General features: G+C 45.3%; 1 protein-coding gene across 1 annotated transcript; it reads left to right on the plus strand.

The window, feature by feature from the left end:
- Positions 1-20,588: 20,588 nt before the first annotated feature.
- On the plus strand, positions 20,589-43,525 carry LOC134201701 (uncharacterized). Its single transcript, XM_062676946.1, has 3 exons — positions 20,589-21,035; positions 21,535-21,725; positions 43,451-43,525. The coding sequence occupies exons 1-3, from the start codon at positions 20,615-20,617 to the stop codon at positions 43,523-43,525; spliced, it is 687 nt and encodes a 228-aa protein (XP_062532930.1). The 5' UTR covers positions 20,589-20,614.
- The last annotated feature ends 28,564 nt before the right edge of the window (positions 43,526-72,089 follow it).

Genomic DNA, 72,089 nt, shown 5'->3' on the forward strand with positions numbered 1-72,089 from the left:
AATAAATAATACACTTTCAGATTTACCGCACGCACACATATTTACGAATAACTCAGCAACCAAAACATCAAACAAGTTCATCTAGTGTCAAACAGACAGCGGCAGCTTGACTTTGACATTAAACAATGACCATAGACTACAGAACTCTATGGGTTTGATGCTAGCTTGATCAAATTTTCATCATTATTACCTCACTCGAGGTCAGTTGAGGAATATTGTAATGGTCAACTAAAAATACCAAACTCGAGTAAGTTTGGAGGGAATTCTCGAGCATCATCGGATGAGTTAAGAGTGGAGGACTATTTTACGAAACGTCTAAAGATACGGGCAGGAGTCCTCGATATGGCGCGTTTTCTTTAATAACGTGTCGTATGAAGTTATTTCGTCTCTTCTTAATCTTTTACGAACACGACGGTGTAGAAGGCCGTAAAGCATATCAATTTGAACTTTCTCACTAAGGTCACCAGGTGGGAGTCGAGCTAGTAGGGCTCGTGCTCTGGCAACGAAGATCTCCGTCTTCTCTCTTTGTCCTTGCGACATTTTGAAGAGCTCTAAGTAGACTCGATGGGGCGGTCTGCAATCACCGATAGCGCTTCGTAACGATGATAAAGCGTCGTCCCAGGAAGTGATGCTAGCTTTAACGCCTTGCCACCACACGGCTGCATTTCCGGTTAGTAACATCGAGAGTCCTCGTAACGCGATGGCGTGTCCTACGTCAGCACAATCTTTGTATGATTCGACCGCGTCAAGGAAACCGTCGAGTGAGTCGCCGGGCGCTCCGCTGAACCGCGCCGTGCATGACGCGAAGTTCCCAGAATGGTGAGCGGGCGTCGAGGAAGGCGGCGATGTCGGCTCCGACGTCGGTGTTGCTGATGATTCGAGTTGAGTTTTATGCTCAAAAACTCGGTCGAGTAGGCGTTCGAATGCTGCCATTTGACTTTCTTGTAATGACGCCATGTTGTTTGCGGTAAATGTTGGCGTCGGTCCCGCGGTTGAACCAATTTCTTCTTCAACGTCTTGAAAATCGGATTGACGCCGTGACTGACGACGAGTACGTGTCGTAATTACGTAGATTCACTCCGAAATACTAGTTAAAGGGCCCGCGCTTGGGCTGCCAATTTAATGTTAGGTGCCCGACTGGCATGAGACTCTCGGGTTGTCAGTTCCGGTATCGACCGGGGACGCGTGTATTCCGCTTCAAAGTCTGGCGCGCACTAATTGGGGGTGCGAATGATGCAACAGATGCGCGGGCGTGGGTAGCGCGGGGTGGGTCGTCGCGGCACGGACCTGAGTCACATTCCCTTTGGCTGCTGTTGCCCCGCGAAACGGAACGCTGCGTTACAGTGTAATAATAATCAACATCAACTTTTACAAATTTAAACCGAATTAAATTTTGTTTCAAATGTGAAGGGTAGATGACGCTGTTCTTAATTATTTCAGAATTTAAAATTAAAATCTGAAAGCCTTGAAACATCAATCCGCATAAATGTAATTTAAAAACTACAGTAAGAGGCTTAAATAAAAAGCTGAACTTAACTCAGCCTTAATTAGAATTTTCTTCGGAATTCAATTGTAAAGTTCAAGTTATTTTGATGAAATCAAAACCGAAATATTCATAGCATCTTAAACAATCACCTACGAATAAATATTAGTTATTATATTATTTATTATTCGTAGACAATCACAACGGTTTTATAGTTTTGGGAAGAGATTTTTTGTAACGCCATCTCGTAAAGTATTTCGGTATTACATTACAAAACAAAATTGTTTCTCCAACAGTAACAACAGTACTTGCTTCGGCAGTACTTAAACTAAAATACTAACAGTAACAACATTAACGTTATTTATTGTATAAACCGTTCAATAAGAACTGCAAACTATCCCCTTGAAGCTACAGTTTATGTAGGAATAATGACTTTTTGGCGGGAACGCGAGGTGTGAAGTTGTGTGATTTGTTTTAATTTGTCTATTTAGTGTTTCTTCGGGTTTAAATGTGTAATAATAGTGGTTTATTAACTGTTTAATATCTGTGAAAGTGCACAAATGTGGGAAAATTAAACAAAGCCGCTGTACGTAGCTTCTCGGTTTCCTCCAAAAAGTCCACTGAGATCTTAATAAATGACCACCACCATTTTACTGAGATTATATTTCATTCCATATCATCTCATCTCATTTCATTTCATCCCATTTGATTAATGTCTCAAATTAATCATCTTCATTTCATTTCACTCCATAATATCACATTTCATTTCACTCCATAATATCATTTTTCATAAAAATATGAATATAAATTAAAATAAGACATGACTTAAAGGTCTCAGTTACCAGGTCATGAAATCCATTAAAAATGTAGGAATAATTCCAGCGCACCCTGGCGGCCGTAGATTACCATTCTCGAATATTTATAGTCTGTGGCATGTCACTTTTTACATCGAAAAAAGTCAGGATCGAAATTTTTGAGCGAGCCATAGTTTGTGGTGATAAAATTAATAATTTCAAGTAGATTAATTGTTGTAATTGATATAACTAGTTAATATCAGTAAAATAAAGCTGTGAGTGATTAATATAATATACAATTTAGGAACCAGAAGTACCGTAGAATTAAATAAAATTTCGCAACCTCAAAAAACTGTTCTGCTCACAGTAAACACAGTCGGTAGTCTGGCGCTCCGTTTACAACGTCAACGGGATTTTTGAACGGAACTTGGCGCCAGATTCTACCGAATCTGTGGATAAAAGGATCAAGTTTATTAGAAGTCCCGAATCTCTCGAACGAAATCGTGAAATTAAAAGGCATTAATAGTTCAGAAAATCCTGTTGAAACATTAGGTACTTTCCAAATGGAATTTAATCTATATAACGAAACTTTTAAATACAAATTTCACCTTACAAATGACGATATTAATTTAAATAATTACGATGGAATTATTGGTAGCGATTTTTGCAATTATTTTAAATCGAACATCAATTATTTTTCTAAATCCCTATCTGTAATGAACCATTCTATTCCTATCATTTATACTCAACCAACTTATATCATTCCGGCTCGTTCCGCAGCGTCGCGACGACGGCGGCGGCGGTGGCGTGCGCTCCGGCGGCGCGCCCTCACGCACTCCTCCCGGAGTCTTGCGATCTCGGGCGACCACCAGAACGCACCCCCACGTGGTGCTCGGGGGCCGACCCGGGGCATAGCGGCATCGCAAATGTTTGCCATGCTGCCCCGGAACCAGTCGACCTCCGCATCCACGTCCGCGAGCCGCAGCGGAAGCACAGGTCGCTGCGGTCCACTGTCGAGGGGCGCTTGGCGAGGCCGTGGCCGGTGCCGAAGCACCGAAGACAACGCCACGGCCTGCTCTCCTGCAGTTGCACGTGGGCCACTACCCAGCCTACGCGCAGCCATCCTGGGCTGTCCGAAGGCCGACCCTGTGGAGGGGTGGCCAGGAGGTTCGCCGTTGCTACCGGGCAACGCGCCCACGCCGTCCGGGTTCCGGAGTACGTCGCCCGGAGCTCCCCGACTTTGACGTCGGCGAGGGCACAGTTGCCCTGCGACGCGATGGCCGCGACGACCTCCTCCTTCGTGGCGCACTCGTCGAGGCCCGTAATCTTCACCTCCGCCATTTTTACGGGCCGCGCAATGCGCACCACCTCGGGGTCCGGCAAGATTTCCCGCAGACGGACCGCCAGTTTTTCTGCCGCGGCGCTGGAATTCGCGCCGGGGCATTCCACTAGGCGGGCCTCGTTGGCCGTCTGCCGGACCCTCAGGCCACCTTCCACGCCGAGGGCGTCCACATTTACTCCGCCGCGCGCCTGGGTCATCACCTCGTGGTAGGTGATGCCCCTTTCTTTGCCGGCCGGCAGCAGCTCCACTACTACTGCAGCCGACCGCGGGGCGCGCGGCCTCCTTCGTCCAGGTCGGCCCCTCGGCTCCGCTCGACCCTCTTGGCGGGGAGCGGTGGTCGCAGGGGTGGGCTTGGGGCGCGGCGCGGCAGGCGCCGCTACCTTTTTGGGCCCTCGCCGCACCACCGTCGTCCAGGCCTCGTCCATGTTGGCCGGGGCCGGGGGCAGCGGGCGGGGCTGGGGGGTCGGTGCCGGTTTGGCGGCGTTGACGCCCCCCTTCTTCTTGTTTCGGCTCCTGCTGGGCCCTGCCTTCACAGGTTGGGGCGGGGCAGGAGCGGACGCCGGTTTTTTCGTGGGGGCTGATTTCGAAGCCCTTGCAGCCGCAGACGTAGAAGCAGTCACGGCGGGAATCTGCGCGGATGTTGCTGTCTTCTTAGGGCCGCTGTATGTTTTTGTAGCGGCCCTGCGGGGTGCTGGCACAGGCACACTTCCCTTCACCTCGTGAGCGAGGGGCGGTCTCGCACGCTCCACCTTGGAGCTGCGTGCATCCAAGATTAAGAGCCGCCGCCTCAGCTCTTCGGCCTCATCGCCAGGTTCTGCTGCTTCGGGCAGAGGAAGGACAGGGGCCGAGCTGCGTTGCCGCTCAACGAGGTCGGCAACCATCGTTCGCAACTCGGCCATGTCGACGCGGAGCTGTCCGTTCTCCGCCCGAAATTGGCCATTCTCTTTGGCCAGTTGCTCGAGGCGGACGTGCTGCAGGGCCACTTCCTGCCGCATGCCCGCCGTCTCCGTGGTTGTGGTGCGGTCCACGACGTCCTGCAGTCTCTCTTCCAGGGTCGCCGCTCCGGATTTTAGGGCCCGCGAGTGCTTACCCTATGGTTACTTCTACTAGTGAGGAGATAGCTCGTAATATCGTACATTTCATGTCTTTGTTCGGTTTTCCAAAAACCATTTTAGTTAAAATAATTGTAGGTCAGTTGACCTAGGTACTTGCTTTACGTCAGAATTATTTAAACAACTAACTGAATTCTTAAAAGTAAAAGCTTTATTTGCAACTCCGTATCATCCTCAAACAAACGGAGCTTTTTTTTTTTTTTTTATGATTGAAGGATTACTGGTGGCCCGGAGGCCTTTCCAGCTTCACCAGGACAGGTGGTCGAGCAAAGGCTCAGCCAGGAGGGGTGGGATTTGCTAACAACTGCTCGAGCGCCTCCGAAGGAGACCTAACAACTCAAGAGCAATTGCTTCGCGAATGAATCTACTACCGGATCGGAATCGCGACCCACTGAGAAGATCCGGCGAGAAACTCAGCGGGCTGATGCATGGGTTAGGTTGCACGTCGACCTCTTTGTCGAGTTCGACGAGTACGGTTACCGGGGTTCCTCAGCCTGCTCCTAGTGTTAGAGCTAAAGGTATCTAATGCAAGAGTTATTGGATCTGATGGATCCGTAAGGACGTGTCTAGGGCGACGACAGTGACTTGCTCCTGCGTGATCAGGATTCGGGAAGTAGTCAGCGGCGGCTACGATAAGGCGATTATCATGACGCATAGCCTTATCGAAGTACCGTTCCGACGCTGACTTCATGTATTTCTGGATAGATTCGAGGCCCAGGTCGTCGTGTAGGTCAACGTTCCTCACGAACCAAGGAGCTCCGACGGCTAACCTGCAAAAGCGGGATTGAAGAGATTGAAGGGTGTCTATGTGTGTGCGGGCCGCGTGAGCGAACATCACACTCGCGTAAGTCATGACGGGCCTTATGCAAGTTTTGTAAAGTGTCACCTTGTTCCGAAGGGACATTTTACTCCGCTTACAGATCATGGGGTAGAGTCTACCGAGAATAAACGCGGCACGGTCACGGACTGATTTTATATGCGGGCGGAATGTCATCGATGCATCCAGGGTAACGCCCAGGTACTTGACCTTCCTGGCCCAGGGTATGGATTGACTAAAGAGAGTAATCGGGGGTGTGAGATTCCTCCTCCTAATACGGGAGGAAATCCGTGTGGAGCTTCCCCTCTGAAATAGCACCGCAGTACTTTTCGCTGGGTTGATGTCTATGCGCCTTTCCGCGGCCTGTATGCATGCGGTGTACGGAGTTAACCGGTAGGCCTTGTTCGAGAAGGTCGGCCTTGACGAGCTCGGCATCCAACTCTTTAGGGATGCCACGTATAACGGCACGGAGTTCGCGCTCCTCCTGGAGCGTATATGTGTGGAAACTTATACGCTCCTTACGGAGGTAAGAAAAGAGGCCCTATGGTCGTCGGGTGTTCGAACCTTAATTTGAATGCCGTTCGCGAGGTTACGGGCTTTCGTGAAATTGATATTTTTGGCCTTAAGGGCCAGGGAAACTCGTTCCCAAGCTGCCTCCTCTTGAAGGATTACCGGGGGAGGGGCCTGGGTTTTATTTTGTGCCACCGGACGCGGCGACGAAGTGGCACGGGCTGGAGGCGCAACGGGAGTCTGAGGGCGGGGGCGCACAAACGGAGCTCTAGAACGCTCACACGCTACTTTAAAAGAATATTTAAAGTCTTACTTATATCCTTATCGTGTGTTTGTTTCTATTTTTAATGTATAAGATTTACAGATATTTTAAAAACAAAACGTCCAATTCTGTATGTTGTATTCAAATATTTAACGGATGTTATAACACAAAATCAACCAATAAAAAATCTAAAGTTTAAAATTCTATCGAGATGACTGAGATATCATCCAGTGATGAAGATAAAATGTCTATACAATCTTTGCCAATTAGGCAGAAGCAGAATTATAAATCTACTATTTATAATAAGGATCAATCCTCTTCAAACAGGAATTTAAATTTCTAATTTAATCACTTATTAAAAAAAAAAAAAAATTATACTTATAATATATGTCGGCGCAAATATGACTATTTACCTACCTATTATAAAAATAATAATGATTCAATTTGATAATCGGATAATCTGGTCATCAACTAATCACTCTGTGTTTGTTAAGATGAGAAATTGATGTAAAAACAGTCCTGTCAAAACTTGTAAACACGCTGACGTGTACCAAGCCCTATAAATACGGCCGTGCGTCTAGCGCAGATTCATTCGTGTCCGAGCCGTAGTACAGTACAGATCTCTCTGAACGTTGTCACGCTTCTCGTGAAATATACGCAGTTATTGTGAAGTTCTGGTGAAGTTTTGTTTCGGAAGCCCAAACATGAGTCATCGTCAACAAAGCAATAACCGTGACGTCAGCAATGCTGACGTCACACTTTTTAAAAACGTTCCATCTGTATCTCCCTCGACATCAGAAGTGAAGGATCAGGACTCTACTCTCACTGGCGTGACGTGTTTGAACATGTTCGAAGTACAGCGGAAAAACATATGCAGATCAGAATACCAGTAACGGTATCTTCACACGTAGGTGTCACATGGAGGCATTTGCGACTTATTTCTCGCTCGTTATGCAAAATTCTTGGTGCGACGCTTATCAATTTAAGCAATGGTAAGCCACAAAAGCGTGAATGCAGCATACGCAAGTCGTGTAATAACGTCTGCTACCTCGATGGAAGATCTGAGCCACGAAGAAATTTTATCACATGGCATTTACTAGCGGAAATACGACACGTCCCAAGCTATTGCAAGAAATTAAGGCAAGTGCAAGTCTCAAGTGGATGTTCGATCGCAATAATGGATCTGTCATGACGAGTGAGTAGTTCCGACACGAATCGTTTTTAATAAGCCAATGATTACTGCCAGAGTTACATGCCACTAGTCAATAAACCAGGACATGAGACTGTGAATTGTCGCTGAAACTTTAGAATCTGCTAGATTTAATACCAATACACTAAACGTTCGATGACTTCGGGCTCCAGCAAGCAAGTAAACAAGAAAGCAAGCAAATTTTCGTGGGGAAGAAAATTGACACATTTGAAGTCGTCGTGACCTGTAAGATAAGACATCCGGTGCGTTCGTGTCTGACGATGCGGCGGTGTTCGGGTCCCGCAGGCGGATGCCAGTTTTTCCGGTGAAGTGTGTGCTTGTGCGTGCTTGACAAGTGTTCGCGGTTGGCTTCCGCAGTGTGGGAGTAACATCGTGTAGTAGAGGTGGAACCCGCAAAATTGTGATTTTCGTGGTGGCTGGTGGTAAGATGTCTTGTGAGTCTGCACAGGTAGCCGGAGGTGAGACTTCTGCGGTCGCAGCCCACCCAGTCTGCGAGAACCGGGCAGATCGCCTCGACGGTACGGAGGCCGGCCGACGGGTCCGCCAAATGACGAGACCACGCCTCCAGCACGGACTGCCGAGTTTGGAGCCCCCGCGCTCCGGCTGCACTTGCGCTAGGGCGCGCCGCCTCGTAGGAGACTGTGAGGTATCCTTGAATGACTCTGACCGCGATCGCGCGCTGCCGCCGTCGCAGCGCAGCGACGTTCTAGTGGGTAAGGACGTGGCACCAGACGGGTGATCCGTATAGTGCCATCGACCGCACGGGTACCGTCACCCTGCCTATTTCTGCCATGAAGCAGTGGTGTATTTCGGTTTGAATGGTGGGGCAGCGGTTGTAGCTATGCTGAGACCTTGGAACTTGTATCTCGGGGTGGATGACGCGTTTGCGTTGTGAATATATGTGGGTCCAATAACTACATAGCACCAGGTGGGCTATGAGCTCGTTCATAGCCCACCCATCTAAGCAAAAACATTGCCACGAGTTGCCGCCGAGGCAAATTGATGGCGCGATGTCATCGACGGCCGCGAGCAACGCAGCAGCAGAGCGACGTGCCGGTAGCTGCGTAACATCGGGTGTCTTGGTAAATGAGAAAAATCTGGTGAGTCGTTTTACTTTTATTTGGAATCTGGTGCCGAATGTTCTCTTGTCGAGAAATCTATTAGTAGTAGCTTCATAATTCAGGAATTTTATGCGATGGTTCTCATAAAGGGTCTGTTGTTTTGACCAAAACTGTACGGAACAAATCCTTTGCGATGATTTATTGCCTACTCATTTTAATGTCATGTACTACCCGATAGTTGTTTTAATCGGTTCAGTGAGATTGAGCATTCAGCGAAATAAACACTTAAATCTAGTGTGTCCTTATTCGAAGCCCACACTTGCGTTATTGCTGACCAAGCTCGCAATTAGCTCATGGAATTGTTCTTGACAAGAAGTGCTAGAAGCACATATTTTTTAAATTGTTCTATCCAACGTATAAAAAGGGTGAGCCCTCTTGAGCTTTTAATAATTCGCGTGCCATACCCCCAAAAGATTTTTACTTTAAATGATACTGAAAACAAGAGATTAACCTTGACGAGACCAGAGAGCAACCGGTTCCCCTCGTACTAATGGACAGGTAGAGCGCGTTATGAGTGTCCTAAAAGCAATGTTAACAGCGGTAGACTAGCGATACCAGATCGTGGCAAGATGTTGTAGGTGAGGTTCAGCTAGCTATTAATTGCACGATGAGTCGTGTAACGAAAGCATCGCCACTCGAGCTTTTAATCGGTAAGGTTGCAAGACCGTCGTTGATGTGTAGCGATGTAGACTGAAATTGATATTGACGAAATTCGCGAGATAGCGTATGAGAACAAAAGATTATGATAAGGCGCGATTTGATAAAACAAAGGCGAAAATTTAAAATTTTAGCGTACGTACAAATATGCACACGATAGGTTGAGGAGGATATCAGTAGGTCATGTACCAGTCGAAGTTGATGTTGACAATGATCCTATTGAAGATGAGTGAGCCTAAGTTGTGCTGGAAACTCTAGTAAGACTCTATCGGCCGTATTGTGTTCGACCGTACTAGTAGCTATTACGTAGTCGTAGCCCGGCAGAAATCAATGTCTCTTGAGGCAACTCAAGTAGTCCGTGGGTGCGCGGTGCGCGTTTGGCTCTGGCGGAGATCAGGGTCTGTAAATACCATCGTGTGTAGTCAGCGGGTGATGCACACGGGCGATTCACACTGTGGATGCGCATCATGAGGGCAATTGCGATTGCTGGTCGACGGGAGAGCCGTGGCTATAGAGAGGCTTATGTGAAGTTTCGATAATTTAATTATGCTTAATTAAATGGTTGAATGAATAAACGACGGTGGTACAAGGCTCTGATCGTCCTCTGCTCTTTAATTTGCTCTAGTAGTTTATTGTGATCAATTATTTCCGTATACTTGAAAATTTTCTAAGCTTTTACTATGTGTGTGTGTTTAATTCATCCAAATGTAGTGCAATCCCTAAATACGATTTTGTTGAAACTAGTGATTTAGAAGATGTAGAGTCAAAAGACCACGATACAACTAACTGATTAAAGTAAGGATTTTTGTTGTCCTATTTTTGTGTGATTAGTAAAGAACAGTATTCGGTGTCATTTATAACACTGGTAATTGAACACATCACCTAAATCGAGCGATGTGTTTTATGTTGAAGTTGGGTGCCGGATGGAGGTCCCACTTATTTGCGTCGCTCGATGGAGGTATCAAGGTTATCGTCACTTGATATAGGTGGCATGAGTTACTCTCACTAGATGGAGGTGATCGTAACGACAGTTTGTGATTGGTACTGAATACCGATGAAATACTACTCACATTACTTAGTTTTGTAATGACTCGGGTTTCTAATGCTTATTGAGCATTAATGAAATTTTTCAGTTGTATAGTGTGTCGCTTATAATTGGGTAGTTAAATTATCTACTCACACAGGTTAAAGATCTTGTTGAAAGCTAACGTTATGGTTTGTAATGAAAGAATCCCAATCCTCAATCGTGAATGAATCAGGATTGGCCGAGACGAAACCTGTTTGATATTACAGAAGGTTATTTTTCTAGCAGGAGCGTCACACAGGGACGTGTGACATGTCAGAATGGCCGTGTCGTGATTAACGACTTTTAGTAGTATTAAGACGTTATTTTGACTATTATCTTAAATGATGAAATGCTGTTTTGATAAATATCACAAAATGTAGGGTAGACTCCGTAACGCCACAGTATAAAATGGCGGTACGTGGACAGAGTCGTGGCGTTCCGTGTCAGACAGTCATCCAGTCCGTATCAGACGGTCCGTCCGTCAGAGTCAATGAGTCTCTGGCAGTCAGTCAGTCTGTTGGTATGTGGCACGAAACTGTCGGTTTACCCTGTCATTGTGAAAGTTGTGTGTGTTGAGTTTCAATAATTATTATTCAAAAAGTTTTATTGACTAAACTGAGTTCAATCGAACACGAGTGATGACGGAAACTACCGCTTTACCTTCCCCGTCGCGCGTCGATTTATATTTCTTACTGCTATCCTGATAGTTACTTAAAATGTTTACCAATTTATGAGAAAGTCAGTATCAACATCAGCAGTAAGATCCAGCCGTTGGCCTTTGTCTTTGTTGACGGGTCGACCATCATTAAAAGTAAGCCTGTACATTGCCCCTATCCTATTTTCCTTCCTTGAACCAATTTCAGAGCCCCTGTGGACCACGGTCATAATACATAAGGCCTAGGCCACAGCATCGTCCTACCTACATCCTTTAGAGCCCCTGTGGACCACGGCGTACGAGACCGCTCAGCACCACAGCATCATTCCCATGTGAGCTCTTCATTACGCTATTTATTTTCAGAGCCTCTGTGGACCACGGTCATAAATATAAGGCCCAGGCCACAGCATCGACCTTCCCAATCCTTTAGAGCCCCTGTGGACCACGGCGTACGAGACCGCTCAGCACCACAGCATCAAACCCTCATAAGCCTAAACAAAAGGCAAGAAAGAAAAAAAAAAAAAAAAAAGAGAAAAAAAAAAAAAAAAAAAAACATTACTTTTCAGAGCCTCTGGGGACCACGGTCAAAATGATTGACTATGACTGACTAACTTTGACCGACTTAGGCCTAGGCCCCAGCATCGTCCTAGTTCCCACTTCCATTAGAGCCCCTGTGGACCACGGCGTTCGAGACCGCTCAGCGCCACAGCATCAATCCTATCTACGAGAAATCAAATCGTGCAATTATGCGTGGAGCATTTGTATCGATATATCTACGAGTACATAAATCGTGCGAGTAAGCGTGGAGCATTACAAGCACTTCAATATCATCGCTCACCTTCCATGTACAGCATTCCTATACTTATAACAATTTTGTATAAAGCTTCTCAATCTTTATTCTGTACTACATAAGTACCACAGTGTACGCCAAAACAACATCCTTATCCGGACACCTTAAATAAATCTACGAGAACCTCCGAGAAACCTACGATCAAATCGCATTAATAGTCTCAAACCTACATAGTTACAAGTAACGCAAGTAGTATAACAGATGCGCTACTCAGAGAAACTTTTTATTCCTGCAGGTCAATGAGAATCAAAGAAAAACCTACGAGACTCAACGAGGCTGGTGCAGAGCGCGCACCGCCTGTCAGTATGGCCGTGTCGGCGCAAATATGACTATTTACCTACCTATTATAAAAATAATAATGATTCAATTTGATAATCGGATAATCTGGTCATCAACTAATCACTCTGTGTTTGTTAAGATGAGAAATTGATGTAAAAACAGTCCTGTCAAAACTTGTAAACACGCTGACGTGTACCAAGCCCTATAAATACGGCCGTGCGTCTAGCGCAGATTCATTCGTGTCCGAGCCGTAGTACAGTACAGATCCGAACAAAAACAGTTTCACTGTAAAAAATTGCGCCAAGTCCACGTTTATAAAACTCATCTCAATAACATTTGCACTTTACAAAAAAAAGAAGACTTCAATAGCTTTCATTCTCTACAAAAATATGTGAAATACAAAAAAATACCAAGAAACCGTCATAAAGATGAAAAAATAAAAAAAAAATTGTTGAAAATTTAAAAATAAAAAAATAAAAATTTTATCGTACTTGGCGCGCGTCATTGAGTACCCCAAAATTTTCAGGATAAATGAACATCCTTTCAATGTTTAGAAATTTATAAGTAGGTCAACCTATGAAATGCATAAATGTAATTAATGAATTATTATTTCATAATAAGTTTTACAAAAGTTAAGTAAAATCGACATCTCATACGTATGTTATTTGAATTTTTTTCATTTCCCACTCATCTTTTATGATTTGAACTAAACACCCTCTCGTGTTCGCTTATACAAATACAAACTACTTACGAGTCGATACGTATGTATACGTTGGCTTCAAAACATTTGAAAAAATTCTCAAAGATGTTTTTCAAAGGGTAGAAAAGAATAATAAAGTTTCAGCTGAATCTAAAGGGGTCGAACGCAAAAGTGGTCGATTTGGCATATAATAGCCCATAGGTATATAGTGAGAGCTGTTGAAAATTACCGTAGTTCTGTCTCAATTTCTCATAAAACGCTAACAAGAGCGAAAAAGACAACCTGGGTAACTTTTTCAGCTTTCACTGTATATTAAAGCAAAATGGTTTTTTTCTCGGGTTGAAATTCTTCCGAAAAATTTTGGGGTACTCAATGACGCGCGCCAAGTACGATAAAATTTTTATTTTTTTATTTTTAAATTTTCAACAATTTTTTTTTTATTTTTTCATCTTTATGACGGTTTCTTGGTATTTTTTTGTATTTCACATATTTTTGTAGAGAATGAAAGCTATTGAAGTCTTCTTTTTTTTGTAAAGTGCAAATGTTATTGAGATGAGTTTTATAAACGTGGACTTGGCGCAATTTTTTACAGTGAAACTGTTTTTGTTCGGATTTCATATCTTTTTGTTAAGTATTATTTTTTGCTCATTTATTACTTAATAAAAATAAATTAATTATAGTCACTCAGCTTAAAAGCTAATGAAACGCTCAATTAATTAGTGTTTTAATGTTAGGTGCCCGACTGGCATGAGACTCTCGGGTTGTCAGTTCCGGTATCGACCGGGGACGCGTGTATTCCGCTTCAAAGTCTGGCGCGCACTAATTGGGGGTGCGAATGATGCAACAGATGCGCGGGCGCGGGTAGCGCGGGGTGGGTCGTCGCGGCACGGACCTGAGTCACATTCTCTTTGGCTGCTGTTGCCCCGCGAAACGGAACGCTGCGTTACATACTCCCCCTCCAAGTTGGGAACGCGTCCCGAGTCCAACTTGGGACTGTTAGTCTGAAGACGCGGCCTTCCTCTCTGCCTCTTTGGCATAATTGGATCCGTACTTGAATTTGACGGAGAGTGGGTTAAATCCGCGGTGCGATACTTGCCGATGACATTGTTTGACAAGTCTGCTATGAAGTACGTTGTAGGACTAACTATCTTTACTACGCGATACGGGCCATCCCGTCGTGGCATGAACTTACGTGTTACACCCCTAGACGCATAAGCAAGCCATAACGAAGGAAATACTCTTCCAGTAGGACTCGGGAGCAAGCCACGGCGGTGGCATCAACAAGTGCGTAGAGTTCTACCCATCTTGTAGCTACATCCTCTACCAGGAGTACCCATCGCTCCCCCTGCTCTCCTTCTGGCAGTGGCCCGAACAAATCGATTGCGAGAACCTCTCCTCGCTGTTGAAGCACAGGAGTGAGCCTATACGGCGGTACCGATATAGGCGGATGATCACCGGTATCAATGTGGTGCTCGGCGTAAAGGGTTGGGGCTCCCCCCACCCTAAAGATGTCTCCATTCTGCTGCAATAAATGTGATAGCTGCTGCCGTTCATCGGAGCCAAGCATAGAACCCTTATCATCACGCAGGAAGTCAGCAGTAGAAGCAAACATGCATGGCTTAGGGCACTCATATTCAATTGGATAGGTAACCCGTTTTCCCGAAAAATGCCAAGTAGATGAAGCAAAGTCAAGCACAATACCTGCCGCCACCAAAAAATCCATGCCAAGCAAAGTTTCATTATTTTGAGCATCTGGAAAAACAGTAAATTCAAGGGTTACTGACCTTTCGGGACTTATCCTTACTTCTAGAGTAGTGAGCAAAACTCGGCGGGTGCGCGCGGAACCGTCTGCAAGCCTCACCCGACGCCTGGTTTCCTCACACGGATGGTTATGCTTTAACAGAAATTCATAAAGCAACGCACCGGCAACGCTACTCTTAGCTCCCGTATCCAACAAAGCATTACCTCGTATACCTAAAATTTGAACACTTAAAATTGGTCTTAACCTTACCTGGTGCTCAGTAGTTACTCTGGGCAACACTTTTCACATTAGAATTAATCGTCGAAAAATGTCCGACGTTTTCCATGGTCACCCTATTTTCGTTCATCATGGTCACCCTATCGCGGCCACTTGGTACCTCGGAATAACTATGTTTTGGTTCGGTATCACTCGAGTAACGCATCAGGGGCCTATTCCTAGAACTAATATTATTGTTTATATTATGATTAAGTCTAGAATAATTTTGAAGTCTAACCTTGTTATCAGTACCGAAAAAGCGCGGAGGAAGAATCGCCTTAAAATCGGTAGGATAATAATTATTTTCATTATCAACAAAACATTGTTTACGATTATTAATATAAATGGACGACTTTACGGTGTTTGAAGTGCAAGCTGTATGCAACGAGCTGTCGCGATGAATAGATTTCACTGAACTTGACAGCTGTGTATTTACTTTACCAATAGGTAAATCGGATGTGACTGATCGGGTCCGTGCAGCGTCGACGGCGTAATAACTTGCGTTACACTTTGTACACTGAGACGGAGTAACACCTTTGGTACCACACCCGTAACACGAGGATACAGCTTGCGTATTTTCGTTGTCGAATTTCGTTTTTGACGCTAATTTTAAACACTCATCACGAATATGTCCGTACTTTTTGCAATAAACATAGAACAGTCTTTTAACAATCGACGTAGATGATACATTATCAGTGTTCGTGTAGCGAGGCGCGGGGACTCGAACGGTGCTCGGCGCAGCGCTGTCGTCGCGTGGCGGGCCGCCAGCCGCGCCCGAGTTGAATATTTTCCGCGGCGTCATCCGCGGGTATGTATGCTGCGAAGTCGAAGCACCGGCGGGAACTTCGCCTACGGTACTACCCGATGAACGTGGCGTCGCTCGCTGAGGATGATGAATAAATTCAGGCGGACTGGTCTCGTAGATGGAGTCCTCGATATGGCGCGTTTTCTTTAATAACGTGTCGTATGAAGTTATTTCGTCTCTTCTTAATCTTTTACGAACACGACGGTGTAGAAGGCCGTAAAGCATATCAATTTGAACTTTCTCACTAAGGTCACCAGGTGGGAGTCGAGCTAGTAGGGCTCGTGCTCTGGCAACGAAGATCTCCGTCTTCTCTCTTTGTCCTTGCGACATTTTGAAGAGCTCTAAGTAGACTGGATGGGGCGGTCTGCAATCACCGAAAGCGCTTCGTAACGATGATAAAGCGTTGTCCCAGGAAGTGATGCTAGCTTTAACGCCTTGCCACCACACGGCTGCATTTCCGGTTAGTAACATCGAGAGTCCTCGTAACGCGATGGCGTGTCCTACGTCAGCACAATCTTTGTATGATTCGACCGCGTCAAGGAAACCGTCGAGTGAGTCGCCGGGCGCTCCGCTGAACCGCGCCGTGCATGACGCGAAGTTCCCAGAATGGTGAGCGGGCGTCGAGGAAGGCGGCGATGTCGGCTCCGACGTCGGTGTTGCTGATGATTCGAGTTGAGTTTTATGCTCAAAAACTCGGTCGAGTAGGCGTTCGAATGCTGCCATTTGACTTTCTTGTAATGACGCCATGTTGTTTGCGGTAAATGTTGGCGTCGGTCCCGCGGTTGAACCAATTTCTTCTTCAACGTCTTGAAAATCGGATTGACGCCGTGATTGACGACGAGTACGTGTCGTAATTACGTAGATTCACTCCGAAATACTTTTTTTTTTTTTTCCTACCTAAGCTGAGAGCCTTGAGAGGCTATATCAGCGTAACCCTAACTTTAGTAGGTGAGCTCACGGGGCTCAAACCTGACGATGTTGCTAACACGAACCCTAGCAAGAGTCGTGCTTCGCAGAATCTACCACCGGATCGGAAACGCGACCCACTGAGAAGATCCGGCGAGAAACTCAGTGGGCTGTGTCTGAGAGTTAATTTACTCGTCGAGCCCTTCGTCGCAAGCGACGGGTTCGACGAGAACGGTGACCGGTGCTTGAATTACCTAAAAGCACCGTTAGTGGATCGGGTGGATCCGAGATGACGTGTTTTGGGCGACGTCGACTGCTTTCCATTCTGTCCGCAGGATCGGGAATGTAGTTACCGGCGGCCACGATGAGAGGGTTCTCGTGTCGTGCCGCTTTATCGAAGTGGCGCATGGACGCCGACTGCAGATACTTACTGATGGACTCTAAGTCCAGGTCGTCATGGAGGTCGACGTTCCTGACGAACCACGGGGCTCCGACGGCTATCCTGCAAAAACGGGATTGAATAATTTGGAATGATTTCAAGTGTATGCGGGCCGCGTGAGCGAACACTACACTTGCATAGGTCATGACGGGGCGTATGCAAGTTTTGTAGAGTGTCACCTTATTTCTAAGGGACATTTTACTTCGCCTACATATCATCGGGTAGAGACGTCCTAGAATGAAGGCGGCACGGTCGCGTACCGTCTTAATGTGGGGGCGGAATGTCATCCTACTGTCGAGGGTGACGCCTAAATATTTGACCTTCGGGGCCCACGGTATGGGCTGGTCGAACATCATGATTGGGCGAACGGCGGGGGCGGGGGTGTTGACGCGCCTAGTCGGGAGAGGGATGCTCAGCGTGGTGTTCGGAGGGCGACCCCTTTTGAAGAGCACCGCTGTGCTTTTCGTGGGGTTGATGTCGATGCGCCACTTCCGGAACCACTGTCCCATGGTGGTAGCTGCGGTCTGAAGTCGTCGATGAAGCAACGCCTTCTTCCTACACGAGTAGTAGATGGCGGTGTCATCGGCGAAGAGCGCCAGATGGGTCTCCGGAGACCGGGGTATATCGTTGATATACAAACTGAATAGTAACGGGGAGAGGGCGGAGCCTTGCGGGACTCCGGCTGTGACGTGACGGGGCCGGGAACGCGTTCCCTCGACTCGATATCGGAACGAACGGTTCGACAAGTAGTCTCGTATGATGAGCACGAGTCTGTCTGGCACTCCCATGTTATACAGTTTGTATATCAAACCGTTGTGCCAGACTTTGTCGAACGCCTTCGCTATATCGAAGAAGAGGGCTCCTGTCGGAATGGGTTTCCGCCTGTTCAGCCCTAGTAAGATGTGCTCCGTGAGGCGGTGCACTTGATGGACGCACGAGTGTCTGGCGCGGAATCCAAACTGCTCGTCTATCAGAATTTTGTTCGCGGATACAAAGTCCCAGAGGCGTTTACGAAGGAGCCGTTCGTATAATTTGCCTATCGCCGGGAGGAGACTGATGGGGCGGTAACTCGCGGTTTCGTTATTCGGTTTGCCCGGCTTGTGTATGCCGATAACGTCCGCTTCTTTCCACGCCGCGGGAAAGATGCAGTTCGTCATAGCAGCATTTAATATCGTGGCCAACATCGTTATCAGTTGGGCTGGTAACAGTTTTAGCGCGCGGTTGCGGATGCCGTCGGAGCCGGGAGCTTTCCGTGGTTGTAGGCTATCGATCGCCTCCTTAACCTCGGAAGTGGTAATGGGGGGTAACGCGTCCGAGGGCGGCAGGGAAGCTCTGCGCTCGACCTCCCTGTCGACGAACTCGGTGTGTTCGGGGTCCGCGTGTTGAGTGCTGGTGGTGCACTGTTCTTGCAGTGCATCGGCCAGCAACTCTGCCTTGTCATCGTCATCGTAAGCCGGTGGTTGGCCTGAGGGGCGTACGAGAGGCGGCATAGTGGCTATAGTTTCGGACTTGAGGGTCCTAGCTAGTCGCCAGTATGCTTGGTGAGTGGGCGCGAGTTCTTCTAAATAACTATCCCAGTTTTCGTTTCGGGCGTCGCTTAAGCGGGATTTGACCTCCCGCTGTAAGCGACGCATCCGAGTCCGGTTTGAATCCGTGGGATATCGATCGTAGGCCCGGATTGCCGCGTTCCTAACTCTTACGAGGTCCCTAAGATCGGGGGAAAGTCTGATGCGGTGGAAGCAGTCCTCCACATCGACTTGCTTAGAAGATCTTATGATCGCCGTCGAGACGTGATCAGTGAAGATGTTTATGGATTCGACGGTATCCTCGGGGGATGGAGTTGAATCCGGGCCGCAAGGGAGGATTGGTGGAGCGGTGTCAGCTAAGCACGTGCCCAGCTTCTTCCAATCCACCATGGTCCTCATATCTGGTTCTCGGTTGACTGGGCGACCGAGCTGCATTACGACAGGTCGGTGGTCTGAGTCGAGTTCTGACATTGCCTCGATGGAGCGTAAGTGCAGAGTTACGTTTCTCAGCAGTGCCAGATCTATTGTGCTCGGACGACGCGCGGCGTTGTACGGATAGCACGTGGGGGTCGGGGGGTTGAATATTTCGAATGTGAGGTCGTCTATGAACGCGTCGAGACGCCTACCGTTCACATTCGTGCGATGGCAGTTCCACCTAGTGTGGTGGCAATTTAAATCGCCTGCCAGGATGACCGCGTCCCCCATACCGAGCAGTGTCTCGAGGTCACTGCTCAGGAGGGGTTTGTCAGGGGGGAGATAGACGGATGCGATGACGATCGGCTGGTGTCCCGTCAGCGCGATGCGGCACACTGACGCCTCGATATGTAAGAGCGAGGGAGTATCGAGAGGGACGCAGTGCAGGGCCCTCCTATAGTAAATGACAGTCCCGCCCTTGCGGGTGGAGAGTCTGTCATTCCTAACCATGACGTAATTCGCGACTTTGGGGTCGCGACGCGAGGGCTTTAGGAAGGTCTCCTGCACCAGAAGGATGTCGATGAGATTATCGCGGAGAAACTCATATACTTGATCGCGCTGACGCGCGAGTCCGTTAGCATTATAAAATGCTAACTTTAAGGAACGCGGTTTTTCCCTACCGTTGTTCGCCATTGGTTACCGGTATTTAACCCAGCGTACGCTGGACGGACTCGATGACGTCCATATGGTCGAACGTCGCGTGTAGGCGGTCTTCGGCCGTGACCGCCCTGCGCATGGCGTCGGCGAACGAGCGCATGCGATCTATATTTATCGCGGCGATGTAATCACGCACGATTGAAAAGTCGTTAACGGCTGGCCGGGCGGGGCCGGGGCGAGGCGCGGGACCGGGCGCGGGGGCGGGGCGCGGCGCGAGCAGGGGCTGGGGTGCCGGTGGTTTCCCTGCCAGCGTGAGCGGCAGCGGTTTTGCCCACGCGGAGACGGTGGGCACCGGTGCCGGCACGAAGGCAGGCTTCGGCGCACGGGGCGCCGAAGTCTTTGGGCCGACGGTTTTTGGAGGCGCGTTGGCCAGACGCTTCCGCGGGGCCTTGGGGCATCCGCGGTAGTTGGCTGTGTGGCCCTGCTTTTGGCAGAGCACACAGCTCGGAGGTTCGGTCGCGGTCTCTTTGACCCGCGAACAGTCGGCTGTCGCGTGGTCACCGAGGCACTTTACGCACCGCGGACGCGCGTGGCAGTTGCGCGCGGAGTGGCCGTACAGCTGGCAGCGGTGGCACTGCCCGGGAGTGCCTTTTCTATATGGGGCCTCGACGGTGACCCCGGATAAGCCGCAAACGGTGCGGAGGCTTGAGGCAATTCGTTTGCCTTCGGCGGTTGGTTCTAACGCGACGAGAACCATATTATACGCGAATTTGTCGCGCCCGCTGTGCATTCGGTGCACGCTTACAATCGGGTACGCCTGCCCGATGAGGTCCTCCTTGACCAGCTCGACGTCGAGCTCCTTAGGTACTCCGCGTATTACTACGCGGAGCTCGCGATCCTCCTGGAGCGCATAAGTGTGGAAGCTTATGCGCTCCTTTCGGAGGTGGGCTGTCAGCGCCCTGTGATCGTCCGGTGAGGCCGTTTTTATCTGTATGCCGTGCGCGATGTTACGCGCATGGACGACGTTAACGTTTTGTGCCTTACAGGCACGGGATACGCGATCCCACGCGGTCTTATCTTGTAAAATTACCGGCGGCGGCGCGGGAATTTTGCGGACGGACGCGGGTTGGGGTCGCGGCGACGGGGTTGCGCGGCGAGGGGAGTCGGGTGAGACCACGACTTTTGGCCGCGACGCGTTTGCGGCCTTGGATTGTTTTGGCGCCGCGGACGGTTCCACGGCGCGGGCGCGTTTCTTTCCGCGCTTGACGGTTTGGAACCCATCGGAGGTTCCGGGTTCGGGGCTGGCGGCCGACTCGAACTCCATTTCCGACTCGGAGTCGGAGCCGGAGCTCGATGCGCATGACGCGATCGACGCGGGCGCGGGGGTGGGGGGCGACATCGGCGAGTCGCGGAGTACCGGCGCGGGAGGCGACAGCGGAGAGTCTCGGATTATCGCGGCGGCGGCGGACGAATCGTCGGGGTTCGATGCTAGCGTGGCCTTGTAGGCCTCAAAACGGGACATGATGTCCGGGCATATTTGTTGTACGAATTGCGCGAATAGCGCGCTGTTCGCGTTATTCATGGTTGTTCTGTGCCCGGGGGGGGCGTCCCCGGGACTTAAGGCACACTCGCCGAAAGGCGAGTCCCCTGAGTAGGAGTTCACCCCTTGTGCTTTACCAGCAACAAAGGGGGGGAGTGCCTTTGCCGTGAAAACGGCAGTTGGCTGGGGATTGGGGTGGAGTTTGGAAGGTGGGGACCCCACTGGGTTGTGAGTGCCACAACAAGCGGTGATCGCAGCGGGGTTTTTAGTCTTTAAAAAGACTGTTTTGCTCGCCGAATAATATAAATAAATTTAATAATATGAGATGAGTGAAATGATAGTGAAGTTGGCGTTTCGAATGCACAACTCAAGTACAAACTGTTTTCACAACTCAAGGTCGCGACGCCAGCGACAGCGCGTCAAGAATGCACAACAATGCCGCGATCGGTGCGACAACGACAATGTTGGACAACTCGAGACTCACGTTCGCGACGGCAGCGACAATAATTTGCAAAAACGCGTCCGGACCGAACGGCGATGCAATCGGAACTCCCGAAATACTAGTTAAAGGGCCCGCGCTTGGGCTGCCAGTTTAATGTTAGGTGCCCGACTGGCATGAGACTCGGTTTGTCAGTTCCGGTATCGACCGGGGACGCGTGTATTCCGCTTCAAAGTCTGGCGCGCACTAATTGGGGGTGCGAATGATGCAACAGATGCGTGGGCGCGGGTAGCGCGGGGTGAGTCTTCGCGGCACGGACCTGAGTCACATTCCCTTTGGCTGCTGTTGCCCCGCGAAACGGAACGCTGCGTTACAGTGTAATAATAATCAACATCAACTTTTACAAATTTAAACCGAATTAAATTTTGTTTCAAATGTGAAGGGTAGATGACGCTGTTCTTAATTATTTCAGAATTTAAAATTAAAATCTGAAAGCCTTGAAACATCAATCCGCATAAATGTAATTTAAAAACTACAGTAAGAGGCTTAAATAAAAAGCTGAACTTAACTCAGCCTTAATTAGAATTTTCTTCGGAATTCAGTAGTAAAGTTCAAGTTATTTTGATGAAATCAAAACCGAAATATTCATAGCATCTTAAACAATCACCTACGAATAAATATTAGTTATTATATTATTTATTATTCGTAGACAATCACAACGGTTTTATAGTTTTGGGAAGGGATTTTTTGTAACGCCATCTCGTATAGTATTTCGGTATTACATTACAAAACAAAATTGTTTCTCCAACAGTAACAACAGTACTTGCTTCGGCAGTACTTAAACTAAAATACTAACAGTAACAACATTAACGTTATTTTATGTATAAACCGTTCAATAAGAACTGCAAACTATCCCCTTGAAGCTACAGTTTATGTAGGAATAATGACTTTTTGGCGGGAACGCGAGGTGTGAAGTTGTGTGATTTGTTTTAATTTGTCTATTTAGTGTTTCTTCGGGTTTAAATGTGTAATAATAGTGGTTTATTAACTGTTTAATATCTGTGAAAGTGCACAAATGTGGGAAAATGAAACAAAGCCGCTGTACGTAACTTCTCGGTTTCCTCCAAAAAGTCCACTGAGATCTTAGTAAATGACCACCACCATTTTACTGAGATTATATTTCATTCCATATCATCTCATCTCATTTCATTTCATCCCATTTGATTAATGTCTCAAATTAATCATCTTCATTTCATTTCACTCCATAATATCATTTTTCATAAAAATATGAATATAAATTAAAATAAGACATGACTTAAAGGTCTCAGTTACCAGGTCATAAAATCCATTACAAATAGGAATAATTCCAGCGCCCTGGCGGCCGTAGATTACCATTCTCGAATATTTATAGTCTGTGGCATGTCACTTTTAACATCGAAAAAAGTCAGGATCGAAATTTTTGAGCGAGCCATAGTTTGTGGTGATAAAATTAATAATTTCAAGTAGATTAATTGTTGTAATTGATATAACTAGTTAATATTAGTAAAATAAAGTTGTGAGTGATTGATATAATATACAATTTAGGAACCAGAAGTACCGTAGAATTAAATAAAATTTCGCAACCTCAAAAAACTGTTCTGCTCACAGTAAACACAGTCGGTAGTCTGGCGCTCCGTTTACAACGGGATTTTTGAACGGAACTTGGCGCCAGATTCTACCGAATCTGTGGATCTCTCTGAACGTTGTCACGCTTCTCGTGAAATATACGCAGTTATTGTGAAGTTCTGGTGAAGTTTTGTTTCGGAAGCCCAAACATGAGTCATCGTCAACAAAGCAATAACCGTGACGTCAGCAATGCTGACGTCACACTTTTTAAAAACGTTCCATCTGTATCTCCCTCGACATATACATGAATAATATTTTATATAATTTTCTAATTCTAATTTTTCTAATTCTAATTTTGAATGTTTTATACAAGTTTAAACATACATTGTAATGTTAATTTTAATACTAATTCCTAACTTTAATTTCATAAATATTATTAAGAACGAATTTTCAATATTTTCTGTTTTATTTTCTATTTTCAATTTCATGATTTAATAATTTTTGTAATGACTCCTCAAATTTTATATTATTTTCATTTAACTACGCTTCATCTTATTGAGGATGAAGCTTCGTCAAAAAGGGGGAGCTGTTACACACTACTCTACAAAGCAGCTTTGCCCTAATCAGCTCTTTTACGAGCTCACTGTGTTTTTCCATTAGAGTCATCATTTTTAGCTTTCTTGTAAAATCAAATCGTATAGAAAGTCAGTTAGAATCTGGAAGCCGTCGCGAGCATACTATTGTTGAGAAGTCAACAATAGTGTTGTAAAATTGTGAAGTCTAATAAAGGACAGTTTAGTTGTGAAAAGTTTTTGTGTTTTTTTTTTAAAAGAAGTTTGAGAAAGGCCGTGTAACAGCCCCCTGAGGCGGCGCTCTCCGGGCCCCGTGAAACAACAGGGCCTGGGATTTATCGAGCGCCACCTCCAGACCCAGCCTTCGGATCCTGCCGATGACGAAGGCCACCCCCGCGCAGGAAAGACAAGCAGACTCTTGCAAGTCCCTCCCCCGGGCCACGACCAAAGTGTCGTCCGCGTAACAAACTACGCTCAGACCCGGAAGAGGAGCACTTAGGGCGCTACGCAGGACCCAGTCGTAGCCGATGTTCCACAAGAGAGGGCCAAGGACCGACCCCTGTGGAACACCGCGCTGGACGGGGAAGCGGAGCACCGCCCCACCGTGCCCGGTGCACACGACCGACCTGTCCTCGAGGTAGGACCCGATCAGGCGACGGAGATACGCAGGGACGCCGTGATACTCCAGCGCCCCTGCGATCACCGACCAGGGCAAGGTGTTGAACGCGTTGGCGATGTCAAGGGACACCGCCAGTGCAACCCCGCCCTGGCCGACAGCCTCATCAGAGAGGGCACGCACGCGCATCACCGCGTCGATGGTCGAGCGGCCCTCCCTGAATCCGAACTGTTCCGCTGACAGATTGGGACCCACCCCCGTCCAGATGCTGGACGATGCGGGCGGCCACCACCCGCTCGAGCAATTTTCCCGCCTCGTCCAGCAGCACGATGGGACGATATCCCGCAGGTGAGTCCGCGGGGCGTCCCTTCTTCCTTAGCAGAACAAGTCTGCCCGTCTTCCACTGCTTCGGAAATCGTCCCGACTCGAGGCAGGCTTCATAGAGCTGCACGAGTCGGTCCCCAAGGGCACCGAAGGCCAAATCCCAGACCCGGCCGTGAACACCGTCAGGGCCGGGGGCCGCGTCCTTCCTCCGCATCCTCGACACGGCCGCACGAATCTCCTCCTCCGAGATGCTCGGAGGCACCACCTCAGCAGGGGCATCACCGCTCACGCTACTGCGTGGTGGCGCGCCCATGGAATGAGGCTCGAAGCCCCTCTCCATCCGCGGGAACAGCCCGGAGACAATCTCCCGCAGCTGCTGAGGCTGGAGACGTTCCGTCACCGGGAGCGCCCACGGCCGCAATTTCTTGCGGACCGTTTGGTATGGGCGCCCCCAAGGATCTTGGTCAAGCGTCTCCAGGAGCGTCTTCATGCTTTGAGACTTGGCCTCGTCGATGGCCCGCCGCAGTGCCTCCTGCTTCTGACGGCAGTCGGCATGCAGGCGGGTCGCCACCTCCGCGAAGTCCGCATCGCGAAGGCGGCGACGGCGGTGGCGGGCGCTTCGGCGGTGAGCGCGATCTCGGGCGTCCACCAATACACACCGCCACGCGGAGCGCGACTGCTGACCCGGAGCATCGCAGCATCGCAGACGCGACGCATTGTACCCCGGAACCATTCGGCCTCCAACTCCACGTCCACTAAACGCGCGGGCATCGGCGCCCACGCAAGCACCTTGTTCAGGCGCTTCAGTGCCCATCGCGGGAATGATCGGGGAGCACTACGCGGGAACTCCTCCTCACCGCGGGCGTCTTCGTCCGGCGCGTTCAACAAGGTGGAAACGGAGAGCTCAAATCGGACGAACCGATGGTCCGAGAGCGTCTTCGCCCCCTCGAGAACACGCCAGCCACGGACACGGCGTGCGGCGGACGGAGACGCGAACGACACGTCCACGTGTGATTCCCCGTTCCACCGCACGCAGGTCGCGACCGAACCTCTGTTCAGAAGACAGAGGCCGGTCGCGAAAGCCCACTCCGACAGGAACTCGCCGCGCGAGTCCGTGCGGGGAGAACCCCACGCCGTACATTTAGCGTTGAGGTCCCCCGCCAGTATCACCGGGCGAGACTCGAAGCGATGAACCAACGCCTCGAGCCCGCCCAGGAACCACTCGAACTCAGCGAGACTCCTGTTCGGAGAGAAGTACACCCCGATCATGACGGTTTCGTTGACCCTAACGACGACGTACCCGGATCCCCTGGCCACCATTCCAAGGGGGGGTAACGCCGCAGACTGTCGCATCACGATCGCCACGGAGCCTTTTTTTTTATGATTGAAAGATTACTGGTGGCCCGCAGGCCTTTCTAGCTTCACCAGGACAGGTGGGCGAGCAAAGGCTCAGCCAGGAGGGGTGGGATTTGCTAACAACTGCTCGAGCGCCTCCGAAGGAGACCTAACAACTCAAGAGCAATTGCTTCGCGAATGAATCTACTACCGGATCGGAATCGCGACCCACTGAGAAGATCCGGCGAGAAACTCAGCGGGCTGATGCATGGGTTAGGTTGCACGTCGACCTCTTTGTCGAGTTCGACGAGTACGGTTACCGGGGTTCCTCAGCGTGCTCCTAGTGTTAGAGCTAAAGGTATCTAATGCAAGAGTTATTGGATCTGATGGATCCGTAAGGACGTGTCTAGGGCGACGACGGTGACTTGCTCCTGCGTGATCAGGATTCGGGAAGTAATCAGCGGCGGCAACGATAAGGCGATTATCATGACGCATAGCCTTATCGAAGTAACGTTCCGACACTGACTTCATGTGTTTGCGGATCGATTCGAGGCCCAGGTCGTCGTGTAGGTCGACGTTCCTCACGAACCACGGAGCCCCGACAGCTAACCTGCAAAAGCGGGATTGTAGGGATTGGAGGGTGTCTATGTGTGTGCGGGCCGCGTGAGCGAACACCACACTCGCGTAAGTCATGACGGGCCTTATGCAAGTTTTGTAAAGTGTCACCTTGTTCCGAAGGGACATTTTACTCCGCTTACAGATCATGGGATAGAGTCTGCCGAGAATAAATGCGGCACGGTCACGGACTGTTTTTATATGCGGGCGAAATGTCATGGATGCATCCAGAGTGACTCCCAGGTACTTGACCTTCCTGGTCCAGGGTATAGGTTGGCCGAAGAGGGTGATCGGGGGTGTGATATTTCTCCTCCTAATGCGAGAGGAAATAAGCGGTGAGTTTCCCCTTTGAAATAACACTGCTGTGCTTTTCGCTGGGTTGATGTCTATGCGCCATTTTCGGAACAACTGTCCGAGGGTTAACACTGCACTCTGGAGCTTACTCGCGATTAGGGACTTGTTTCTACTTGAGTAGTAAACGTTGGGGCGTCAGCGAATAAGGCTAGCTGGGTCGGCGGCGACCGGGGAATATCATTGACAAATAAACTAAATAGGAGCGGAGAAAGAACGGAGCCTTGCGGGACTCCAGCCGTGAGTGGTCGCGGGGAGGAGCGGGTTCCCTCTACTCGATATCGAAAAGAGCGGTTAGACAAGAAGTCCCGTATGATGAGCACGAGACTGTCCGGTACGCCCATGTTGAAAAGTTTGAAAATCAAACCGTTGTGCCAGACTTTGTCGAACGCTTTTGCGACGTCGAAGAAGAGGGCTCCCGTGTAGATCGGTTTTGGTCGGTTAAGTCCCACGAGAATGTGCTCCGTGAGGCGGTGCACCTGTTGTACGCATGAGTGATTTGCACGGAATCCGAATTGTTCATCGATGAGAATGCCCTTTGATGAGACGAAGTCTCTGAGGCGTTTGTAGAGCAGACGCTCATACAGTTTGCCCAGAGACACGAGGAGGCGTTATCGGCATACATAAACCCGGTAAACCAAAAAATCATCCGACGAGCTACCGCCCGATTAGCCTCCTCATGTCTCTAGGCAAACTGTATGAGCGTCTGCTCTACAAACGCCTCAGAGACTTCGTCTCATCCAAGGGCATTCTCATCGATGAACAATTCGGATTCCGTACAAATTACTCATGCGTTCAACAGGTGCACCGCCTCACGGAGCACATTCTTGTGGGGCTTAATCGACCAAAACCGTTATACACGGGAGCTCTCTTCTTCGACGTCGCAAAAGCGTTCGACAAAGTCTGGCACAACGGTTTGATTTTCAAACTATTCAACATGGGCGTGCCGGATAGTCTCGTGCTCATCATACGAGACTTCTTGTCGAACCGCTCGTTTCGATATCGAGTCGAGGGAACCCGCTCCTCCCCGCGACCTCTCACAGCTGGAGTCCCGCAAGGCTCTGTCCTCTCACCCCTCCTATTTAGCTTATTCGTCAACGACATTCCCCGGTCGCCGCCGACCCAGTTAGCTTTATTCGCCGACGACACGACTGTTTACTATTCCAGTAGAAACAAGTCCCTAATCACGAAGAAGCTTCAGAGCGCAGCCCTAGCCCTAGGACAGTGGTTCCGAAAATGGCGCATAGACATCAACCCAGCGAAAAGTACTGCGGTGCTATTTCAGAGGGGAAGCTCCACACGGATTTCCTCCCAAATTAGGAGGAGGAATCTCACACCCCCGATTACTCTCTTTAGTCAATCCATACCCTGGGCCAGGAAGGTCAAGTACCTGGGCGTTACCCTGGATGCATCGATGACATTCCGCCCATTCCGATTTGAGCAACCGACGCGCGTGGACGTGCTCATTGTTCGTTCGATCGCCCGACCTCGGTTTGTGGCACATCTGGCGTCCAAGTGTTTTGTCGGAAGTGACTACCGGTGATAATAGATCATTGTTCGTGGCACATCTGTGGCCCAAGTGTTTCTCGGAATTTGTACCTGCGCCTAATTGCAAGGCATTGCCGCCCAGGAACTGTGCAGTGGTTTTATTCACTCTAATTCTATTATATTTATTCTATTCACTAAAATTTCTAAAGTTCCTAGAATCGCTTCGGCCAATTTAGTGTTACCGACGCAGGGGCCTCGCCGCAAGGCGAGCGCGTGTTTAAGTCCCGGGGCAGCCCCCCCTGGGCAGTCCGAAGAAATGGAGTTCTCTCCAACCAACACACTGCTCGCGGAATTCTTAAGCGAGAAATACCCGGCCCTCGAAGCAGAATTTTTAGCTTACAAAGCTAAACGCGCCGTGAACTGTTCTGCCGTGCCCGCCGCGCCCGCCGTTTCCGCCACGCCTGCCATTCCCGCGTCCCCTGCAAGCGCGCGCAAAACTCCCGCGCCGTACACCGCAGCCTCCGTCGCGCCCAGCACACCCGTGTCCCCCATACTCCCGCAAAAAACTCCCGCGTCTACCGCGGCAGCTTCCGTTCTACCTCAGCGATCGTCTGCGGCCTCCGTCGCGTCCGCCGCTCCCGCGCCTTCCTCCTCGTCCTCCGACTCTGACTCGGATATGGAGGTTGACCTCGTTCCCGCCTCATTGACAGATGGATTCACCCTCGTGCAAAAGGGTAAGAAGCGCGCCGCGGAGTCCCGAGCTTCCGCGGCCGCTAAAATAAGCAAAGTCTGGAACGCGTCGCGCCCCCGCCCTCCGACCCCCGTCGCTCCCTGTCCCCGTGCCACGCCGTCGCCGCGCCCGGTGGCACAAACGAGAAATCAGGCCCCTCCTCCGTTGATTCTTCAAGAGAAGGCTGCTTGGGACCGTGTCTCTCTGGCCCTTAAGGCCAAGAACATAAATTTTGCCAGTGCCCGTAACCTCGCGAACGGGATACAGATAAAAGTAGCAACACCCGACGACCATAGACCCCTCTCAAGCTACCTCCGAAAGGAGCGTATAAGTTATCATACGTATACGCTCCAGGAGGAGCTTGAGCTCCGTGCAGTCATACGTGGCATCCTCAAGGAGTTAGATGCCGAGCTCGTAAACGCCGACCTACTCGAACAAGGCCTACCCGTAAACTCCGTGCACCGCATGCACACAGGACGCGGGAGGGAGCCATACAATATGGTTCTCGTCGCCCTCCAGTCTACCCCCGAGGGTAAGCAAATCTTTAACGTCCGAACGGTCTGTAGGCTTTCCGGAATCACCGTGGAAACCCCTCATAAAAAAGGCACTCCGAGCCAGTGCCACAATTGTCAGTTGTACGGGCATTCTTCCCGTAATTGTCACGCGCGCCCTCGATGCGTCAAGTGTTTGGACGATCACTCCACGACTCTTTGCACTCGCGATCAAAAAACCGCGACTGAACCACCTAGCTGCGTCCTGTGCCGAACACAGGGTCACCCCGCGAATTACCGTGGATGCCCCCGAGCCCCTAAAATAAATCGCCGCGTCGCGCGCCAAAACCGCCTCCGAGCTTCCGGCCCTGACATCAAAGCCACGGCACCCTCTGTGCCGAAGGCTAAGCCTGCCTTCGTGCCGGCGCCGGTGCCCAGCGGCTCGGCCTGGGCTAAACCGTTGCCGTACACGAACACGGCTGTAGCTCCCTCCCCCGCGATTCGTCCCGCCCCCACGATACGTCCCTCCCCCGTGATTCGTTCCTCTCCCGCGACCAGCACTCTGACCGCGTCCGACAATCTCGCTCTAGCGATCGACTTTTTTCAGTCGATCAACTTTGAGCGTGTTAATGCTTTGGGTGACGCCATTCGCGCCGCCTCCACTGCACAACACTTCATCGCCGTTGTGCAAGAATACGCTGACGTATACGCGTCGTTAAATACGTACGTCCTCCCCTCACTTCGCCGGTAATCAATGGCGTACATAAGTAGAATAAAGCCCCTATCCGTAACGATAGGATTTTTTAACGCTTACGGTCTCGCAAATCAACGTGATCAGGTTTGTGATTTTTTGCGTGACCATCAAATTGACATCTTTTTGGTGCAGGAGACCCTGCTTAAGCCCGCGCGCCGCGACCCTAAAATCGCGAACTATAACATGGTTAGGAACTACAGGCTCACAGCTCGTGGTGGTGGTACCGTCATTTACTATAGACGAGCCCTGCACTGCGTCCCACTCGACCCCCCCGCGCTTTCTAACATCGAAGCATCAGTATGCCGAATCTCACTGACTGGACACGCGCCGATCGTTATCGCGTCCGTTTATCTTCCACCGGATAAGATCGTTCTAAGCAGTGATATCGAGGCGCTGCTCGGCATGGGAAGCTCTGTCATTCTGGCGGGCGACCTAAATTGTAAACACGTCAGGTGGAACTCACACATCACAACCCCGAATGGCAGGCGGCTTGACGCGTTAGTCGATGATCTCGCCTTCGATATCGTCGCTCCCCTAACCCCGACTCACTACCCGCTAAATATCGCGCATCGCCCGGATATACTCGACATAGCGTTATTAAAAAACGTAACTCTGCGCTTACACTCGATCGAAGTAGTTTCAGAGTTAGATTCAGACCACCGTCCCGTCGTTATGAAGCTCGGTCGCGCTCCCGATTCCGTTCCCGTCACGAGGACTGTGGTGGATTGGCACACGCTGGGCATCAGCCTGGCTGAATCTGATCCACCATCGCTCCCGTTTAGCCCGGACTCTACCCCGTCTCCTCAGGATACCGCTGAAGCCATAGACATCTTAACGTCACACATCACCTCGACATTAGATAGGTCATCGAAGCAAGTTGTAGCGGAGGACTTCCTTCACCGCTTCAAATTGCCCGACGATATTAGGGAACTCCTTAGAGCTAAGAACGCGTCGATCCGCGCCTACGATAGGTATCCTACCGTGGATAATCGTATTCGAATGCGTGCCCTACAACGCGACGTAAAATCTCGCATCGCCGAAGTCCGAGATGCCAGAAGGTCTGATTTCTTAGAAAGACTCGCGCCCTCCCAAAGATCTTACTACCGCTTAACTCGTACTCTCAAATCGGTTACGGTAGTAACTATGCCCCCCCTCGTAGGCCCCTCAGGCCGACTCGCGGCGTTCGATGATGACGAAAAAGCAGAGCTACTGGCCGATACATTGCAAACCCAGTGCACGCCCAGCACTCAATCCGTGGACCCTGTTCATGTAGAATTAGTAGACAGTGAGGTAGAACGCAGAGCCTCCTTGCCACCCTCGGATGCGTTACCACCCGTCACCCCGATGGAAGTTAAAGACTTGATCAAAGACCTACGTCCTCGCAAGGCTCCCGGTTCCGACGGTATATCTAACCGCGTTATTAAACTTCTACCCGTCCAACTCATCGTGATGTTGGCATCTATTTTCAATGCCGCTATGGCGAACTGTATCTTTCCCGCGGTGTGGAAAGAAGCGGACGTTATCGGCATACATAAACCCGGTAAACCAAAAAATCATCCGACGAGCTACCGCCCGATTAGCCTCCTCATGTCTCTAGGCAAACTGTATGAGCGTCTGCTCTACATACGCCTCAGAGACTTCGTCTCATCCAAGGGCATTCTCATCGATGAACAATTCGGATTCCGTACAAATCACTCATGCGTTCAACAGGTGCACCGCCTCACGGAGCACATTCTTGTGGGGCTTAATCGACCAAAACCGTTATACACGGGAGCTCTCTTCTTCGACGTCGCAAAAGCGTTCGACAAAGTCTGGCACAATGGTTTGATTTTCAAACTATTCAACATGGGCGTGCCGGATAGTCTCGTGCTCATCATACGGGACTTCTTATCGAACCGCTCTTTTCGATATCGAGTCGAGGGAACCCGCTCCTCCCCACGACCTCTCACAGCTGGAGTCCCGCAAGGCTCTGTCCTCTCACCCCTCCTATTTAGCTTATTCGTCAACGATATTCCCCGGTCGCCGCCGACCCATTTAGCTTTGTTCGCCGACGACACGACTGTTTACTATTCTAGTAGAAATAAGTCCCTAATTGCGAAGAAGCTTCAGAGCGCAGCCCTAGCCCTAGGACAGTGGTTCCGAAAATGGCTCATAGACATCAACCCAGCGAAAAGTACTGCGGTGCTATTTCAGAGGGGAAGCTCCACACGGATTTCCTCCCGGATTAGGAGGAGGAATCTCACACCCCCGATTACTCTCTTTAGACAACCCATACCCTGGGCCAGGAAGGTCAAGTACCTGGGCGTTACCCTGGACGCATCGATGACATTCCGCCCACATATAAAATCAGTCTGTGACCGTGCCGCGTTTATTCTCGGTAGACTCTACCCCATGATCTGTAAGCGGAGTAAAATGTCCCTTCGGAACAAGGTGACACTTTACAAAACTTGCATAAGGCCCGTCATGACTTACGCGAGTGTGGTGTTCGCTCACGCGGCCCGCACACACATAGACACCCTCCAATCCCTACAATCCCGCTTTTGCAGGTTAGCTGTCGGGGCTCCGTGGTTCGTGAGGAACGTTGACCTACACGACGACCTGGGCCTCGAATCAATTCGGAAATACATGAAGTCAGCGTCGGAACGATACTTCGATAAGGCTATGCGTCATGATAATCGCCTTATCGTTGCCGCCGCTGACTACTCCCCGAATCCTGATCATGCAGGAGCCAGTCACCGTCGACGCCCTAGACACGTCCTTACGGATCCATCAGATCCAATAACCTTTGCATTAGATGCCTTCAGCTCTAATACTAAGAGCAGGCTTAGGGACGCCGGTAACCGTACTCGTCGAACTCGACAAAGAGGTCGACGTGCAACCTAACTCATGCATCAGCCCGCTGAGTTTCTCGCCGGATCTTCTCAGCGGGTCGCGATTCCGATCCGGTAGTAGATTCATTTGCGAAGCAGCTACTCTTGAGTTGTTAGGTCTCCTTCGGAGGCGCTCGGGCAGTTGTTAGCAAATCCCGCCCCTCTTGGCTGAGCCTTTGCTCGCCCACCTATCCTGGTGAAACTGGAAAGGCCTTCGGGCCACCAGTAAACTTTCAATCATAAAAAAAAAAAAAAAAAAAAAAAGACATTCCGCCCGCATATAAAATCAGTCCGTGACCGTGCCGCGTTTATTCTCGGTAGACTCTACCCCATGATCTGTAAGCGGAGTAAAATGTCCCTTCCGAACAAGGTGACACTTTACAAAACTTGCATAAGGCCCGTCATGACTTACGCGAGTGTGGTGTTCGCTCACGCGGCCCGCACACACATAGACACCCTCCAATCTCTACAATCCCGCTTTTGCAGGTTAGCCGTCGGAGCTCCGTGGTTCGTGAGGAACGTTGACCTACACGACGACCTGGGCCTCGAATCTATCCAGAAATACATGAAGTCAGCGTCGGAACGGTACTTCGATAAGGCTATGCGTCATGATAATCGCCTTATCATTGCCGCCGCTGACTACTCCCCGAATCCTGATCACGCAGGAGCCAGTCACCGTCGACGCCCTAGACACATCCTTACGGATCCATCAGATCCAATAACCTTTGCATTAGACGCCTTCAGCTCTAACACTAGGAGCAGGCTTAGGGACCACGGTAACCGAACTCGTCGAACTCGACAAAGAGTTCGCCGTGCAACCTAACCCATGAATCAGCTCGCTGAGTTTCTCGCCGGATCTTCTCAGCGGGTCGCGATTCCGATCCGGTAGTAGATTCATTCGCGAAGCAGCTGCTCTTGAGCTGTTAGGTCTCCTTTGGAGGCGCTCGGGTAGCTGTTAGCAAATCCCATCCCTCCTGGCTGAGCCTTTGCTCGCCCACCTGTCCTGGTGAAACTGGAAAGGCCTCCGGGCCACCAGTAATTCTTCAATCATAAAAAAAAAAAAGGGGAAGCTCCACACGGATTTCCTCCCGGATTAGGAGGAGAAATATCACACCCCCGATCACCCTCTTCGGCCAACCTATACCCTGGGCTAGGAAGGTCAAGTACCTGGGAGTCACCCTGGATGCATCCATGACATTCCGCCCGCATATAAAAACAGTCCGCGATCGTGCCGCATTTATTCTCGGCAGACTCTATTCCATGATCTGTAAGCGGAGTAAAATGTCCCTTCGGAACAAGGTGACACTTTACAAAACTTGCATAAGGCCCGTCATGACTTACGCGAGTGTGGTGTTCGCTCACGCGGCCCGCACACACATAGACACCCTCCAATCCCTACAATCCCGCTTTTGCAGGTTAGCCGTCGGGGCTCCGTGGTTCGTGAGGAACGTCGACCTACACGACGACCTTGCGCAAAATTACACAAGTCCCAAAAATGTTTCAACAAGAAGCGCACACACGAACGCCACGCACAAAAAAGAGGCAAAGGCGCAGCAAGGGATCGTTTTTATAGTTTTAGCGCTGGCTCTCGGTCGGGGGTTGCCTGGACTCGGTAACAATATATACAGTCAAACCTGGGTAAGTGAGAACTGGATAAGTGATAAAACTCCATAAGTGAGAGTAATAGACAGGACCCGTTATTTTAAACTCCCAAAACCTCTATTAGCGAGAAACAGAGACCTTTGTAAGAGAGAGTCGTTTTTCCCTCATGGACCTCCGTAAGTGAGACTGCTACTTATCTATACCTCTATAAGCGACAGTCGAGCTTTATTTATTTATATTATTTAGGAGGAACAAATGACAAAATAAATTACAAATTTGACATCTGCTATTTTATAACTCATTATTAACTTTCGTGGAACTTCCTACCGTTGTTTTTGTATTGTTTTCTCGTCAATGTTGAACCTATTCTATTTCGTGGAACTAAATAGGTAACGTTGTTATTTTATCGCATTCTTTCACGTGTGCCTGTGTACCGTCCTGTTTGTCGGGCTTGCTCAGTTTATCGTTAATCAATTGCGGAGGAAAGTTCTGTTCTGCATCATGTCAAAACGTAAAATTAAAGTACTGTCATTAAGTGATAAACTTAAAAAAGTGAATGCGTTTGAATCCGGCAAATCGCGAAATGAAATTCAGAGGGTGCATTAGCGAGAAACTCGGGTTAGTGAGAAACCTCTTTAAGCGAGAATGAGATTGTGCTCCCTTTAACTCTCGCTTATCCAGGCTTGACTGTAATCTGAATCGGCTCCAACGATTATCATAAAATTTAGTATACAGGGGATTTCGGGGGCGATAAATCGATCTAGCTACGATTTATTTTCAGAAAATGTTATTTTATTCGTGTTTTCGGTTTGAAGGGTGGGGCAGCCGTTGTAACTATACTGAGATTTTAGAACTTATATCTGAAGGTGGGTGGCACATTTACGTTGCAGATGTCCATGGGCTCCAGTAACCACTTAACACCAGGTGGGCTGTGAGCTCGTCCACCCATTTAAGCAATAAAAAAAAACACAACAAGAAAAAAATAAAAAAAGCCGAGCAAAGCTCGGTCATCATCTAGTATACATTATAATTCTAATTATACTTTTACTTATATACCCCTGTAATGTTTACACTGCTTAAAATCAGTAAAAGACAAATATTAAACAAATTAAACGTATATAATACACGACATACATAAATACACAATGCATGTAAATTGAAACGAAATTTAAAAAAAAATATCATTATTATAACGAATTATTAAAACTATCCCAGTTCAAGGTGTATAATTTTAATGATATCGGTGTCAGGTATAGTTCGTTGGTGCTATATCGACTGACTGTTTCTCGAAGCTTCGTGGTCGGCCGGCGTCGTCTCTGCCGCTCCGCCCGCATCCATGCCCCTCCAAGACTCACGAGTAGAACAAAATAGGGATGCGCGCGTTATATTATTTATCAATCGCAACCTATCAAATAATCTCGTTTGCGCTTAAAGCCAAGTATATAATATATATTAATTAACATATTTTAAATTAAGAGTTTAAATCAATATCAAGGTTTGCTTCGATTATAAATGTTGTCTAGTTTTTTAATTCTTTTTATTTATTAATTTCAGGCTTTATAAGCCTCGTGACCATCACAACATAAGTTCCAATGTTTTCAGTTTTCTATTACGTATCCAAGCGTTTATAACAAAATGCGAGCGAATGTTGAAACTGTTGAAAGATCAAGGTTGTAGCTCGTTTCAATAATATTATATAACTTTAAGCTCAAAGCTTAAGCTTTTCTTTCTTTGCTATATAGCAAAGAAAATGATTTTTTTTTTTATTGCTTAGATGGGTGGACGAGCTCACAGCCCACCTGGTGTTAAGTGGTTACTAGAGCCCATAGACATCTACAACGTAAACGCGCCACCCACCTCGAGATATAAGTTCTAAGCTCTCAGTATAATTACAACGGCTACCCCACCCTTCGAACCGAAACGCATTACTGCTTCACGGCGGAAAAAGGCGGGGTGGTGGTACCTACCCGTGCGGACTCCCAAGAAGTCCTACCACCAGTGATTACGCAAATTATAATTTTGCGGGTTTGATTTTTATTACACGATGTTATTCCTTCACCGTGGAAGTCAATCGCCGCCACGACTGATGGATTCACAGTAGTCCAAAAAGGTAAAAAGCGCGCTGCGGAGGCCCGAGCTCCCGCGGCCGCTAAAGTAAGCAAAGCCGCGAACGCGTCGCTTCCCCGCCCTCCAACCCCCGTCGCTCCCGCTGTCCGTGCAACACCGTCGCCGCGTCCAGTGGCACAATCTAAAACTCAGACCCCTCCCCCGGTAATCCTTCAAGAGAAGGCAGCTTGGGACCGAGTTTCCCTGGCCCTTAAGGCCAAAAATATTAATGTTGTCAGCGCCCGTAATCTCGCCAACGGGATTCAAATAAAAGTAACGACACCCGACGACCATAGGGCCCTCTCAAGTTACCTCCGAAAGGAGCGTATAAGCTTCCACACTTATACGTTCCAGGAGGAGCGCGAACTCCGCGTTGTCATACGTGGAATCCCGAAGGAGCTAGATGCCGATCTCGTCAAGGCTGATCTGATAGAACAAGGCCTACCAGTAAATTCCGTGCACCGCATGCACACCGGCCGCGGTAGGGAGCCATACAATATGGTTCTAGTCGCCCTCCAGCCTACCTCCGAGGGTAAGCACATTTTTAACATACGGACCTTGTGTAAGCTCTCCGGTATCGCCGTCGAAGTTCCCCATAAAAAAGGCACTCCTAGTCAGTGCCATAACTGCCAACTGTACGGGCACTTTTCCCGTAACTGTCACGCGTGCCCCCGATGTGTTAAGTGTTTGGGCGATCACGCCACGGCCCTCTGCGCTCGCGAACAAAAAACCGCGACGGAACCACCTAGCTGCTTCCTGTGTCGAACACAGGGTCACCCCGCGAACTACCGTGGATGCCCCCGAGCTCCAAAAATAAATCGCCGCGTCGCCCGCCAAAACCGCCTCCGAGCTTCCCGCCCAGACATCAAAGCCTCAGCACCCTCTGTGCCGAAGGCTAAGCCTGCCTTCGTGCCGGCGCCGGTGCCCAGCGGCTCGGCCTGGGCTAAACCGTTGCCGTACACGAACACGGCTGCAGCTCCTCCCTCCGCGATTCGTCCCGCCCCCGCGATACGTCGCTCCCCCGCGATTCGTTCCTCCCCCGCGACCAGCACTCCGACCGCGTCCGATAATCTCGCTCTAGCGATCGACTTTTTTCAGTCGATCAACTTTGAGCGTGTTAACACCTTGGGTGACGCCATTCGCGCCGCCTCCACTGCACAACATTTCATCGCCGTTGTGCAGGAATACGCTGACGTATACGCGTCGTTAAATACGTACGTCCTCCCCTCACTCCGCCGGTAATCAATGGCGTACATTAGTAGAATAAAGCCCCTATCCGTAACGATAGGATTTTTTAACGCTTACGGTCTCGCAAATCAACATGATCAGGTTTCTGACTTTTTGCGTGACCATCAAATTGATATATTTTTAGTGCAGGAGACCCTACTTAAGCCCGCGCGCCGTGACCCTAAAATCGCGAACTATAACATGGTCAGGAACGACAGGCTCTCTGCTCGTGGTGGTGGTACCGTCTTTTACTATAGAAGAGCCCTGCATTGCGTCCCGCTCGATCCTCCCGCGCTCGCTAATATCGAAGCATCAGTGTGCCGAATCTCACTGACGGGACACGCGCCGATCGTTATCGCGTCCGTTTATCTTCCACCGGATAAGATCGTTCTAAGCAGTGATATCGAGGCGTTGCTCGGCATGGGAAGCTCTGTCATTCTGGCGGGCGACCTAAATTGTAAACACATCAGGTGGAACTCACACACCACAACCCCGAATAGCCGGCGGCTTGACGCGTTAGTTGATGATCTCGCCTTCGATATCGTCGCTCCGCTAACCCCAACTCACTACCCGCTAAATATCGCGCATCGCCCGGATATACTCGACATAGCGTTATTAAAAAACGTAACTCTGCGCTTACACTCGATCGAAGTAGTTTCAGAGTTAGATTCAGACCACCGTCCCGTCGTTATGAAACTCGGTCGCGCTCCCGATTCCGTTCCCGTCACGAGGACTGTGGTGGATTTGCACACGCTGGGCATCAGCCTGGCTGAATCTGATCCACCATCGTTCCCGTTTAGCCCGGACTCTACCCCGTCTCCTCAGGATACCGCTGAAGCCATAGACATCTTAACGTCACACATCACCTCGACATTAGATAGGTCATCGAAACAAGTTGTAGCGGAGGACTTCCTTCGCCGCTTCAAATTGTCCGACGATATTAGGCAGCTCCTAAGAGCTGAGAACGCCTCAATACACGCCTACGACAGGTATCCTACCGCGGAAAATCGTATTCGAATGCGTGCCCTACATAGCGACGTAAAGTCTCGCATCGCCGAAGTCCGAGATGCCAGATGGTCTGATTTCTTAGAAGGACTCGCGCCCTCACAAAGGTCTTACTACCGCTTAGCTCGTACTCTCAAATCGGATACGGTAGTAACTATGCCCCCCCCTCGTAGGCCCCTCAGGCCGACTCGCGGCGTTCGATGATGACGAAAAAGCAGAGCTGCTGGCCGATACATTGCAAACCCAGTGCACGCCCAGCACTCAATCCGTGTACCCTGTTCATGTAGAATTAGTAGACAGTGAGGTAGAACGCAGAGCCTCCTTGCCACACTCGGATGCGTTACCACCCGTCACCCCGATGGAAGTTAAAGACTTGATCAAAGACCTACGTCCTCGCAAGGCTCCCGGTTCCGACGGTATATCTAACCGCGTTATTAAACTTCTACCCGTCCAACTCATCGTGATGTTGGCATCTATTTTCAATGCCGCTATGGCGAACTGTGTCTTTCCCGCGGTGTGGAAAGAAGCGGACGTTATCGGCATACATAAACCCGGTAAACCAAAAAATCATCCGACGAGCTACCGCCCGATTAGCCTCCTCATGTCTCTAGGCAAACTGTATGAGCGTCTGCTCTACAAAGGCCTCAGAGACTTCGTCTCATCCAAGGGCATTCTCATCGATGAACAATTCGGATTCCGTACAAATCACTCATGCGTACAACAGGTGCACCGCCTCACGGAGCACATTCTTGTGGGGCTTAATCGACCAAAATCGTTATACACGGGAGCTCTCTTCTTCGACGTCGCAAAAGCGTTCGACAAAGTCTGGCACAACGGTTTAATTTTCAAACTATTCAACATGGGTGTGCCGGATAGTCTCGTGCTCATCATACGGGACTTCTTGTCGAACCGCTCTTTTCGATATCGAGTCGAGGGAACCCGCTCCTCCCCACGACCTCTCACAGCTGGAGTCCCGCAAGGCTCTGTCCTCTCACCCCTCCTATTTAGCTTATTCGTTAACGATATTCCCCGGTCGCCGCCGACCCATTTAGCTTTATTCGCCGACGACACGACTGTTTACTATTCCAGTAGAAACAAGTCCCTAATCGCGAAGAAGCTTCAGAGCGCAGCCCTATCCCTAGGACAGTGGTTCTGAAAATGGCGCATAAACATCAACCCAGCGAAAAGTACTGCGGTGCTATTTCAGAGGGGAAGCTCCACACGGATTTCCTCCCGTATTAGGAGGAGGAATCTCACACCCCCGATTACTCTCTTTAGTCAATCCATACCCTGGGCCAGGAAGGTCAAGTACCTGGGCGTTACCCTGGATGCATCGATGACATTCCGCCCGCATATAAAATCAGTCCGTGACCGTGCCGCGTTTATTCTCGGTAGACTCTACCCCATGATCTGTAAGCGGAGTAAAATGTCCCTTCGGAACAAGGTGACACTTTACAAAACTTGCATAAGGCCCGTCATGACTTACGCGAGTGTGGTGTTCGCTCACGCGGCCCGCACACACATAGACACCCTCCAATCTTTACAATCCCGCTTTTGCAGGTTAGCCGTCGGAGCTCCGTGGTTCGTGAGGAACGTTGACCTACACGACGACCTGGGCCTCGAATCTATCCAGAAATACATGAAGTCAGCGTCGGAACGGTACTTCGATAAGGCTATGCGTCATGATAATCGCCTTATCGTAGCCGCCGCTGACTACTCCCCGAATTCTGTGTGGTGTGGTCTGGTCACGATGGATTAGACGAGAGTAAATAATACGTCCATTCAGTTTGAAGGTTCGGTTTATTGTGTAAAATATGTATTTAGTTACAAGACAGTAAGACAGTAGTGCTGAAGAAGCACTTTAAATAAGGCTGTATACATACTTGAATGTTTACACACTACATCATCCCCGTTATTTAAAAAAAAAATGATTAAATGTTTTTTTTTTTTTCTAGTAGTATTTCTATTATATAATTATTATTACACTTAAAATTAATAAACAACTATGGTTCCGGATACAATTTTGTCCTATTCTTATGAACTATGACATTTTTTCCATTAATATTAATTTTAACATTGGGCGCAAGGTCTTCTATCACAATATATGGGCCAGTGTACAAAGTATCCAATTTATTTCCTATCTCATTTTTCAACAATAGTGTATCACCTGATTTGTATACAATGGGATTACTTGACTTATCATAATTTAGTTTTCTACGTTCTTTACTTATAATTAAATTATTTCTTGCATCTTTTTGAGCTTTTTGTAATCTGTATTTAAATTCCAACATATAATTATCGAAACTATACAGTGGTTCTACAATATTACATAAATTATTAGGTAATCTACATACTTGACCAAACACTAACTCATAAGGTGTATATTTAGTCTCTGAATGTACAGTAGTGTTATATGAAAAACACCAATACTGTAACCATGAACTCCAACTTGAAGGATGATTATCTGTTTGTATTCGTAAATAGGCTCCTAACAATTTATGAGTATTTTCTAATGATCCAATACTTTGATGATGGTAAGCAGTCGCAATTGTTTGTTTTATATTTAAAATTTTGCATAAGTCTGACATAACCTTAGAAATAAACTCTGTACCTCTATCACTTGCAATTTCTTTTGGAATTCCGTATCGTAAAATAAAGTTTTCCACAAATGTTTTAGCAACTTCTGTTGTTGTTTTAGTTTTTAAAGGGTATGCTTCAACATATTTACTGAGTTCGCACTGCAATGTTAAAATATAATTGTAGCCTAAATCATCTCTATCTAATGGACCTACAATATCTAAGAAAATTTTCTCAAAAGATGATGATGCTGTAAATGTAATTTTTAATGGTTCCCTATGAATTTTTGTGTATTTTTGTTTTTGACACTTGCTGCATTTTTCTACATAACATCTAACATCTTTTTCTAATGATGGCCAATAATAATATTTCTTAATATTACTTATCATTCTCCGAACTCCTATATGACCACTACTAGGTAATAAATGAAAATCGTTCATTATTACTTTTTTATCGTCATCATCATTTATTCTTTGGACGTCCTTTATAACACATATTCGAAGAAATTCACTCGATTTATTTTTAGCAACATATTTGGTTATACTTTCAATGAGCTCTTTATTTTTACGCGTTTTCATAATTATTAATTCTTCAATATTCAATGTTTTGCAAAATAATGCCATCTCTTTCAATAAATCGTCTCGCGAGTTTACTGATAAAGAAGATGAGCTTGCAAATACATTATTTTTACTTTTACAATACACGAAAGTCCTATTCCTTGAAAAAATTAACGAATCGTCATTATTTTGTAAACTAAGTAATCTGCGCAGATTTCTTTCCGGTAAAATAATTAATTCTACATCCGTATCACATTTCTTGAGTACTTCGGTAACTTTAGGCTGATCAGACCTATTGTCATTCGAAGTCTCAGTACTAGTTGTCAAATCAGTTGATTGCTGATTTTTTCTGAATTGTCCTCTAGCCATCACAATTATGACTTTATTATTCATTTGTTTTAACTCGTCTGAAGTCAAAATAACTCTAGATAGTGCGTCAGCAACTACATTTTCTTTTCCTCTGACATATTCTACTTTAAAGTCGTACTCCTCCAATAAAAGACGAAATTTTGTTAAGCGACTGGATGGATTTGACATGTTAAAAAGATAAAGCAAAGGCCTATGGTCAGTTCTTATTACAAATTTTTTTTCATATAAATATGGCCTAAAATATTTTATTGACCAAACTATTGCCAGAAGTTCCTTTTCAATCGTTGCATAATTTAACTCCGCTTTATTTAAACTCCTACTAGCATATGCGACGGGTTTTCCGTTAGAATTACTTAACACGCTGCCAATAGCAAAACCTGAACTATCTGTTTGTAAAATAAATTCATTTTCTTTAGAAAAATTGGGATAATCTAAGACAGGCGGACTAGATAGCAACTTAGAGTTTCAAAGGCATTCTGACATTCTGTAGTCCATTCAAACTGAACCTTCTTTCTACATAATTTGTTAAGTGGTACAACAATAGCTGCAAAGTTTCGAATAAATTTCCTGTAATAGTTACTAAATGCAACAAAACGCTTGACGTCATCCGCACACGTTGGTGTCGGATAGCTTTCGATTACTCGAATCTTTTCAGGGTCGGGCAATATACCTGAGGATGATATTACATGTCCTAAGTAAAGAATTTGTCGCTTTAGAAACTCACATTTAGACGGATTTAATTTTAATTTAACTTTTCGTAATCTGTCAAAAACAAACATGAGGTTTTTATTATGTTCCGTCAAATTTCGGCCAAAAATTATTAAATCGTCTAAATAGATAATACATTTTTCGTAATTTAAACCCGACATAGCAACTGTCATTAATCTACTAAAGGCAGATGGACTAATTTTTAGCCCCATCGGTAATCTACACATTTGGTACTGCCCTTTATCTGTCGTGAACGCCGTATATTTTCTAGATTCTTTTGAAAGATTACATTGATAATAACTACGATTTAAATCGCAATGGCTAAAGTACATTGCACCTGATAGAGACTCTAATATATCTGTTATATTTGGGAGGGGAAATTTGTCGTCCTGCACTCTCTCGTTTAACTGTCTGTAGTCCACCACTACTCTCCATTGACGTTTACCGCTCCTATCTAACTTTTTAGGAACTAGCAAAAGAGGGCTAGACCACTCACTGCAAGTTTTTTCTATAATACCTTCTCGTAACATATCATCGATCTGTCTATTAAGTTCTTCCTTCTGCATAAACGGAATTCTGTACTGTTTTCTATACACAGGCGTAGCATGTTCTTTTAAATGAATAGACTGCTCGTAAACGTCCGTAACACTTAATTTGTCACCTGGTAAATGAAATATGTCCGAATATTTGGCACAAATTTGCTCGATTGACAACTGTTCTTCTTTGTTTAAGTATGAGCCTACATTAAGTAATGAAAATAACGTCCGTATTCTCTCTACATTAACATCCGAGCTTTCGTAATTACAAAATTCATAGTTTTCTAACCTATCAACTTCAACTTTATTCAAACATAAAGATACTTCTTTGTCAGTAGTATTTAAAAGTCTTACAGGAATCCTACCATTTTTCGGCCTAGCTACCACACTAGCCAAAAAAATACCCTGTCTTATCTCCTTCGGATAAATGACACAGTCATAATTAATACGCGTAGGTATGAACTTAATAACTTCACACCTCGGTCCAATAATAAAATTACAATTATAATAAAGTAAAGTCAATGAAACTCTACTCTCTGCGACTTTGAGAGATAAAGTATTTGAGTCATAATCTATAATTCCACTATATCGTTTAATAAAATCTTGACCTAATATACCTATCGACTTACATGGTAAATTCCTAAATACGTAAAACTTATGCTTAAAAATAATATTCCTGAACTCTAATGCTAAATAAACAAATCCTACGGACTTTAAACTTCCACCAATACCATGGATATTTAAATCGCATTTATGTAACTCTAGCTGAAATAAATCTAACATATCATAATTAACACACGATAAAGAGGCCCCTGTATCTACTAAAAATTCTAACTGTATGTTATTTAAACTTAAGTTTACCCAATTAATGCTATCACAAGTAAGAACTTGATTAGGGACGAAAAAATGCTCCCGAATTCTGATCCGAAGAAACATCATTACGACTATTTTCTGAAGTCGGTAAATCATGTCGTTCATTTGCAATAAAATGATTTAAATTTCTATTATTAGAATAGTTTGCGTAATTGCCACGATTTCCACGAACATACCTGGCGCCGTAACTTGACGCTCCTCGTCGATATACCTGAACACCTCGGGTGCCTCGCCACGTATTCCTTGACGCAGCAAAATTTTGTTGCGCATTATGTGGCTGTCTAATATCTCGAAAATATTTAAATGAATTTCGACCACGAAATCCACGATGACCAAAATTATTAGTGCGAGTAGACCGACGGTTATATGACATAGCGGTCTGACGCTCCGCAGTTAAGCTAGTTTCATCTTCGGCCACTCTAATGGCATCCTTTAAGGAGGTCAAATTACGTGCTGAAATAATTGTACCTAGCTTTTGACTTCGTAACCCTTCGGAAAAACATCTAATAGCGTTCCTTTCATTAAGAGGACGTAATACCTCATACACTTTCTCATCACCATTTGCCTGAGAAATAGTCAATTCTACAAACCACTTCTCTATCTCTTGAGCAAACTCTGTAACTGACTTTTCACCTTGCCTAGCCTTCTGTAATCTAGACTGTAAAGCAGTATCGGACTTACGAGTAAGTAAATATTTACGCATATCTTCTAATAGCAACTCAACAGAACTATAAGAAGTAGCTAAACGCATTTTTGCTCCGCTCGTTAATCGGCTCTTTAAAACAAAATTTATTAAAATTGTCTTATCACCATCAGCAAGCATTGAGTCATACAATTCAATCGCAGAAATTAATTCACAAGTTACCTCTTCATCACCGGTCATTTTAGGCAATAGGCTTACAGCCGTCTTTAAATTAAACTTTTCACCCGGCACTGACATTGTGGCAGATTTATTTTGACTCTGACTACCACTCGAACTAAATTCCAATTCAAATTTTAAAATTTTATCATAACATTTGTTTATACATGAACATAAAAATAACAATTCATTAGACACATCTTTAGGTAAAATACTTAAAATATTTTTAAACGACACATATAAGCTCTTAGCTTCTAAAATCTTATTCTCAAAATTACTACCTACTCTTCTTGAAGGACCTAACTTAGAAATAGAATCCGTACAATGTTTTAATTGCTTATAAATATCTGATAATTTTAATTCTATACTCATAGTCTAATTCAATAAGTAAGTATTAAGTGCCTTAACATTACAAAAAAAAAAAAAACAACTAGGTTACTACGAACTCGTGGACTAAAGAAGGCACAGTGTATGTTCTCGGCTCAGATGGCAAAAGACATCGGGTGTACTGCCGTAGACAACTGATTGAAATTGATAAACACACCGTGGAGACTGTTCCTGTACAAACTGCCGCAAAACCAAACACGGCGTCTGTTGCACCAAAGCTTAAGCGTGCGGCCGCCCGTAAATGAAGATTCAATTTTATTCTGCATTTTTTATTTTATTTCTGCTACTATTACTTTCATCTTCAGGTCAAATTCATATTTGTTTTTCTGGTAGTTTAAGGTTTGTACATGAGTATTTCTGCTGAATAAGGCGGATTAAGCGAATAGTTCCAATCTGCTTAGTTGTTGTGTTCATACTTAGTTCATACATTTACTTTGTACTCTGCATAATTTAACATATTACCTACTTGTTTATGTAAATGTAATAAATTTTACGCTCAATGACATCACAACAACAAACACTTTTACCACAGATAATACTTTGAGAAGCACAGATTATATTCTAATATAGATAACTTCGCGTGTTGTGTCATAGAGTAAGTATTTCGATATATATTTTTTTTTTTTTGCGTATCATGTGTGACTCCAACAATAATCTTGTGTTGACGAAATCTTTCTTCTGAATCTGAATCTTTTTCCCATTTTTTATTTTTTTTTATTTTTTATTACGGCCTGAACTATGTATAATTTGTCTTTAGTAGTTTTGTTTTGTTTTTATTTGAATTATTGTTTTTCTTTTCTTTTCTTTAACTTCACGAATAATGTAAATATTTTTATTTTCAGTTTTATGTTTATTTATAGTTGTAACACTCAACCAGCGGGTGGACTGAATGTTTGTAGTTGAATTGTAACTGCATAACCTGTAAGTACATTGGTTTATTAATATTTATTGTTTTGCTTCTTTACGCAACGACGCATATTAATAATTTTGTTTAGGATATTACCTGATCTCATTTTATATTTATTATAATTTAATTTTTGATGTCGGAAACGGAAAGCGATATAGCTGAAATATTTTTCTCAGCAAGTAGTAATGATGCAAGTTTTACCAGTGTTCCTTCTTTGGCTGAGACACTAGTGTCGCAGTTTTCTGATGGTTCCCGGAACTTTAATGTTGTTCACATTAATGCCCAGAGCGTACCAGCACATTTTCCTGATATGCTGGCAAGTTTTTGCTGTGAGAACATCCACGCCATTCTTATTTCCGAATCATGGCTTAAGCCTTGTCTCCCTTCATGTTCGTATGCTTTACCTGGCTTCCGTCTTATTCGCAACGATCGCATAAGTGGTGGTGGCGGTGGTGTAGCCATATATCTCCGTACACATATTGAGTATACAATAATTAGTCTGTCTGCACAGCCTCCTCCACCTAATGCCGGTGAGCATCTTTTTCTGGAAGTGGAGCTAAACCACCGTAAAGCTCTCTTGGGTGTCTACTACTCACCTTCGTCACATTTAGATTTTTTCTCAACCTTTGAAGGCATCCTCGAAACTTTAGTTCCTTCTTACAACCATTGCATAATAATGGGTGATTTTAACACATGTCTTCTTAAAAGTAATAGTCGTTCTTCTTCTTTTCTATCTGTTATCGAATCTTGTAATTTATCTATTCTCCCTTTAAATGCTACACATACTTTCCCCAACTGTACCCCGTCACTTCTTGACCTAATTTTGATTAGCTCTCGAGATCACGTCGCTAAACACGGACAGTGCTCAGCCGATGCGTTTTCTTACCACGATTTACTTTTCCTTTCTTATAAGATTCGCCCCCCCAAGGCCAAATCTAGAATCCTCTTGCAACGCAATTTTGGTGGTATAGACCTGGATAACCTTCGTGAAGATGCTAGTGGTATTGACTGGGACCCCTTATTTGCATGTGACGACTGTGACGAAAAGGTTAAGCTCCTTACAACACTTTTAACAGAGCTATACGATAAACATGCACCGATCCGTCCGGTAAGGCTTAAGCATTTACCCTCGCCTTGGCTTACGGAGGAACTCAAAATATTATTATCTAAAAAAGCAGCATCCAAGGCAAGGTTCAAGAGAATACCTACAGTTGAGAATCGTAATAATTACATGCGGATTCGAAATCGCTGCAACAGGATGTGTAGGGATGCTCAACGCCAACATATTCATACTTCTGTAGAAAATGGAGATCCGGTGAAGGTCTGGAAATTTCTTAGAACTTTGGGGATTGGAAAGACACGTCATGTGATACCCCCTTCTGACGTGAATTTAAATGCATTAAATTTACATTTTTCAACTTCGTCCAATTTTGATGTGACAGTTAAATCGAATACAATGAACTCTCTTTCAAATCTCCCGACCCCGGATTTTTCACCGTTTATTTTCAATCACTTAACGGCTTGTGGTGTTAAGAAGAGCATCTTATCTATTACTTCTAATGCAGTCGGTGCTGACAATTTGAGCCGAAATATGATCCTACCAATCCTTGATGAAATCCTTCCTGTAATTACGCATATCATGAATTACTCTTTGAGTAATGGTACCTTTCCCTTTGCCTGGAAGGACGCGCAAATTACACCTCTGCCTAAAAAGCCTAATCCCAAATCATTTTCAGAGTATCGTCCTATATCCATCTTATCTTTCCTATCCAAGGTTTTAGAACGGCTTATTCATGCACAGCTGAGTGAATTCCTTTATGAAAATAATCTCTTAAATCCCTTCCAATCTGGTTTCCGTCCTGGTCACAGTACTACGACTGCATTGGTAAATATCACGGATGATATTAGGCTCGGCATGGAGAGGGGAATGTTGACGGTGCTTGCATTGCTTGACTTTAGTAATGCTTTCAACACCGTTGATATTGACATTCTCCTTGCTACACTTGGCTCTCTTAACACATCTCCATCCGTAGTTGATTGGTTTCGTAGTTACCTGTCTGGTCGCCGACAGCGTGTTCGCATCGAAGATAATTTTTCTTCGTGGTGTGACACATGCGTGGGTGTTCCGCAGGGTGGCGTTTTATCTCCATTGCTCTTCGCGATATATATTAATTCTGTCTCCAACCATCTCATTTCCTCCTACCACTTGTATGCAGACGATCTCCAGCTTTATACGCAAGCCCCGGTGGAAGAATTGCCTCTTGCTTGCACCAAAGTAAATAATGACTTACTTAGTATAACAAATTGGAGTAAATCTTATGGGCTGCAAGTAAATCCGACAAAAACTCAGGTCATTATTGTCGGTGCACCTAGAAGGCTTGCGACAGTTGATTGGACGCGAATTCCCCCAATTTCAATCGATGGAGTTCAAATACCAGTAAGTGATAAGGTGAGAAACTTGGGTATCTTTGTAGATAGGCATATGTCATGGGATGCACAAATTAAAGAAACTTGTCGAAAGATGTATGCGGCTGCAGGATCCTTAAGACGTCTGCGAAATTTTCTCCCTACTGCCACCAAGACTGCGCTTGCACAATCTCTTCTTCTCCCCATCCTTGATTATGCTGATGTTAGCTATCTCGATCTCACCGAAGCACAATTAAATAAACTAGAGCGTCTTCAAAATTTCTGTTTAAGATTTATATTTGGCTTACGAAAATATGATCACGTCTCAGAATTTCGCGCTAAGCTCAAGTGGCTGCCAATTCGCCTTCGTCGGAATGCTCATATTCTTTCTTTGCTCTATACTGTTCTATTTAATTCTTCTTCTCCTTCTTATCTCAAAAGACGCTTTGAGTTTATCCGTGATACACATACCATATCCCTGAGATCAACGGACAACATGCAACTAATGATGCCAGTGCATTCGACAAGGTTCTACGATCATTCCTTTACTGTTCAAGCTATTCGTTTGTGGAATGCTCTCCCGGTACGTATACGACATGCTGAAACATTAAATTCGTTCAAACGCCTCATTAAGGAACATTTTTTAAATATTAGTCAACCGATTTAATATGTGATAAGGTAGATTTCTGAAATTGGTATCTACTTAAATTGTATATGTTTCAAAGGTATTTTAAGTATCTTTTATATGTAAATTGCTTATCCTTATTTATGTGTAAAGAAGCAAAATTTAAATTTAATTTTTATTTAGTTTTTATTTATTTTTTATTTTTAATAATTATTATTATATTATAATACTTTGTATTAATTGTATGTATATTTACGGAGATATGTATGTGTATATGTATGTGTACATATATGTATATGTATTTCACTGGAATGGTACACCGCGCGTAGTTCGTTTCCAAATGATTCTTGTCCACCTGATGGTTGTCTGGAAGAGATCGCTCTTAGCGATAAGACCGCCAATTGTACTTTTTTGTTTTTTTTTAATGTATCGCACTGTTATTTGTTTTTTGGTGTACAATAAAGAATACTCTCTCTCTCTCTCTAGGTAAAACTACTTACTAAAACATATAATATTTAATAAAAGAAATTAAGATGCGCGAAGGTACCGATTACGACTTACTTGTTGGTCACTCTTACACCTTGGTTTCTGGTTCCTCATGCTCTCTGATTTCCCTACGACGTCGGTAGCTGACACGCGCGAGGACTCGTTCCAAAGCGTCACTCCTCAGCTGTTTCTGCATCCAGTTGATGTGGCATCGCTTGTACAGGCAGAAGAACCCGATCAGCACCGCCAGCAGCATACAGGCGCATATTATAGACAAAAGGATATTGTTCGTCTGAAGGTGTTCCGCCGTCGCTTGTGCGTGATTGCTCCCGGCTGCAGACTGCGCAATGACCACTTGTTCTTTACTTTGCGTTGTGCCCATGATCCGTTCTTGGTTGGTGTGCCATGTAGCTATAGAGTAGCTATCCTGGCAGGGTCGCCATGTGGTGTGGTCTGGTCACGATGGATTAGACGAGAGTAAATAATACGTCCATTCAGTTTGAAGGTTCGGTTTATTGTGTAAAATATGTATTTAGTTACAAGACAGTAAGACAGTAGTGCTGAAGAAGCACTTTAAATAAGGCTGTATACATACTTGAATGTTTACACACTACACCTGATCATGCAGGAGCCAGTCACCGTCGACGCCCTAGACACGTCCTTACGGATCCATCAGATCCAATAACCTTTGCACTAGACGCCTTCAGCTCTAGGAGCAGGCTTAGGGACCTCGGTAACCGTACTCGTCGAAGTCGACAAAGAGTTCGCCGTGCAACCTAACCCATGAATCAGCTCGCTGAGTTTCTCGCCGGATCTTCTCAGCGGGTCGCGATTCCGATCCGGTAGTAGATTCATTCGCGAAGCAGCCACTCTTGAGTTGTTAGGTCTCCTTCGGAGGCGCTCGGGTAGCTATTAGCAAATCCCACCCCTCCTGGCTGAGCCTTTGCTCGCCCACCTGTCCTGGTGAAACTGGAAAGGCCTCCGGGCCACCAGTAATCCTTCAATCATAAAAAAAAAAAAAAAAAAAAATTACTACCGACTGTGTTTACTGTAAGCAGAACGGATTTTTGAGGTTGCGAAATTTTATTTCATTTTACGGTACTTCTGGTTCCTAGATTGTATATTATATCAATCACTCACAACTTTATTTTACTGATATTAACTATTTATATCAATTAAAACAATTAATCTACTTGAAATTATTAATTTTATCACCACAAACTATAGCTCGCTCAAAAATTTCGATCCTGAATATTTTTCGATGTAAAAAGTGACATGCCACAGACTATAAATAATTCGAGAATACATATGGTAATCTACGGCCGCCAGGGTGCGCTGGAATTATTCCTACATTTTTAATGGATTTTATGACCTGGTAACTGAGACCTTTAAGTCATGTCTTATTTTAATTTATATTCATATTTTTATGAAAAATTATATTATGGAGTGAAATGAAATGAAGATGATTAATTTGAGACATTAATCACCTGGGATGAAATGAAATGAAATGAGATGATATGGAATGAAATATAATCTCAGTAAAATGGTGGTCATTTGCTAAGATCTCAGTGGAGGAAGCTTTTTGGAGGAAACCATAGACCTATATAGTAGGGACACGACATATTGTTCTATACGTACAATTGCTTATATAAATAGCACCCATTTTGAAGGCACACACATAAACATATATCTATCTCGTTTTTACTCAGCACTTTAACTCGCAGGAAAACAATATAACAGTATTTCAGTGCGTACATAAAATGAAACATGAATATACGTAAATATCTCCGTCTCCGTCTAATGAGGCCGAAAATCCGCTATGTTGAGCGCACCAAATGTCATTGTCACGTCAGTTCGGCCGTCTGTTTTGGGTTGTACATTATTTATTGACTTTGATATCGATTTAATATGATTGCTTATATAAAATTTCATATTTTATCATGCTTAAAACATACAAAAATAATAATTAAAACGTATTTTATAGGATCTCAAGAAAGTCGATGCCCCAAAACTATTATCTATATATATTTAAATTTATTATGGAGCCCTCATCCGAAAAATCGGTCCATTTTTCGGTCGGAATCTATTGATCATGACACTAATCATAAATACCTCTTTAAAATATGTCATCAAAACATATTTAGACATTCTGTTTAGATATTTCGGGAAAAAGGCTAACGACAAAATCTCTTCGGAACTGTTCATGACGATGGTGAAGAAGAAATCATGCATGACAGAATTTTTATTGTTTATTTAATTACTTTTAAAATACATTATTTAAAAAATGTTGACGCGTATCACGCTGCTGGTCGACGAATACGAATCTCAGGCCGCGGGCGCATCCTCCTCCCGCTGCCTTCCCCCGTCCCCTCTCTCGCCATGAACGTCGTGAACATCCTCCCCCCCTTGGAAGCTGAGGTTCCAAGGAGCTCATAGGCATCTCCTGTGGGCAGAGCGCAAATTTTTGATAACGCTCTTTTGACGATGCCCTTTGACGTCTTGATATCTACAACTCTGCAGATTCCATCAGGTCCATAATACATGTGGTGAATTCGTCCTAGGATCCATCTCATTGGTAGAAGTTGATCATCCCTGACGACTACCATGTCCCCAATCTTTACGTTCCGCTCAACATTGTTCTGCCATTTTACACGCTGCTGAAGCTCACACAGGAACTGACGTGACCACCGTGTCCAGAACGTTTGTCTCATTCGTTCTAACTGCTCGTATCGGTTGATCGATATCCTGGCTGTAGTTGGAGCCGGTAACGATGATAATGGACGCCCGATAAGGAAGTGCCCAAGTGTTAAAGGTGTAATATCAAAGGGGTCCGCTGACATAGGTGTCAAGGGATGGGAATTTAAAATTGCCTCAATTTGAGAGAACAACATTGTTAATTCCTCAAAGGTTAAACCATTATTTCCTGCTACACGTTTTAGATTGAAATTTGCGGCTTTAACGCCAGCCTCCCAGATACCACCAAAGTTGGGAGCGTAGGCTGGATTGAATTTAAACTCTACGCCCTCACATAAACCGAAATCAGTAACGGACTCATTAGCGGCTTTAAGCATTCTTTTCAATTCATTATTCGCCCCAACATAATTTTTGCCATTGTCGCAATATATTGTGCGTGGTTTACCGCGTCTAGAGATAAACCGACGTAAGCAGAGGATGAACGCATTAGTGCTTAGTTCACTCACGACCTCTAGGTGCAGAGCTTTAGTGCAAAAGCAAACAAAGAGAGACAAGTAGCATTTGCTTGTTCTTGCGCCACGGCCTTTACGATTCAATATAAGGAAGGGACCTGCAAAATCGGTGCCACAAGTCTCAAACTGAGCATCTGGATTGACACGAGGATCAGGTAAGTTAGACATAATCGGTTGTATATTTTTGCCTTTTATTTTGGTAAACTGTACGCAATTATTAGTTGTCTGAGTCGCCAATACACGACCACCAATAGGCCAAAAATTTTCACGAATCAGAGACAACAATTGCAGGGGCCCACAATGTAAAAGTCGAACGTGTTCATGTTTAAAAAGTAATTTCGTGAAAATATGTTTAGAATCAATAATGATGGGATGTTTTTGATTGTAAGGAACTAATGCCTTGTGAAGACGACCTCCAACACGTAGCACTCCATCAGTATCCAAAAAAGGATTCAGTGATATGATTCTCGATTTGCGGTTAAGACAACCCGAAGTTTTCAGTGAATGGATATCCTGTTTGAAGGAATCCCTTTGAGAAAGCTTAGCCAAAGTAAAAAACGAATTTATTAATTCTTTAAGAGTCAGACTACCCTTTATCTTATTACTCTTGGATTTACAGTTTTGTATAAAGCGCATTACAAAAGCCATGATTCTTTCCATCTTGTGAAGCTTTGAACATGTACGAAAGAGGACAAACTCAATATTTCCATCACACGCAAACTCAAACTAACCTTCGTTTCAGGAAGTGTGGTAGGCACTTGTAATGATTTGGCCATTCGCCCTCTGGCTGCGTCAGAAAGGGAGCACCGTTCCACCACAGGTTGTTTTCTTTCAGTTGTTGCGGCTTTACACCTCGAGAGGCAAGGTCTGCTGGATTGCTGTGAGTAGGTACATGTCTCCACTCATATTCAGAGGTAAGTTCACGAATTTCCTCTATTCGGTTACAAACAAACGTTTTCAACGTCTTTGGTTCAGAATGAATCCATCCCAAGACGATTGTTGAATCCGTCCATAGGAAACACCGCGATATTTTAATGTCTTTACAGCTTAACGACTGTAACACCTTAGCCAGCAATCGAGCACCTAACAAAGCACCCATCAACTCTAGCCGAGGGATAGTTAGTTCCGGCTTCAGTGGAGCCACTTTAGCCTTGGAACAAAAAAGGTGAACTGTAACCTTACCTACATTGTCTGTAGATTTAAGATACAAACATGCACCGTAGGCCATCTGCGAGGCATTAGTAAAACAGTGTAATTCTACATTGTCTGGAGCTTGGCAAATGACGTGCCTCGGGATCTCAAGAGTGGACAACTGATTCAAATTAGCTAAGAACTCCTGCCACTCAGATTTGATTTGGTATAGGATCATCCCATCCATTTTTGAGCAGCCACAATTTCTGCAGCAAAGTTTTCGGAATAATTGTCGTAGCGGACAGCAAACCAAGCGGGTCAAATAATTTTGACGACACTGAAAGAATATTCCGTTTAGTAATTGGAAGACTACATTCAAGCTTAGTAAGAAAACGCAACGTATCGGTTTCAGGTGACCAATTCAGTCCCAGTACTGTAGAGTCCTTACAAAAGTCTTGGCTTTGTTTTGTAGCTGAAATGTCATCAAAGATTTCAAGAACATTTGTGCGAAACTTAAGCAACGGGAAACAAGCTTCAGACAACTTCTCTACTACTCCTTTTATCGTACTTTGCAGTTTCTCTTTGGAACTTGACCCAGTATTTAAGTCGTCGACGTAGAAATCATGTTCAATAACGTTCGCTACATCGGGATTTTCTATACAATCTCTGGATAGTTGTAAGAGACATCTCGTACTCAAAAAAGGAGCTGAGGCTGTTCCGTAAGTCACCGTATTTAGTTGAAGTATTTTTATTGGCTGAGTAGATTTATACCTCCAGAGAATCAATTGCAGATGGCGCTGCGACTCATCGACCTCGATTTGTCGGTATATTTTTTCTATGTCCCCTGTGACAACAAATGCATTATAACGAAAACGTGATAAGATCGAAAACAAATCGTCCTGTACTACCGGCCCTACAAGCTGTATGTCATTGAATGACTTACCGCTCAAGGTTTTACATGAGCCATCAAACACGACGCGCATAGATGTAGTTTCGCTCTGATCACGTGTCACAGGGTGATGAGGTAAATAATACCCGAAAGGAGGACTCTCGATTGGTGATAAATGGCCCAACCGTTTATACTCATGAATAAAAGCTTTATATTTTTCTTTCAAAATCGGAAACTTGTCGAGTTTTTTCTCTGAACTAAAAAATCTATATTTAGCAGTATTGAAAGAATCACCCAAAGCTCTATCGGGCGACTCACTCAAAGGCATCAGTACTGAGAATCGACCTTCCTCAGTACGCTTTGTATTTTGTAAAAAATGAGATTCACATACCTCTTCAGCCTTTGAGAACTTCTGCCTGTTAGAGGGGGTAATTCCTCAATCTCTCAAAATCTAGAAAGAGATTCATTTATATTTCGCGAGAAATTACAAATTTTGTCATGAACTCCTGAACTAGAACCTTGGCCCAGATATTAACCAACCTAATCGTGATTCTTGGAGTAGGCTTATTTCGCACAAGCTTAATCTGATGACCATAAACGATCTCCCAGAAGACATCTGCCCCTAATAACATATGAATATCAGAGGGATTAAAAAAGCTTGGGTCAGCAAACTCAATGTTTGCAGGTAAGTTCAACGTAGACGTGTCTATTTCGACGTTAGGTAATCTATTTGTTATATGTGGTATGACCAGACAAGATACCATCATGTGAAAAGAATTGACCCGTGATTGTACTTTTATGTTACAAACCTGTGATGCAGCACAGACTGTGTTATTAATTCCCAATACTTTCATAGGATTTTGATGAGAAATAGGTAAGTTAATCTTTCTTTGTAATTCTTCTGTGACGAAAGACGTCTGGCTTCCATTGTCGAGAAGCGCTTTCACGAGGTAAGTTATATTACTGTTCGGATCAACTATTCTCACCTGAGCGGTACAAAGCAACACTTGACCAGGCATCATCGCAGACAGCGACACCTGTTCATTGGCACTACCGCCTTGAGAAGAAGAAGATGGGTTAGGTATGTTGTTGTCTGTGTTAACGTTACCATTCTCTTGCAATTGTTTATGTAATAACGAGTTATGTTTCGCATTACATATCCGGCAGCCTTTCCTGAAGTAACGATAGGGACGATGACCAGATTTAAGACAATTAGAACACAATTTATGCTTATGAACTAGACTTAACCTTGCATCTACATTCATAATTTTAAAGGAGACTGAAAATCGTGGGCCAAAAATGTAATAACTTGGAATGTAGTCTAAAAAATTTGTCATATTTTTTTATATAAGAATATAAAAAATCACCTCAATTCTCTTTCTGGGACCGTAGAAAAATGAGAAAGTTAGTTTTTGTCGATATAACGGTGTGATCGATTTAATTAATCGATTACAGGATTATAAAAAGAAAAACATTGCACTAGGTAATTAATGCAAAGTAATTAAATGAGCGATTTATACTTGTTATATACAAGTGCGGTATGCGCCGGATTTAATTGCGATTATATACATAAATGAAGAAAAAGTCTATTATTACTTAGCAAATTAATATGATTATCGATTTCAAATCGATTAAAATCGATTGTATTTTTGATGACAGCTTTGACAGTAAGCTGTTTTTTTTTTTAAGAGATTTTATGACCTGGTAACTAAGACCTTTAAGTCATGTCTTATTTTACTTTATTTTCTTAATTTTATGAAAAATGATAATATGGAGTGAAATGAAATGAAGATGATTAATTTGAGACATTAATCAACTGGGATGAAATTTAATGAAATGAGATGATATGGGATGAAATATAATCGCAGTAAAATGGTGGTCATTTACTGAGATTTTTTCAGTGGACTTTTTGGAGGAACCCGAGAAGTTACGTCCAGCAGCTTTGTTTCATTTTCCCACATTTGTGCACTTTCACAGATATTAAACAGTTAATAAACCACCATTATTACACATTTAAACCTGAAGAAACACTAAATAGACAAAATAAAACAATTCACACAACTTCACTCCTCGCGTTCCCGCCAAAAAGTCACAGTAAGCTGACATGACGTTTGTTCATAGATGGGGTAGCAAGGGGGCGTGTAAATAGCCCTCCTGCGGCGGGAGCATATATAGCGGGGTTGTAGAAAGGCGTGTAAATAGCCGTCCTAAGCGGTATGTGACAAATGTTTGTCACTTATATTTAGCGGAGCGGTAAAACTATATAGCGGTAAACAAAAGCTAGTAATCAAACTAAAGATATAAATTAAATACACATAAGCGAGCGGGCGGGCGAATGATTACACGGAAGCAGCAATAAAATGGCAATAAATTAAAAGAACTTGCACTCACCTGTAGACCTTGCCAGTGACTGTCGTGCGGGCGTCGGCGATGGAAGCACACGGGCGGCGGGGGGGGTGACGAAGCTCACGTAGCTTTTCGTAAGCACAAGCACCACATAATATACAAGTGCCGCCATCTAGGCAGCTAGCGGTAAAGCGTGATCGATCGGGTAGAACCACGCTTTGGATAGTCGCGGTAATTAGTAACTAACAAACTCCAAAGGTGGCGCCATCCCAATAATTCATTAGCATCCTATTACTAATCCGCGCGCAACCATCCTGCCCGCCTTGAAAGTTCGCAGGACTTTCAAAAAATATATAAAGATACTAAGATAGGAAACATAAAGCTTAAATAGCGGGAAGTTATTTGAAAAGAAACAAATTTTAATTAATAATAAGCCATCATGAATGTTTACGAGTAGAGTTGAAGCGGTTGATGACATGCGGTACTCTAATTTATTCTAGCGGTAGCGGATATAATTTTACAACTGGACGTTTAAGAAATCCAGATTTCGTTTTTACCAAAGCAACGCGTATAATGTTATCGACACCTGGATACACCTCTTGTATAACGCCAAGTGGCCAGCGGAGCGGTGGAATGTCATCTTGATGAATAAGAACTACTGTCCCAACCTTCACGGGGTTATCTGATGTACACCACTTCTGTCTGACTTGCAACGTATGCAGGTACTCTAATCTCCATTTCCTCCAATAGGAATTAACCAAACTATCTAACAACGCTTTGCGATTAGTTAGACTCATCTGATTTGCGGACAATTCAGACGCGGGTAAATACTGCAAAGGAGTGGACAACAAAAAATGTGCGGGTGTGAGAATTTCGGGGTTGAGATCTGCGGATAAAAGACATAAAGGTCTGGAATTCATAAGACATTCTATTTGATTCAACACAGTTAACATCTCTTCGTAAGTGAGAATTTGTGCGCCTATTACTCTATTTAAATGGGTTTTAACGGATTTAATGTTTGATTCCCATAAACCTCCAAAATGTGGAGCTCGAGGCGGGATCATCTTCCAAATGATTCGGTATTTAGTTAATTCATCATTCCATGCGGATATAAAATTATTTGAAACTAGAAGTTTATACATTTCATCTAACTGAGCCTTTGCGCCAACAAAATTAGTGCCATTATCTGAATACATGAAAGAAACTGGACCTCGACGAGATATAAAACGTTTGAAAGCGGCAAGAAATGAGTCCGTTGACAAATCCGAGGCTAACTCAATATGTATAGCCTTTGTCGTTAAGCATACGAACAGGCAAATGTAAGCCTTTTGTGAATGATGACCACGTTTGCGTCCAAGCGTTATCTTAAATGGGCCCGCGTAATCTACTCCAGTGTGACAGAAAGCTTTGGCCTCCATTACACGGCTTGACGGAAGGTCAGCCATCATGGGAGTTGGGTGTGAAGGTGATACTCGAAAACATGATTTATACATATGCACTCTTTTTCTTATAACGTTTCTAGCGGACAATATCCAAAAGCGTTGACGAATAATAGACATCAAAAGGTCCGGACCAGTGTGCAAGTTTGTATTATGAAAATAATCAACAATAATATTTATTATGTGATCGTGTTTTGGCAATAAAGCGGGGTGTTGCGTTTCAAACGGTAAATCAGAGTTCGAAAGTCTACCCTGAATACGCAAAATTCCATCTTCGTCAATAAATGGACTAAGTTTACGAATATTTTTCGAAGGTAAATCTAATTTTCTAATGCTGGCAATATCATGACCAAAATATTTAGCTTGAAGAGCTCGAATAATAGCTTTCTCAGCAGTATTTAAATCGAATGCGGTTACAAACTTGTTTCGCGGTAATTTTCTTATAAATCGAAGTACATAAACAACACAGCGAAGAAGTTTTGACCATGACGAAATTCTCAACCCAAGTTGATATATTGGGGAATCTTCGACAACAGTTAAAGCGGTAAGTGTTACAGATTTTTTCATTTCAGGTATGTCACTTCCAGATTTACAAGGTACAAAAGGTTCAATAGGCCATTGTGAAATAGGATAGCAGGCCCAAGAAGGACCCTGCCACCAAAGCGAGTTATTAATAATTTGTGACGGTAAAAGACCTCGTGACACACAATCGCTAGGATTTTCCTTACCATTAATATGAAAAAAGCGGTCAGGTGATAAATTCTCCTGAATTTGAGCGATGCGGTTTCCTACAAATATTGACCATCTATGCGGGGAAGATTTAATCCAAGAAAGAGCAATTGTAGAATCTGAGAAAGCGTATATAGCGGTGATAGGATGTAAAGAATTATAAGCGTTATAAATAAGTTTAACTAATTTTGACAAAACAAGAGCGGCACAAAGCTCAAGGCGAGCTAATGTAGTTATTTTAACCGGAGAAACCTTTGATTTTGAGCACAATAATCTTAAAGTAATATTTCCTGTGGGATCTGTAATGTGTAAATAAACAACGCAACCGTAAGCGTTCAAGCTTGCATCACAAAATGCAACAATATTTACTTCACAGTCTTTAAAAACTCCAATATGGCGCGGTATTGCGATAGTTGAAAGCAATGGAAGCTCTTTCACTAGTGAAGAGTAGCGGTAAATAATTGTATCTGGAGGTGTATCATTCCAGTCTATTTTAGAATTCCAGAGTTCCTTAATAAGCAATTTAGCGAACAGTATAACTGGAGCAACTAAACCAAGCACGTCGAACAAGCGTGCGACTAAAGATAATATTGTTCTTTTAGTGCACTTTTCATTAGTGTTTGAGCTCGTCATAAAAAATGAGTCATTAGCGGGAAGCCATGCAAGGCCTAAAACTTTCATGGTATTATTAGCATCATCAGAGAAGCTTACAGAAGAGCGGTGCGTTTCTGGAAGGCTATTAAGAAAGGCAGTGGAGTTACTTGCCCATTTTGTTAAATTAAAACCTCCTGATTTAAAGAGTGAAATTAGTTGTTTCGATAGTTTGATAGCTGAAATATCTTCGTGTAGGGATGTGACGAGATCATCCATATATAATTGAGACTCAGCTACACTAGCGGCTTCTGGATAACGATAACATTCTTCTGATGCTAATTGACGTATAGTACGCATTGCTAAATAAGGTGATGATTTTAAACCAAAGGGCAGACAGTTAAAAGCGAAAATGCGAAGTTTATCATTTTTAAAGCGGTACAATATTTTTAAATATTTATGGTGGTCTGTGGTCACCCTAATGCGTAAGTACATTTGTTCCACATCAGCGCACAATGCCACAGGGAATAAACGAAAGCGGAGTAAAAGCAAAAATAAGTCTGCCTGTAAATTTGGACCAGTATGCAAGACGTCATTAAGTGACAGTCCACTAGATGTTTTAGCACTAGCATCAAGAACTACACGTAGTTTAGTGGTAGTCTTGCTTGGGCGGATAACTGCATGGTGCGGTATATAATAACCGTTATCGGTTTCCTTAGCGGTGTCGTTAATTTCAGTTAAATAACCTTTACTAATATAATCCTGTATAACGATATCGTAATCATCGCGGAGTGAGGGTAATTGAACAAACTTACGTTCGAGCGAAAGAAAACGGCGGTGAGCAACAGTATAAGACTTGCCAAGGTCAGCGGGATTTCTACTAAATGGTAACTCAACCGTATATCGGCCATCATTATCGCGGGTAATTGTAGAAATATATTTGTTTTCACACTCGGCTTCCTCAGGGCTAAGATGACGCTCATGAGGAATCTCCTCTAATTCCCAAAATTTATGTAAAAATGACTCAAGGTCTTTATGCGTTATAGATGAGAAAGTTTTATTTAAAGTGAATGTAGAATGAATTTTAGTATTTTCGAAAGCGGGTGGATTATCAATATAAACTGTACTAGATAGTCACAAAGAGGTATTATTATCATTTATAACAGAAAAATTATCATGTTGCGGTTTCATAATGCCGGTGTAACTCACTTCAGGTACGTCACCCATAAGAACATAACCGAAGGTTGTTTCCACGGCAGGTGGCGCTAGTGAGCCAGTATCTATACGATTACCTAAGTATATATATGGAAATAACTGAGCACCTAACACCATATCAATCACACCTGGAACGTTCCAATTTGAATCGGCAAGCGGTAAATTACGTATATGATTCATATTTGAGGAATTTATAAAATAAGCGGGTAATTTATCTGTAATACAGTCTACTACTAAAGCGTGAATATAATATTTATTAGGAGAAAATCTAGATTCAATATTTAAATAAACATATCCGTGAATCGGGCGAGCGGTTAATCCAATACCTCTAATATAAGAATTATTTAAAGGTATAATCGGTAATTTAAGTAATTTACAACAATTGACAGTTATTAAATTATTTTGGGAACCATTATCTATTAAAGATCTAACTATTTTACGTTCCCCTTTATTCGAGTGAGCGTATATTTGAGCGGTTGATAATAAAATATTACTATTCGATTTTATTTCCGAACTGTGAGTCAACGTGGTAGCGGTCGTATTATTTTGTTGTTGTATCGTTCTGTTAGAGTGTAAACAAGTATTCGAAGCGGCATCATGATGATCGTAACTCTGAACAACAGGTTGAGATTGAACCTGGGACCGACCGTAATCGGACCGCGCGGCATCACTCGGAATTCCATGTACCTGCGACCGACTGACCTGCCTGTCCATGTCAGCGTAGTCATTCGATGGACTGGGTACGCTTTTACTTTTTCGATTCGCCCGTTTATTACCAAAACACAACAAAGTATGATGATATTTCTTACAATTATTGCATGTTAACTTTGATTGACATGCTTTTAATGTATGCGATAAGCTTAAACAATTAATGCAACCCTTGTGCGATTTAATAAAATCATAACGTGCTTGCGGTGAAATCATATTTTTAAATTCATTACAACGATATAACTGCGTGTGGTGCGAGCTCGAGCAAAGATCGCACGTAGATAACGAAACCGGTTTGTTAACCCTTTCAGTGCGGACTGGGTCATTATAACTACTAGAAATAAACGATTTGTGATTTTTAGATTTCTCTATGTTACACTTCGGTGCAGAGCGTTCTAATATTTTTATCTGATCCTGTATGAATCTAATAAACATTTCAGTTGTGGGTATTTCAATACCACGAACCGATGCTTCAAAAGAATGTAACGTTTGAGGATCCAACCTTCTCAGTGAGCATTGTAATAAAATAAAATCAGTTAAATCGAGTAAATTTAATTGTTTTAAAGCGGCAATCGAAGATGAAATTTTTTCAATGAACATATTTAAACTATTTGCGGTAGGTGAACAATTTTTTAAATCTAATATATTATTCAGATAATGACATCCTAAAGCTCGTTTATCCTGATATTTACTAATTAGATTCGACCAAATAATATTATATGTTTCACCTGTGGGTATTATACCAGCGGTTAACTTTAATGCACTATGTGTTAATTTGCCCATTAAATACTGCACACGTTGCGCATCAGACAGTTGCGGGTTATCGTGAATGTTAGCTTTAAAAGCCTGGTAAAATGTTTCCCATCCTTCAAGAGAGCGTCCGTCAAAGGAAGGAAGTGAAATTGTTGGCAATGTTACATTTATGGCGGCGGTAGTTCTCATTACATTTGACGAATCACCAATTGTAATTTTGTTACGAGCGCGTCTTACGTAATTATATAACGTGTCAAAAGACGATAAAGCTGCGTATTCAGGCTCAACTTCGGGGTTTTGCTTCAAATTTAAATCATTGATATCATCCAAATTGCTTTCAAATCTAACACGCATGTCATCAATCGATTCTGATTCGGCAAGAAAAGTTTCAATTAATTCCGAATCAAACTCCGAAATATTTTTTGATTTATTATATAAATCATTAATTTGTGCAAATACTAAATTATTCTTCGCGATAAGTTTCTTTAGTTGTCTATTTTCCATAATGAAGTTATGAAATAACTGACTAAAAAATAACACTAAATGAACTACGTTAATAAATGTAATTAAATATGCGGTTACGAGTTATTACTACTAATAGCGATGAATGTAATTAACTTTTACATACAATACAATACTGTAACAAAATGGCGAATGGGGGTAATCATAAATTAATTCTAATTTTAATTAAAATTTTAAGCTGGATCTAATCCAGGCTCGCAGGACCAAACTATGGGGTAGCAAGGGGGCGTGTAAATAGCCCTCCTGCGGCGGGAGCATATATAGCGGGGTTGTAGAAAGGCGTGTAAATAGCCGTCCTAAGCGGTATGTGACAAATGTTTGTCACTTATATTTAGCGGAGCGGTAAAACTATATAGCGGTAAACAAAAGCTAGTAATCAAACTAAAGATATAAATTAAATACACATAAGCGAGCGGGCGGGCGAATGATTACACGGAAGCAGCAATAAAATGGCAATAAATTAAAAGAACTTGCACTCACCTGTAGACCTTGCCAGTGACTGTCGTGCGGGCGTCGGCGATGGAAGCACACGGGCGGCGGGGGGGGGTGACGAAGCTCACGTAGCTTTTCGTAAGCACAAGCACCACATAATATACAAGTGCCGCCATCTAGGCAGCTAGCGGTAAAGCGTGATCGATCGGGTAGAACCACGCTTTGGATAGTCGCGGTAATTAGTAACTAACAAACTCCAAAGGTGGCGCCATCCCAATAATTCATTAGCATCCTATTACTAATCCGCGCGCAACCAATAGATTATACAATTATTTTTTGGCGCTTGTTGGTTTTTTCTGCTCTACTCGTTTTGTATCTTCGAGGCATTTTGAGTGTGTATCTATCGGGCTGTTTTTATATCTTCAACGATCACTGCTTTATTATTACGGATTCCAACTATGCCAGCCTTGTACGACAAATGCTTCTACACTGGACACCGAAGATCGCTCACACGTTTGACTTGAAATGGTTGTATTGGATATGTACTGTTGAAATTATGGATCGCTGTGTGAATTGTGGAATAGCAATTCCATATTCCATACCTGATATATATCATTGATATTCATTCATAATATGACATTTAAAAGATTATCCAATGGATATAATAAACATTTACTGGTCACGCGCGGATTTAGTAATGGGATGCTAATGAATTATTGGGATGGCGCCACCTTTGGAGTTTGTTAGTTACTAATTACCGCGACTATCCAAAGCGTGGTTCTACCCGATCGATCACGCTTTACCGCTAGCTGCCGAGATGGCGGGACATTTTACTCCGCTTACAGATCATGGGGTAGAGTCTACCGAGAATAAACGCGGCACGGTCACGGACTGATTTTATATGCGGGCGGAATGTCATCGATGCATCCAGGGTAACGCCCAGGTACTTGACCTTCCTGGCCCAGGGTATGGATTGACTAAAGAGAGTAATCGGGGGTGTGAGATTCCTCCTCCTAATACGGGAGGAAATCCGTGTGGAGCTTCCCCTCTGAAATGGCACCGCAGTACTTTTCGCTGGGTTGATGTCTATGCGCCATTTTCGGAACCACTGTCCTAGGGCTAGGGCTGCGCTCTGAAGCTTCTTCGCGATTAGGGACTTGTTTCTACTGGCATAGTAAACAGTCGTGTCGTCGGCGAATAAAGCTAAATGGGTCGGCGGCGACCGGGGAATATCGTTAACGAAGAACCATATTATATGGCTCCCTTCCGCGGCCTGTGTGCATGCGGTGTACGGAGTTAACCGGTAGGCCTTGTTCGAGAAGGTCGGCCTTGACGAGCTCGGCATCCAACTTTTTTTTTTTTTTTTATGATTGAAGGATTACTGGTGGCCCGTAGGCCTTTCCAGTTTCACCAGGACAGGTGGGCGAGCAAAGACTCAGCCAGGAGGGGTGGGATTTGCTAACAGCTGCCCGAGCGCCTCCGAAGGAGACCTAACAACTCAAGAGTAGCTGCTTCGCGAATGAATCTACTACCGGATCGGAATCGCGACCCGCTGAGAAGATCCGGCGAGAAACTCAGCGAGCTGATTCATGGGTTAGGTTGCACGGCGAACTCTTTGTCGAGTTCGACGAGTACGGTTACCGAGGTCCCTAAGCCTGCTCCTAGAGCTGAAGGCGTCTAGTGCAAAGGTTATTGGATCTGATGGATCCGTAAGGACGTGTCTAGGGCGTCGACGGTGACTGGCTCCTGCATGATCAGGATTCGGGGAGTAGTCAGCGGCGGCTACGATAAGGCGATTATCATGACGCATAGCCTTTTCGAAGTATCGTTCCGACGCTGACTTCATGTATTTCCGAATTGATTCGAGGCCCAGGTCGTCGTGTAGGTCAACGTTCCTCACGAACCACGGAGCCCCGACAGCTAACCTGCAAAAGCGGGATTGTAGGGATTGGAGGGTGTCTATGTGTGTGCGGGCCGCGTGAGCGAACACCACACTCGCGTAAGTCATGACGGGCCTTATGCAAGTTTTGTAAAGTGTCACCTTGTTCCGAAGGGACATTTTACTCCGCTTACAGATCATGGGGTAGAGTCTACCGAGAATAAACGCGTCACGGTCACGGACTGATTTTATATGCGGGCGGAATGTCATCGATGCATCCAGGGTAACGCCCAGGTACTTGACCTTCCTGGCCCAGGGTATGGATTGACTAAAGAGAGTAATCGGGGGTGTGAGATTCCTCCTCCTAATACGGGAGGAAATCCGTGTGGAGCTTCCCCTCTGAAATAGCACCGCAGTACTTTTCGCTGGGTTGATGTCTATGCGCCATTTTCGGAACCACTGTCCTAGGGCTAGGGCTGCGCTCTGAAGCTTCTTCGCGATTAGGGACTTGTTTCTACTGGCATAGTAAACAGTCGTGTCGTCGGCGAATAAAGCTAAATGGGTCGGCGGCGACCGGGGAATATCGTTAACGAAGAACCATATTATATGGCTCCCTTCCGCGGCCTGTGTGCATGCGGTGTACGGAGTTAACCGGTAGGCCTTGTTCGAGAAGGTCGGCCTTGACGAGCTCGGCATCCAACTTTTTTTTTTTTTTTTATGATTGAAGGATTACTGGTGGCCCGTAGGCCTTTCCAGTTTCACCAGGACAGGTGGGCGAGCAAAGACTCAGCCAGGAGGGGTGGGATTTGCTAACAGCTGCCCGAGCGCCTCCGAAGGAGACCTAACAACTCAAGAGTAGCTGCTTCGCGAATGAATCTACTACCGGATCGGAATCGCGACCCGCTGAGAAGATCCGGCGAGAAACTCAGCGAGCTGATTCATGGGTTAGTTTGCACGGCGAACTCTTTGTCGAGTTCGACGAGTACGGTTACCGAGGTCCCTAAGCCTGCTCCTAGAGCTGAAGGCGTCTAGTGCAAAGGTTATTGGATCTGATGGATCCGTAAGGACGTGTCTAGGGCGTCGACGGTGACTGGCTCCTGCATGATCAGGATTCGGGGAGTAGTCAGCGGCGGCTACGATAAGGCGATTATCATGACGCATAGCCTTTTCGAAGTATCGTTCCGACGCTGACTTCATGTATTTCCGAATTGATTCGAGGCCCAGGTCGTCGTGTAGGTCAACGTTCCTCACGAACCACGGAGCCCCGACAGCTAACCTGCAAAAGCGGGATTGTAGGGATTGGAGGGTGTCTATGTGTGTGCGGGCCGCGTGAGCGAACACCACACTCGCGTAAGTCATGACGGGCCTTATGCAAGTTTTGTAAAGTGTCACCTTGTTCCAAAGGGACATTTTACTCCGCTTACAGATCATGGGGTAGAGTCTACCGAGAATAAACGCGTCACGGTCACGGACTGATTTTATATGCGGGCGGAATGTCATCGATGCATCCAGGGTAACGCCCAGGTACTTGACCTTCCTGGCCCAGGGTATGGATTGACTAAAGAGAGTAATCGGGGGTGTGAGATTCCTCCTCCTAATACGGGAGGAAATCCGTGTGGAGCTTCCCCTCTGAAATAGCACCGCAGTACTTTTCGCTGGGTTGATGTCTATGCGCCATTTTCGGAACCACTGTCCTAGGGCTAGGGCTGCGCTCTGAAGCTTCTTCGCGATTAGGGACTTGTTTCTACTGGCATAGTAAACAGTCGTGTCGTCGGCGAATAAAGCTAAATGGGTCGGCGGCGACCGGGGAATATCGTTAACGAAGAACCATATTATATGGCTCCCTTCCGCGGCCTGTGTGCATGCGGTGTACGGAGTTAACCGGTAGGCCTTGTTCGAGAAGGTCGGCCTTGACGAGCTCGGCATCCAACTTTTTTTTTTTTTTTTATGATTGAAGGATTACTGGTGGCCCGTAGGCCTTTCCAGTTTCACCAGGACAGGTGGGCGAGCAAAGACTCAGCCAGGAGGGGTGGGATTTGCTAACAGCTGCCCGAGCGCCTCCGAAGGAGACCTAACAACTCAAGAGTAGCTGCTTCGCGAATGAATCTACTACCGGATCGGAATCGCGACCCGCTGAGAAGATCCGGCGAGAAACTCAGCGAGCTGATTCATGGGTTAGTTTGCACGGCGAACTCTTTGTCGAGTTCGACGAGTACGGTTACCGAGGTCCCTAAGCCTGCTCCTAGAGCTGAAGGCGTCTAGTGCAAAGGTTATTGGATCTGATGGATCCGTAAGGACGTGTCTAGGGCGTCGACGGTGACTGGCTCCTGCATGATCAGGATTCGGGGAGTAGTCAGCGGCGGCTACGATAAGGCGATTATCATGACGCATAGCCTTTTCGAAGTATCGTTCCGACGCTGACTTCATGTATTTCCGAATTGATTCGAGGCCCAGGTCGTCGTGTAGGTCAACGTTCCTCACGAACCACGGAGCCCCGACAGCTAACCTGCAAAAGCGGGATTGTAGGGATTGGAGGGTGTCTATGTGTGTGCGGGCCGCGTGAGCGAACACCACACTCGCGTAAGTCATGACGGGCCTTATGCAAGTTTTGTAAAGTGTCACCTTGTTCCGAAGGGACATTTTACTCCGCTTCCAGATCATGGGGTAGAGTCTACCGAGAATAAACGCGGCACGGCCACGGACTGATTTTATATGCGGGCGAAATGTCATCGATGCATCCAGGGTAACGCCCAGGTACTTGACCTTCCTGGCCCAGGGTATGGATTGACTAAAGAGAGTAATCGGGGGTGTGAGATTCCTCCTCCTAATACGGGAGGAAATCCGTGTGGAGCTTCCCCTCTGAAATAGCACCGCAGTACTTTTCGCTGGGTTGATGTCTATGCGCCATTTTCGGAACCACTGTCCTAGGGCTAGGGCTGCGCTCTGAAGCTTCTTCGCGATTAGGGACTTGTTTCTACTGGAATAGTAAACAGTCGTGTCGTCGGCGAATAAAGCTAAATGGGTCGGTGGCGACCGGGGAATATCGTTAACGAATAAGCTAAATAGGAGGGGTGAAAGGACAGAGCCTTGCGGGACTCCAGCTGTGAGAGGTCGTGGGGAGGAGCGGGTTCCCTCGACTCGATATCGAAAAGAGCGGTTCGACAAGAAGTCCCGTATGATGAGCACGAGACTATCCGGCACACCCATGTTGAATAGTTTGAAAATCAAACCGTTGTGCCAGACTTTGTCGAACGCTTTTGCGACGTCGAAGAAGAGAGCTCCCGTGTATAACAGTTTTGGTCGATTAAGCCCCACAAGAATGTGCTCCGTGAGGCGGTGCACCTGTTGAACGCATGAGTGATTTGTACGGAATCCGAATTGTTCATCGATGAGAATGCCCTTGGATGAGACGAAGTCTCTGAGGCGTTTGTAGAGCAGACGCTCATACAGTTTGCCTAGAGACATGAGGAGGCTAATCGGGCGGTAGCTCGTCGGATGATTTTTTGGTTTACCGGGTTTATGTATGCCGATAACGTCCGCTTCTTTCCACACCGCGGGAAAGATACAGTTCGCCATAACGGCATTGAAAATAGATGCCAACATCACGATGAGTTGGACGGGTAGAAGTTTAATAACGCGGTTGGATATACCGTCGGAACCGGGAGCCTTGCGAGGACGTAGGTCTTTGATCAAGTCTTTAACTTCCATCGGGGTGACGGGTGGTAACGCATCCGAGGGTGGCAAGGAGACTCTGCGTTCTACCTCACTGTCTACTAATTCTACATGAACAGGGTCCACGGATTGAGTGCTGGGCGTGCACTGGGTTTGCAATGTATCGGCCAGCAACTCTGCTTTTTCGTCATCATCAAACGCCGCGAGTCGGCCTGAGGGGCCTACGAGGGGGGGCATAGTTACAACCGTATCCGATTTGAGAGTACGAGCTAAGCGGTAGTAAGACCTTTGGGAGGGCGCGAGTCCTTCTAAGAAATCAGACCATCTGGCACCTCGGACTTCGGCGATGCGAGACTTTACGTCGCGTTGTAGGGCACGCATTCGAATACGATTTTCCGCGGTAGGATACCTGTCGTAGGCGCGTATCGAGGCGTTCTTAGCTCTAAGGAGTTCCCTAATATCATCGGACAATTTGAAGCGGTGAAGGAAGTCCTCCGCTACAACTTGTTTCGATGATCTATCTAATGTTGAGGTGATGTGTGACGTTAAGATGTCTATGGCTTCAGCGGTATCCTGAGGAGACGGGATAGAGTCCGGGTTAAACGGGAGGGATGGTGGATCAGATTCAGCCAGCCCAGCGTGTGCCAATCCACCACAGTCCTCGTGACGGGAACGGAGTCGGGAGCGCGACCGAGCTTCATAACGACGGGACGGTGGTCTGAATCTAACTCTGAAACTACTTCGATCGAGTGTAAGCGCAGAGTAACGTTTTTTAATAACGCTATGTCGAGTATATCCGGGCGATGCGCGATATTTAGCGGGTAGTGAGTCGGGGTTAGCGGAGCGATGATATCGAAGGCGAGATCATCGACTAACGCGTCGAGCCGCCTGCCATTAGGGGTTGTGGTGTGTGAGTTCCACCTGATGTGTTTACAATTTAGGTCGCCCGCCAGAATGACAGAGCTCCCCATGCCGAGCAGCGCCTCGATATCACTGCTTAGAACGATCTTATCCGGTGGAAGATAAACGGACGCGATAACGATCGGCGCGTGTCCCGTCAGTGAGATTCGGCACACTGATGCTTCGATATTAGCGAGCGCGGGAGGATCGAGCGGGACGCAATGCAGGGCTCTTCTATAGTAAATGACGGTACCACCACCACGAGCAGAGAGCCTGTCGTTCCTGACCATGTTATAGTTCGCGATTTTAGGGTCACGCCGCGCGGGCTTAAGTAAGGTCTCCTGCACTAAAAAGATATCAATTTGATGGTCACGCAAAAAGTCAGAAACCTGATCACGTTGATTTGCGAGACCGTAAGCGTTAAAAAATCCTATCGTTACGGATAGGGGCTTTATTCTACTTATATACGCCATTGATTACCGGCGGAGTGAGGGGAGGACGTACGTATTGTATTGGAGTGTTGTAGGTGAAATAAAAGAGAACTGTTCAAGTCGACAATTCGTATAATACTGTTGTAATTTAGTGTGTGCAGTTACAAATATAAGGTTAGGCGAGCTGCACACTACACCTCCCCTTCTTTAAAAAAAAATGATATTATTACATAACTACTTTTTTTTTTTTTTTTTACTTAAACTAAATTTACACAAAATATTATTAACTTTCATACTTTACTAACAAAAATCCAATAAAACAATATTTTAAGTTACAAACTTCTTTGTCAGTAATACTTGTCACATCTTTAATAACAAGTAACTTGGGAAAATCTTTCAAATGGCTCATTTCCTTTATAAAATTGTCTACAAATCGTTCATAGCGCTTGCGTTTAATTATTACGAGCACGTTTATTTTGGTTTGCTTGCAAAAACGTTATAATTCTCTCATTAACACACTTACGGTAGACAACGATTGAGAAATTATAAAAATTGCTGATTTTTCAGCCACGAATTTGCAGTTACCATTATCACTAGTAAAATGTTAAAAAATTTCTATCTGTTTTAATGTATTTTTATTACAAAATAGCATCAATTCAACGCC

The sequence above is a fragment of the Bombyx mori genome, chromosome W (assembly GCF_030269925.1).
Source record: "Bombyx mori chromosome W, ASM3026992v2".
Lineage (NCBI taxonomy): Eukaryota > Metazoa > Arthropoda > Insecta > Lepidoptera > Bombycidae > Bombyx > Bombyx mori.

What these genes read in the sequence shown, in the direction of transcription:
- LOC134201701 (XM_062676946.1), top strand. Translation starts at nt 20,615, where the DNA reads ATGCCGTGCGCGATGTTACGCGCATGGACGACGTTAACGTTTTGTGCC. An exon ending in CGACATCGGCGAGTCGCGGA is followed by an intron (nt 21,036 to 21,534) that starts GTACCGGCGCGG and finishes GCACAACTCAAG; the next exon opens with TACAAACTGTTTTCACAACT. An exon ending in TCGGAACTCCCGAAATACTA is followed by an intron (nt 21,726 to 43,450) that starts GTTAAAGGGCCC and finishes GAATCTTTTCAG; the next exon opens with GGTCGGGCAATATACCTGAG.